Below are 72089 nucleotides of genomic sequence, written 5' to 3' on the forward strand. Positions count from 1 at the left end.
TGGAGCCGATTTTCAGGGGTTGGGCTAGGCCCCTTACTTCCAATGAAGGGACATCTTAATGTTTCAGCATATCAAGGCATTTTGGACAATGCTATGCTTCCAACTTTATGGGAACAGTTTTGTGAAAGGCCCTTTTCTATTCCAGCATGACTGTGCCCCATTGCACAAAGCAAGGTCCATAAAGACACACTTCAATGTGTTTGGTGTGTAAAAAAAATTGACTGGCCCGCACAGAGCCCTGACCTCAACTCCATTGAACACCTTTGGGATGGACTGGAACAGAGATTGTGAGCATTAGGAGGTGGTAATCCTTTCACTTTTTCACTGTCCAAATAGACACTTATCAGTATTTGGACATCTGTATCTCTGCACTAATACATCTAAAATATCTACTTCAATACTTTGTGTATATATATATATATAAAAGCACAAAAACTATGGTCTTTCCCTTTCTTTAAGTGTTACGCTACACATAATGTTTGTCCTTAAAAAAAAAATCAGTTCTTTACAGATTTTTAAGCCGACACTATAATGGGACAGTTGTCAAAGTGAAGATAATCCAGAGGTCCAGAGTGTTTCAAAGAACATTCTAAGCAAATTCCATCAATATAATTATTAACTAGAGTACATAATATTTCAATGTATATCTCTCCTCCACAATCAATGGCTTAATAGAAGCAAATTAAAATGTTTTTATGGGGCTAATAGAAGTAGGACTATTTTCTTTGCAATCTGGAGGTGATTACATTTTTTATTTGTGCTATTCAGTATTTGGTTTAGAACGTGACATATAAGCAATATGATGACTCTTACTCCTATAATTGAATACCAGGAAATAACCAGTCACAGATTATTAACTCACACTCCTTTCTATAGATTTAGCACATTATTTATCACTTTAGATGGACAGACAATTATATAATTGGTAGGGGTTTAATAGGGGACGTTTCTGTAAATAATTTATGGCTCAGTGATTTCTGTTGAGTTCTAAGGTGATTGCTCATGTCAAATAGAATAGAAACACATTAATCAAACCCCTATTGCTTTACATTGTATTACTAACTGTGTATGCATGTTAAGTGTGATGTAAACCATAAATAAAAAAAAAGTCATGTTAAATCTCTATGTGGGTTTTTGGTGGCAAGATCATATACCTAACCTGGGATCTTGGATTCTCAGCCATCTGGGGTGTCATGCAAGGGTTTTGCAAGTTTATAATTTTGTAAAATGCTTTAAACTCAACTGCCAGTTTTAAGATTTTTACACAATCTGTTAAAGGAACACTATAGTCACCAGAACAACTACAGCTTATTGTATTTGTTCTGGTGAGTATAATCATCCTTATCAGGCTTATTGCAGTAAACACTGTCTTTCCAGAGAAAATGCAGTGTCTACATTATAGCCTTTGTATACCTCCACTGGCCACTCCTCAGATGGCTACTAATGGTGCTTCTTGGGGCAGTTCTGCACACTGTACAGCACTGCCATTCAGTGTCTCCACCCTCTGCATGCAGACACTAAACTTTCATCATAGAGATACATTGATTTAATGCATCCCAATGATGAGATGCTGATTGGCCAGGGCTGTGTTTGACTTGTGCTGGCTCTGCCCTCGATCTGCCTCTTTGCAGTTTCAGCCAATCCTATTGGAAAGCATTGTTATTGACTCAGATAATCACGTCTGATTATGTCAGCCAAGCAGGCAGACGGGGCAGAGCCAGCTGCAGCAGACTGGAGTAAAGGTAAGATATTACTATATTTAAGGAGGGCAAGGGGGGCCAGAGGGGATAGATGGAGTTTTTAACACCATAGGATCAGGAATACATGTTTGTATTTCTGACCCTATAGTGATCCTTTATGTAACTAAAATGTATCTATAGGTTAGTTTTTTTCATTATTATTTTTATTTAATTAATGATTAAAAAAAAAAAAGACATCTCATTTGCGTTTTATTCCTGAAGTCCTGGCACAGCCAGCACATGACATTCAAATTAATATTCCTCCAAAGCACTGTATGTGTCTGCATACCCATGAATACAGGAGTATTCTGGAGGCCCAAGACCATATTCACTTGCAATTCTCTGTATGTCATTGTCCAAGCCTGCATGTGCTCTTGCTCAAATCACAGACTCAGTTTCTTTACTGATTAGAATGAGCTCTAACCAGAACTAAAAATATGAAGATTAGTATTTAATCAGCATTCCTTTTATTATGATTAGAAACACATCTGTAAAGATAATTCTGTCTAATTCTGTATAAAGTAATTGTGAAATCTAGTTTAAAGTTACCCTCCAGGCCCTTAATGCACTTAAATGTTATGTGTGAAGAGTGTGTCAATAGAAATTGACACCTTTATAAATTAACCTGGTTAAACCTCTTGGCTATCAGACAACAGGTCCTGTTACTTCCTGGTTTGGTTAGCTCAGTTGAGCTAAACTCAAGAGGCAGCAATTGCTCAGAGCACCTGCCATGCAAAGACTTCTCACTGAGCTGCAATGGGAAGTCTGTCGGGGCTAGAAGGGAAGGGTTTGCAAAGGCTTCAGACAATAGATCTGTTGCTTTTGCAAGCTGTTTTTAAATATACACCTTTTGAAAAATGCATAATTAATTGCACACGTTTTTCATACAGGGCATATCTACTAAAGAGTGATATATATTAAGGGGACATGTAGTTGTTCTGGTGAGTATAATCATTCCCTGCAGGCATTTTTGTGCAAACACTGCCTTTTCAGAGAAAATTCAGTATTTACATTAAAGCCTAGGGACACCTCCAGTGGCCACTCCTCAGATGGCTGCTAGAGGTGCTTCCTGGGGCAGTGCTGCACAGTGTGCAGCACAGAACTTCAGTGTCTCCACGCATTGCATGGAGACACTGAACTTTCCTCATAGAGATGCATTGATTCAATGCATCTCTATAAGGAGGTGAAACACAGATCTATTTCTGACTATTCCATTACTATAGGGTCATATCTTCGCCCTGGTAGAACAGTAGACCAGAGAAGGAAATAATTCCACAAATTTCACAGTGTATTTACATCTGTATGAGTCCAACATAAAGTAAGGATCTTTAAGCAAACCTGATACCAATGATAATGTTGCATTTTCTGTCAGCACTCAAGATCAAGTTAAAATCTTTATTTTATGCTTATAAAGACTGTGTTGGGATTTCACTGAAATTCTAACCAGTAAAAAGAAATCAGAAGACAAAGGAGGGACTACTTTGGCTTATGTATTTTTCCTGCGCTAGACCAAAAAGCAGAGCTACCACTGTAAGGCTTTGTCAAGCCCTCAGCCATCACTAGTGATGACTAAGGGGAGCAAGGCTTTGCCTGTGGAGGCTCCTGCAGTCTTGCAAGTTCCTCCATAGACATCAGTGCTGTACTCTCATGCATGAAGCTCCATAATGCAATGGTTTAAAATGGCATTGGCCACAAAGGACAGGTTCGGGAAAGTAAAACCTACCTTTTTCTGCAACCCCAGGCCAGTACACTGCAATGGGAGCCATCTCCATAGACCATATGCAAAGATCTCAGAAGGTGACAGAGCTGCTTTAAGTCTCTGGGGGGAAGGTTGAAGAAAAAAAAGTTAGTTGTAACTGAGTTGTAGATGGTTTTAGCACTATAACAAGTTTCCAGCAGAGTATGTTTTGCAGACTGAGGTGAATACAGGACACCTGAGGGATTCAAATAAAACAGTGTTTAGGAGGGGATGCACATATATATGTATTTCTACCATGCTTAAAGGTCATCTAATCTTGTTACTGTTTATCCCTGACCCAAAACTTGATAGGTAAACATGTTACTGCCCATTTATTGTGGACTTATTTTGGACTACAGATAGATCCATTTTGTTTAGAACTAACAATGGAATTCTCTGCCTGAAGAGGTGATTTTATCAGACTCTGCCCAGATGTCTAAACAGTGACTCGAAGAATTCCTGCAAAAGCATAATATTCGGGGCTTTCGTTTTGAATATGTGGGGTTGTGGTGGAATCTCGGTAAAAATAAATTTAGTAGGCCGAGATTACCACGTGGCATGTGTACGTGCATATGCTGACGTATCGGTCGGTTGGTTGCACGTGGCAAAGATACGATCAGTAGTGTACGGAGCAAGAATACAGGATGTAGTATTCCCCTCCTCCATTGTGCTGGACAAGCCATGCGGTCAAGCAGGAAGTTAATTCTTATTTGTTTTGATTGGTTAAGAGAATGTGCGGGTGGAGCTTAATATGGGAGGAGTTATGTGCCTATATAAGGAGCCTGCACTATTGTCCGGGGCTCAGAACTTGTTGTATTTTGGTGACATTAGTCCCTCTGAGTCCCGATCGGTGAACCGAATAAAGAATCTCTTCCTTCCTGAAGAAACCTGTGTCCATCTCTCTGTGCTTGGCTTCCGTCAGTTACTCCGGTATCAGGGTAACAGTTTCTTGATCCACGGAAAGATCTAACTACCATTTTGGGGTCAAGAAGGAATATTTTCCTAGTTGGTTGCAAAATTGAAAGCGCTTTAAACTGGATGTTTCGACTTCTTTTGGATCAACAGCAAAAACAAATGTGAGAATGGCTGAACTTGATGGACACAAGTCTCTTTTCAGCCTACATAACTATGTAACAGGAAAAAAATTCCTTCTCAAAGATGAATGGAAAGTGTAAGATTTCCTACAAGAGATAATATGCAGACAGTGGCATAGCTGGGGGGGGAGGGGGAGCGATCTGCCCGGGTGACACTTCCTTGGGGGGCACTACAGTCAGAGTCTCTAGAGTCGGTGGGCCGGACCTGTGTCTCACGAGGCCGGCGCTCCTCATCATCATCAGTGGAGGAACTGGTAGGGAATCACCAAGTTCCCAGGCAGTAACTTTGCTTACCCTGCTGCTGCAGGCTGTTAAGGAAATTGGGGCCTTGTGGGAGAGCAGTCATAGACTAGTGTCACATGAGTTGCCCCTGCAAATGCAGAATGACTACCTCTTCCATTTGGGCTTCAGGGACCGGTGCAGTGTGCAAGAGAAGGGCATGGATCCTGAACTAGGCTGTTTCATCAGCTTCTATGCAGGTAATAGGCACATGGACGCCATACTGAACAGGAGCTGGTCAGGCTGTTGGTTGGGGACTTTTCTTGCAATGTTTTCTTGCCAAATATTACTGCAGATGCAACTATTATCAGTCGCTGTTAGAGGCCACCATTGTAAGTCGCCTGTAAGCAGCACATGGATATATATGGACACCTACTGGGGCAAGGGTTAATGTGTTTTTACAGGAGTAAGTAAACTTGATATCCCAAATATTCCAGGAGTACTATTACAATAGCAGCAGCATTTTATATATTGACAATATAGTTCAATACAGGTTTTGTGCATTATGTAAACTGATGTAAGTTAGGGCAGTTGTTAGAAGTAATAGGTATTTGGTACCCCATATGTGGCAGGGCGTCATTGTAAATGTTAACCAAGCAGAACATGCAGTGCCAGAGGTTAGCCATCAGTAGCTTCTGGAAATAGGTCATACCTCAGTGTGACGAGGATTGTGTTTGTTCCAGCTCGGTAGAATTACAGGTTGCTGATATGACAAGTTCATTACAAATGCAATATAAATATCCTAATCTAAACTGTAGCTCTTTGGTGTAATGTGACAAATAGGAGTTTACCGCCCAGTAGCTTCAACAGCTGACAATCATATTTACTTTTAATTTTCACTGGTACTTGCCTATATTTGTTAAAATGGGGCTTATGTTAAAACTGACTGTCAAGCAGCTGTTTGTGTTTTGCACACTCTTTAGTTGAAGCATCACGTACTCTGTCCTTAGAACCACATTCTACAAAAATTATTTATAGAGGCAAATACTCGAGAAAGTACAAGCTAGGGATTTTAATATAAAGCAGACGAATTGAGGAGCGCACCTTTGTACTTGGAAATGGGAAATAGGTTTTAAGCCATCTGGCCCAACATAATCTGTATAAACTGCAGTAGACCTAGCATACAAATGATTTTGCATCCCTCACGAGACACAAAGGCCTGCACTACCATAAGACAGCACAGGCGGCCGCCTTAGGGTGTACCGGCCCTAGGGACACAATATCCAAGTCCATCAGGATGGAAGCGCCCAGCCTTCTCTCCTGCCGGTCAATAAATGAAGTGAGTCTGTGTGGATGGGATGAGGATATAAATCACGTCATATGCCTGCTCCCTGTATTCCTCACAGAGCGGTTGGCACGGCGGCGACTTAGTGATGGGGCTGGCTGCAGGATTATTTTTGAGAGGGGCGGCAAACTCAGGGATCTCCCCAGGCAGCAAAATCTCTCTCTACGCCACTGTAGGTAGCAAAAAAGAGACCAAGAAAAAAGGGGAATTGCGTCACACCCAGAACTTGCTTTTCTTAACCATGGTGCCACCGTAAACACCAAAATGAATACAATTACAAAAAACAGATCAAGGAACAGTGCGCACTAAAATACTAATTTTACAAGGCTACTTAAAAGAAAGAGACCAAGGCTTTCCAATGCACAGAATAGTTGTGATAGCCTCAGCTAAATGTGAAGTGCTATATATAATCATGGTAATTGAAAAGTTTTAGATGTTATTTGTAACACTTTGTGTAATATTTATTTTTCTTTCTAAAATAATGTTTACCATCACATGGTCCTTTCTCTCCCCTTTACACATTCTCTTTGGATGAATTCAAATGATCAAAAATTTCAAATACATATATTGTGAAGTATGTTTTTCTGTGTCAACATAAACATTCATGAATAATGCTTGACTAAAAAACATTAGGAGCATAACGTAAAAGAACACTGCACAGCTTTTAGCAGTTAGCATATATAGTCTTACAATATATATATATATATATATATATATATATATAAAATTATATATTTAAGTTCTAACTGTAGTTGCCATGGCAATGGACAGAAACACATTGTCAAAGCAGCATGTATCGAAACCCCACGCTAAGCATCATTAAACATAGCTCAGAAATCAAAGTACCTTAATCTGTTCAGCTTGGAGGAGAGAAGGTGGGAGGTGGGAATGTGTGTAGAGGAGAATAACATTTAAAATATGTTGAGGGATACATTATAATCTAAGGGGCTGCCTATTTGAGAGAAAAGAGGAACAAGAAGCTATATAAAGGTTGAACTAAACATGAAAGGTCGTAGAACAGACACAGGGGAGGAAAGTCTATAAAATGTTTCTTTATCTAAATGGTAATGGATAGATTTGCTTCTGAGTGGTTATACCAGAGGTAGGCAACCTTCGACACTCCAGATGTTGTGGACTACATCTCGTCTAATGCTTTGCCAGCATTATGGCTCTAAGAGCATTATGGGAAATGTAGTCCACAACATCTGGAGTGCTGAATACCTCCTCTTGCTTTATAGCGTACCATGGACATTCCAAAATGGAAGATAGAGATTGCCATAGATATTGTGTAAGGTCATGGGATAAAGAGAGGTAGACATTTATTATGTATAATTCTAGGGCAGGAATCTCTAACTCCGACCCTCCAGATATTGATGACTTACAGCTCCCAGAATTCTTTGAAAACAATAGAGGGCCAGAGAATCATGGGATTCATAGTTCAGAAATCTGGGGTTGGCGGAGTTTGAGACTTCATGAATCTGTTTGGATACATCTAGGACAGTACCAAAGAAGCACGTAACATGGAGGGATATTAACCATAGCTGACCAAGAAGGGGATATATCTGTGACTTGATACATCTGTTATAAGTGATTCCTGGCAGAAGTATTATATGTAATTGTGCTGAAGATTTGTCATGGGCCCTTTCTATTTTCTCTTTATACTGCCTCTCTTGGAAAACTTATTACCTCATTTGGATTCCACTACCTGCACGCTGATGGCACCCAGATATATCTCTCCTCCTCGGACTTCTCCCCTGCCATCCTGCAACGTGTCATTGCTTGCCTTTCTTACATCTCTGACTGGATGTCCTCCCGCTTTCTGAAACTAAATCTCTCTAAAACTGAGCTCCTTGTCTTTCCTCCTCCTAATACTAATCCTCCTCCCTTCAAGTTAGTGGTATCCACATCAGTCCATTCTTGCAAGCACGCTGTCTTGGTGTCATACTTGATTTTGGCCTCACATTTGAGCCTCAAGTCCAGTCTGTTACCAAGTCCTATAGATGCCATCTAAAAAAAACATAGCCCACATCCGCCCCTTTCTTACACAAGATGCTGCTAAGGAGCTTTTCCATGCTCTAGTAATTTCCTGTATGGATTATTGTAACCCTCTCCTAATTGGTCTTCCCAAAAATCGTATTGTCCCGCTACAGTCTGTAATAAATGCTGCCACCAGACTGATTTTCCTCTCTATTCGTTCCTCTCACACCTCACCCCTCTGCCAGTCCTTACATTGGCTTCCTGTATCCTATAGGAGTCATACCTATAAAGCATTGACCAATTCTAGCCCCTCTTATATCTCTTCACAGATCCATAGGTATGCCCCTTCTCGGTCTCTCTGCTCGGTCCGTAAACTTCTCCTGTCCGCTACTCGCACACGTACAGGCAACTCACGCTTGCAGGACTTCTGGTGGGCGGCTTCCTTCCTATGGAATAGCCTGCCTACCACCATCAGACTCTCCCCTAGCCTTCAATCGTTTAAGAAGTGCCTTAAAACCCATCTCTTTAGGAAAGCTTATGGCCTCCCAGAGTAACCTCTCCCTTACATACCTGTCTCTTGCTCTCTCCTAAAGTACAGCACTCTACTCTCTCCTCCAACTTTGCATCACTCCCACCTTGTTTGATTGCTATTTCCTGTCCTACTGTGTTTTACACCCCACCTCCTATAGACTGTAAGCTCGTTTTCAACCTCTTCAACCTATCATTCCTGTAAGTTTTCTTGTAATTGTCCTATTTATATTTAAATCCCCCCCCCCCCCTTATAATATTGTAAAGCGCTACGGAATCTTTTGCGCTATATAAATGCCAATAATAATAATAATAGTAATATTGCTGAAAAGATCAAACTTAATCTTGTTTGCCTGTTAATGTGGAGACATAAGGCTGTGATTGGGGTACTTTCAATATACAAGCCACGGCAGAATGCTGCGGAAAAGTATGTGCAGTTCATTCCTCTTTCAGGATTAATGGGCTTAGATACCGATTGTAGGTACAAGATAGATGGGTTGGCAACATGAGCAGCAGTGGGTATGACTTTTGGTTATGCAATGGACCTGTTTTGAAAATCAGTCTGTGGTTCCTATTTTGGTATGTCAATATTCTGGGGGGAGGTCACTATGAAACCATCATCACATCTGTCAGCAATGAACTACCCACATCTGGTTCCTGAACTACTATCGAAGGGGAATAATCCTCACTCTGGACAAATAGTAATATGCATATCATTATTCATTTTATAACAGCTTAGCACAGTGTCTGATGCTGGTTGTCAGGTGCTTGATACTGATGGTTCAATGCCTATTATCTTTATTTTCATAAACTGCTTCTCTCTGCCATATGCAAGAATAAATGCAAGGCATTAAAATGTACTGTTAAAACAGGCTTTAAATCAATGCAGAACAAAATACAACATAGTCAGTATCAGGACCAAGAATAAGTAAAATTATATATTACTCTTTGACTTCTATAACAATTCCACCTACTGTCCAGTCTTCCAAACACATTCATAATATGTGATGAATGATTTTGTTATTCCAACACTAAGAGGGTAAAAGTCCTGTTATGCAATCTGGATTATAGTGTAATTGGACAAACAACAAGTTGCAGAACTATCATGGTCGCAGCTGCGACCGGGCCTGTCTCTCCAGGGGGCCTTGCCGCCCTGTCCCCTCCTGTGACTGTGGGCCACCCAAAGGTGGAGGGCCCCAAGAGGAAAGTAACCTCGCCACTTGTTTTTGGAGGGGTTTGTTTGCCAGCCTCCTACTGTGACTAAGGTCCCTGTATTAAACCCTGGTTGAAAACACTATTTGTGCCTATTGTGACTTATAACAGGAACAATTCAAACTTTTGAAGTGGCACTGCGAACTCCTGAAGCAATTTGAAGCGGCATTTCAAATTACCGAACAACCGCATGAACCAGAGACCACCCTGGAGCTTGTTAACACCTATTAACAACTTGGAACGTTTCTCACCGCAGTGTTCTAATTGTTCGTCTGGGTGGCTGCAATTCCTATAGACAACCACGAGGTGGCGGCCATCTTGTTCGCATGAACGCAGGCACGCAGGTGTTTGGGCATGAATATCCTGGACTAAAATCAGATACAGAAACTCCCAAACACTGATGTCCCTTGGTGCTGGGTCGCGGCTTATCCTCTTCTGACAGGAGGAAGCACATGCGCGGCAAATGTTGACCTCCCCAAAGAAAAGCTTTGAATCAATGCTTTCCTATGGGGAAACCTGATGCTGGACACCCTAATGCAGAGCATGAGGACGCCCAGTGTCAATTACCGGACCGTTTGGATCCAGGAAGCATCACCAGTGGCTGTCTGGGAGACAGTCACTGGAGGCAGACTTAGTACTGCAATGTAAAGTAATTCTCTGAAAAGGCCAGCAGGGACATACTACACTCACCAGAACAACTGCATTAAGCTGTAGTTGTTCTGGTGATTATAGTGTCCCCTGAACATTTTGCCAACAAATCAAATCCTCCAGGCTTATCTAGTCTGTCTATTTCACCCACCACAAGGTAGGTTGTCTCTGACTCTTCCCCTCTGTTAGTTTCTACCACCTGTAACAAAAGTTTGTTCATGCATTTACAACTCATGCTTTGCCATGATTTGCAACAATTGCTTTGTTACATTGTTTTACTTACATTGACATCTGTAGAATAGAACCCAAAATGTACTTTGCATCATTAAATTTGTATTCAATGTAAATTTGCTCTGTTATTTTGAACCCTAAATGCATAGAAATACATTTCTTGATATTAACATTTACATATGGCAAGCTCAACTACTTCTCAAGTTTCCATAAATCATTATTCATTCATTTATCTCCCTTTGGTACATCTACACTGCATTAAATCTTCATAGAATCTGAAAAAAAAAATACTTTGAAAGAGCAATGGCACTAATGAATATACTAAAATGGCTGGTTCGGGGCCAATTCCTGCAGATTACGAACATCAGCAGTAAAAAATCTGTAGTCTGAAAGTCTCTCTCTGAAAACATCTTTAGATTCTCTAAATGGTGTGGGAGGAAAAGACATGTACGGAAAGTGGGGAAATTAATACGTACACGTGCACATATCTCCTACAAAATACATGTGCACACTTAACATGCTTCCTATAAGACACATTAGAAAAATCTTATACAGCCAAGTTGAGGAAAAATGCAAGGTTATCAGAATCTTCTTCTAAAAAATACTTTAGGGGAAATATATATGTGATTCATTGCCATTAACGTCATATAATATTTAAAGCATAACAGCTCTTTCTTCAAGATGCATTGATGATCAATCACTGTCTTTAAAGCAGTTTGTCATTTAAGAAAGGATTGTGGAAATGTTTTAGTACTTTATAAGCAAATAGCAATGGCGGTGGTCTTAGAACATAGATTTTTTTAGCTGCTGCTCAGCTCAATGGTTTTGAATGATCAACAGTAAGCGGTGGTTTACTGATAATATTACAAGATGTTGCAGACTTTTTACGAGACACTGATGGACTAAATTGGTTAGTATCATACCATGTTAATATATGGAAAGGTACAAATCCATTTCTTCACTATCACCGCAGGATAGGGATTTAAGGGCTAGATCCTTAATTGGGGAAGTAAATGGAACACATGTTTGCAGAATCTTAACATCTACAAATCATGATAGTCCATGGGATGAGCAGAAGGTTTGTGCAGGACAGAAGAACCAAGCAATAGAATGTTTCGTAAGCATTGATTTTGACAGTACAGGATACCAAGACAAAGAGCATGTGATAAGGTGAAAGTCATGGATCAAGGCACAGGTGATCAGGATATAACCAATCAATTGGAGGCCCTAAATTATCATTGCACTTGGACAAGGCACCCAGAGACCCTAAATAACTTGTCGCACTTCAGCAAGGTGACTGTTAAGATAATGTATTTGTAGAGTTCTTGTTTTGTTGTGCTCATGGTTCAGAACAAAGATAGCTTTCTTATAAAGATAGCGTGTACATTTTGCAATTTCCATCAATTAGAAACTTTCACTGTATTTTCACCAGTTGTTAAGGTGGGCCTTAAGTTTGGCTTTTTTTTTCCATAAGACAAAGCAACCCTGTTTAACAGGGTTGTAGATACAGGTCACAGTTCTGAAAATAGAAAATAGACAGTTGCCAGTAGAGAAGACCCAAGAGGTATAGTACTAGCTTTTGAAGCAGAGCTGCAAAGTACAAAGATGCAGACTGCATAGAAAGCCAGTGATTTTCTTTAAGGCTAGCATGACATACACATACTTTCATTAATACCAATATGGAACTATTTGTTCATAAATTTCCAATGAGTAAGGAGCTGTGAAACATCTATGAAACATTTAAATTAGTAGTTGATCTGTCTATTTTATCTATTCCTGAAAAGCACAGACTAAAGTTGTGATTCACTATATATGATAAAGTGAAATGCGTAGGGTGCCTGGAGTCCCCCTGTTTTGAGCGACTTCACAGAGAATGGAGGTCACTGGTCTCCAATGGCTCTACCCCTCACTGGAGATTATAGTGAATGTAGAAGTTGAATTTTGATTAAACATACCAACTCATACCAGAGATGGGTTGCAATGATAAACTGAGAGCACTCAGCTGATACTCTCAACTTATCACTACAGACATCGCTAGTGCGACTAATGCCAAAGCATTAGCCTCATCAGCAGAGAGGACCAGGCTGTAGGCAGCCAGGCACCCTCATTCAGTATAGTGTCAGGAATATATGTTTAGCTCCCCAGCCTCCCTCTCTGTGGAGTTGAAAGGTTTTTACACTTACCTTTTCTTCCAGTCTCGTCGCAACTGGCCCCGCCTCCATGACTGAGGTCATAAATCTTGTTGATCCCAGCCAATCTAATGCTTTCCCATAGAAAAGCATTGGGAGGCTACTGTGCATGCGCTGTGCCAGTCAGCATATTTTAATAGAGATGCCGAGCGTGGAAATGCTGAGCGTAAGTGCTGCACACTGAGCAGCACTGACTCAGGAAGCACCTCTAATGGCCATCTGAGCCACTAGAGGTGTTACTAGGCAGCAATGTAAACACTAAAGGCAATGTTTACAGTGCTCAGAGTGCAGGGACATGCTGGAGACACCAGGGGTGCTGGTAACTAAAGTGTTCCTTTAACTTTGAAGCAACTCTAGGCACCATTACTACTTCAAAGAGATGAAGTAATTATTGGTCTAGAGTGTACCTCTAAAAAATAAAAAATAATAAAAAAGATGTAACATTATTAGCTGCATTGTTATTTATTTTCGACACTTACCGTACTTAGAGGAAATCACATTAGTCAGTTACTTTTTACTCACTTTGTTTGGACCTTGCCCCTCTACTTGTAATGATTAATGGGGCATATAACTATTGACCTTACCTTCTAAATGTCCATTCTCACATGAAGTTCAGTTTAATCGTTAATAAAGATTTTGGTTAGGAATTGATCGAACTCGCCAATGTTACCTCATTAGCACAGGACAAATATAATTTCATCTTGATAATACTATCTTGTGTCTAGTGATGGTGATAACAGGCATCCATTAAGGGCAGTGCATTTGTTTTTCCCTAAATTGCTAAAGTCATGTTCTGACAATTTGGCTTGACAATCTATTGAGGGGGAGCGTCACAATCGATACAGCAGGATGCCCTGTGTGGTAATTAGGACGTAAATAATTACTGCTAATACATATTTCTTTGCTACTTGACATCTCCTCTGGAGTCAGACTATCCCAATATTGGTGGTAATTATGACTATTGACCTTACTCTTAGTATCCGGCACTCCCAGCAAATATTATCAAACCAGGATTCTTTCAACATCAAGTGTTACATCTAGTCCATACAGCTTCCTATCTAGGGCAACTGCATGCATGCTTTAATAAGGAATTATTTTTTTTTAAAAATGCATATTTTGCTCATATGCTTTCATCTTATGGATTACATGTTCTTATTTCCTTAATGAAAATCCCTGGCTAAAATCCATAATCCCTTCCTCCCTGAGCACACCATTACAGAAATTTAAAGGGTTATTCTATAAAGTGAGAATTCCAAGTGAACTCAAAGTCAATTTCAAATTTAAGGTCAGAGTAGCTGAACTGAAAGCATAGCTAAGTTAGAGAATTTCTCCAGTTTGACTACTTAGATTTGAAATTCATTTTGCATTCTCGCTTTATTGAATAACCCTGACAGATACAGGTCTACATGTATGATTTGGAGAATATCATCATGGCTTTACAGTGGAATCAATGCACTCCCAATATAAAGTACACAGTTCCTAGTAAAGTTGAGACAGGATACAGACTTACCTCCTAGCATTGCACAAGTGATGTCCCACATGGCGTCACATCAGGTTAGTGACACGATACAAAACCTTGCAGACATCAAGCAAAACAAGCTGCCCTAGTCCTGGAAGGAAACAGGCAAAGTAGGATTAACCATAAGGCAACCCCAGGCAACCGCCTAGGGCTCATAGTTTAGACATGGGCCCCGGGAACCACAATCCCATCAAATATTTCCATGTGAAGAATCAAGTGGTGGTGGGGGGCAAACTGGTAACCTGCCTAAGATCTTTATCCTTCTCTGGAAGCAGGTCTTCAGTCCCTTTACCATTGCTTCTGTGGACTTTTAAACCATAGTAACACAATAAGTGATAAATGCGCTTTAAAAAACAAAATAGCAGTAACCTTATAAGTGTCAAGACTCTAAAAAACTCTCACAATACAAAACTACATGCATATGGTGTGTTGTGCTTAAAAAATACCCACTCCCGGGGGCGGGGCCTGAGCTTCATGGCGGCTGGATGTGCCTCGTGTGAGCTCCGTGCTCAATACACTTACCGAGCCAGCAAAACGTGTCCCAGCCAGCCGAAAAACCTACACAAACACCGGAACTTTAAGCGGACAAACCCCAGAAGCCAGCTGAAGAGCCCCGAGCTTGCAGCCCGTGGATACACGAAGTGACCATCGGGAGTGAGGCCTAGCAGTATCGCCGGACGGGTGAGACGGCCGATCCCCCGATCCGTGCGACCTAGTGCCCTCCCAATGAGCTACACAGCCCTGTTCCCCCCTCTCTGGACCGGTGGGGGAGATCCCGGTCCACCCCAGCTTGTATCTAGCATCAAGAGAAGGGCATCTCGCAGCCTTAACTAATCGAGACACTGCCCTAGCAGCCACACGCAAGATGGCGGCCCGACTTACCCTGCAAGACAACCATTCCCAGCATCCTGAGCCTGAACCACTGAGCCCAGCACAGATCACTCACAGGAGGCTGGAGGAAATTTTTAGCCGCTTCTGGGCCAAGCTGGAGGCACGCCAATCAGCGGCTGAGAGCATCATGAGAGCACAACGCCCCAGACTCACCCCGCAGAAGCGGTGGAGCGTGCCTGACACGAACAGACCGACCGCCAAGAGCCTCTTGGACTCTCCGGAGGCCGCAACCAATGGCCGTCCCATACGCCTTCCTGGGCCGAAGACCACCCGGAGCAAAGCTCCGAGACACCGACCACACCGCTGAAGGCTTGGCCGCTGCAGGCGGCGGCAGAACACCCAAGCTCCTTTCGGCGCCCGAAGAAGGGAAGACCCGGCCTCATTGAGACACCGAGTCAGTGGAACGCAGGTGCAGGCCTTCACAACGACCTGGGGCTGGCTGATGGCCATCAAACACAGGCACCCCGCTGCCACCCTCTGGACTCACCTGGATGAGGGAGTCACCTTACCTAGCAAGGGCATCGGCTGATTGTGGACTCTCGGCCCTAAGGGCACTATACGGTTAGACCAGCAGAGATCAAACCGTCCACCCGAGCATGTCACCTACTGTATGGACTTAACTGTTCTAGCATAGCTAAATTAGCCTCACTGAGCCTTACCCGTTTATGTTAACCTGAATCATATCAAGCGTGTTAAAGTATTGCATATGGATAAGTTTAAACATGTTACTTTAAGCGACCTACAGAACTACTCTCCTAAAACCATGTTTTGTTTGTTTTTTAACCTCATATGTCCAGGCTGCTTTAACGTTTCTTATAGCCACCCATGATATAGTCCGAGCCTCACGTAACTGCTCCTTATCTAACAGGCTTTTTCAGCGATAGTACCTGACATATTGAGTTGGCATGATATGTTCTTTTTGCGGGCAGTGTCCCGGCCTCCTAGATTATCATATATGCCAACTCTATACTTTATTTCTATGACCAACTTAGAAGTCAGCCTGTGTAGCGTGGTCTTGCACTCTCCAGTGTCTCTATCAACCGACTACTCAGTATAGGCATAAGCATTATCACACTTTAGACCATTTTGTTATATATTGTTTAGCCATGAACACCAGACCTGTCTATGAAGCCTATCTTTATTACTTTTGTTTCTCAACCAAGCTTGTATCACTCTGTTTACATGACTGTTTCACACAAAAAAAAACCCCATGGCAATCTTTCTTTGAGGTGCATTGCACACCATCCTGATATTATCAACTCCTGTTATCCCACAATGCCTCCTCTTTCTCTTTTGTACCCCATAACGCATATGCCATAATAAAAGAAAGATTTACAAAAAAAAATAAAAAAATACCCACTCTCAGAAGTGTTAATATATACATATTATGTGAAAGTGTATGTGCACAAAACAATGGAGATTGCACTTACAATGACTTGGAATAAAACCCACAACAGCATATATAAAGAAAAGGAGAAAAAAACGTACTATAAAACATTTAGCAATAAACAAATACAAAAGAGAAAAAATGGTCACCCGCAAACATAGAGCAGATAAAGCACTGCTCAAAAAAATCAAGCTCAACTGAGAAGCACTCATTCTAAAATGCAGTGATAAGGAACAAGTAAGAAATTCACTGGAACTTTGTGCAGTTAAGTAAAAAATATATAAATACAAATATAAACCCTGGACAGGTGGCAAGTGTATAAACATGTACGGAAAGCTCTAAGCTGAGGCCTCCACTATCATACACTAGCGATGCCACTTCTGGGGAGGAAGGGTTACAATGGTGAAATGCGTCATTACATTAGGATGTTGTAACCCCACTACCGTGCTCGATATATGGTGAACAGTGTATGGAGGCCTCAACTTGGAGTTTACCTTACATTTTGTATGCACTTGCTGTCTCATCTGGGTTTATATTTGTTGGGCAGTCCGCGAGTATGTATTTTTAAAGGCACAGCACACCTCATGCATGAAGCCTTTAACCAGGGTTCTCCAAACTGTGGCCCTCCAGATGTCACTGAACTACAACTCCCATGATTCTCAGGCTATCTATTTCATTCAAAGAATCATGGGAGTTGTAGTTCAGCAACATCTAGAGGGCCAGAGTTTGGAAAACACTGCATTAAACCATAAGTGATTTTGACTTTCTACAGCTGAGGGCCAGCATTCGTTTAGTAGCTGTTCAATAGGATGTGTTCAATGAATTTGGTTCCTGTGTAATAGGTTGGCCACGGTAGTTTCTAACGAGTTACAGTAAGGTGTTATTTACAAAAAATCTTACTCCAGACTTGATATGACAGCCCAGCCTAATGCTCTTTATAACTAGACAATTCGTCTTGATTACATTGATTACTTTCGGATAAGTGATGGTTCCTCCTTAATATTTGAACTTTTTTAAATTGCTTTCAGTCTGTACAAAACACATTTGTGTATAAATAAGGTGAATCAGTATAGTAATATCCACAAGGTATTAGACATCTACGTGTAACGGACCGTTTCAGCATGAAAGGGGAAAAATCCGTTTAGGCGATAATCCCCTTTTCTGGATACAGGCACAGCTACTGCAGAACATCACACTCCCGATCTGGATACGAAATAATACTCCGAACTGGAACAGCTGAACAAGAAAAGCATACAATCGGCTTACACTCTTGGCAGTCAGCTTACAATCCAATCCCCCCCAAGAACGAGACGACACTTCATTTTGAGGGTTAAGCAGGAACAACACTGATTTATTCACACACAGGCTTATATGAGATTCTCCCATGCAAGGGAGGGGTTTACAGTACACCAATCCAGTTTAAGGTACAACCCACACATCTCCTCCCTCCAACATATCTGTTAATACAATTAACAGGGACATATTTTTACCCAAGTTTTGGATGTACCCTAAATACTTGGGGTACATCCACAAATCCAATATCTCCAGATAGCCCTAGTCTGGAGGGACAACATATGTTAAAATCAGCCCATTCGGATAAACGGTTCGGGAGTTATGGGACTTTAAAGTATTGACCGACCGCATGGGTAAAGTATCCGAAATCAGTTCCATGCATTTTGGCCCTGCGGTCGGTCACAAACAAGTGAATGAAACAGACGAATTGCCTGTGTTATAGAGCCTGGAGAGGGTTTGAATGAATTCCCTTGTTTGTGGGGTTCTTTCTACCGAACGGGGGGTCATTCGGTAGTTTCCATACGAATTTCTGGAAGTATGGAGGTCTCAGCGGTGTTTGCCTAGTCAAGTGTCCGATTTCAGTTCCAGACACTCGACGGCAAAACACCGCTGTTCGGTAGTTAAAGATGGCCGCCGCCACGTGTTGGTTTCCTGAATGGCGGCCACCCAGAGGACAAAGACCACACTGCACTGATTGCCAATTACCTGTTTGCAACATTGTTGCAAACGGTAATTGGAGGCACACTTAGTCCTGGGTGGTCTGGTTGTTCGGTAGTTTCCTCAATACAAGGAATGGAGGGATTCTACCGAACAATCAGATGAAGGCTGCATATATATATAACCCAGGTTAACTGCATACATAAATACATATACAATATACAGGCAGTACAATAGGATAGGCTTCACAGTCTTAAAGGGACAGTAGTCCCAAAATGTCCATTGCTGATTTTAAAGGGCCAGTAGCAGCAATATAAATTAGTACATGCCCAAATATAGTCTTTAGAGTGCAATATGTCCAGGGGCCATAGTCAGCGGGCAGGAGGCTAGCAGCCAGGCTTCTCCAGCCCACAGTGGCGAAGTTGGTTTCGCCACACTACGTTTTTTTATTACTCAAATTGATATAAAGTGCTGGCTCTGATGGAAACAATGTTAAACACCTTTAATGTAGCAGCACTGTGCATGTAGAATCTTGATAGGTGGACGCATTCCGCAGTCTGACTATTTGTATGAGGCTGTAGATTGAGCCTAGGTATTTGCATCACTTTGTATTTGATATCCTTGTGCATAATGTATACACTGTCATTTATCTTAAGGGTAAAAACAAGCACATTAGTGATTTATAGAAACCTGCTCCAACAAGATCAGTCCAATTTATACATATCTGGAAATATGTTTCAAATAATTCTAAAATGATAGTTCTGAAAAAATAGTATGGGAACAGAATTTGTCACCGTTTACTGGTACATTTTGTTACAAAATGTGAGAGACACTGGAAATGTGTGAAATGCTTTTGGTTCTATGTGTAGCAGCAAATCATTGATACCATTGTAGATATTTGTAAACTAGACTAGATAAACTACTCAGTGCTGGCTGAAATTGATAAGAAATATAGATCCCAAAGCGGGTATGCTAGTCTGTATTTATATATGTCCACTGGTATGTGTTTGTGGATCACAGTTATTGCCTGAACTTCAAATTGTAGCAAAATGTGTGCACCTGTATGCTAGTGTTTGTCTATGAATGTGGCATAGTGTGTGTAAATGTGTGTATGATATAGTGTGCACCTGTATGCTAACGTGTGTCTATGAATGTGTCATAGTTTGTGTAAATGTGTGTATTATAGTGTGCACCTGTATGCTACTATGTCTATGATTATGTGTGAATGGCTAATTCTGTATGTGTAAGGGTGGTATGTTGATAAAAAGATATTTTAAGTGGCTTTTTGTGGCTAATGTGCAGATAACCATGTGTTTACATGGACAAGGAGGGGAAAAGGGGTCCGACTGTTACATTTGTATTGATTAAATGCATTGGAGTTATTTTTTTACATTTAACTAAATATATATTTTATCTGCCCTAAGCATTACCCCTTAATATGACCCAGACAATAGAAAACAATGAATGTCATACCAAAATATTTGCTTTCAGTTAATTATATCTAAAATAACAAGATCTTATGATTCTCTAATGAATTGTCTATGTCATTTCATATCTAAGATGTGTTTCTTCAGCTTAAATTCCAGAGTTTAAACGTCAACATGAACTTTTTTAATCATTACCCAACAATATCCATTCATTCTTAGGTCATAATATGTTTATTGTCTCCCCTGCTAACATTAATCAAGAATGGAATCCAATAACAGGAAGGGGTCATGAAGTATTTGTGTAGATTTTGCAACAATGTATTTTCCTTACAAAACCCTCATGTTCTCTGCATTGTGGTCACACGACTAAACCGTAACATATATATTGCTGGCATATGTGTAGTAGGAAACATTTTGTTCGTAAATATCTACTAATTCTAATGATTATTATAACTTGCTAGCACAGAATGCATTGCATTATTACTGATTCCATAAGAGAACATATCTCCACTTATATGTTTACCGCTGATAAACTGCCACCAGACAGAATAGTAGGTGCGGTGAACGAGGCACTGTCTAGAACAGGGGTAGGCAACCTACGGCACTAGTGCCATGCACGGCACTCGAGGTGTCTTTCCACGGCACTCAAGGCTGCTAGAGCCAAACAGGCTCTGGCCTATCAGGAGTCTCAGTGAAACTTCAGATATCTGCTAATACGAAGAGGTAGCGAAGGACAATACTCAATTTATGCATTGCAGAACGTATGGGAAGTGATCTCAGATCATTTCCTCCAAGCACTTGTGCATGGGAATCCACACTGTAGTAGAGGAGCCTGCAGCTGCTGTTGCAACTCCTGTCCTTGACCTGTACCTGGCCAGCCTGGTCCCTACTGGAACCCAGGGAAGCCACCCACACTGCTAGATATACACAGACCTGCAGAGTTAGCCTGCCCTCATACAAATAATACGAACAGCCCACACACAAACATACACACAATCCCCACAAACGCAACGCCACTAACAATCCACATACATGCACACAATCCCACATGCAGCCTCTCACATGCAATACCCCAAACAGCCCCCACACATACACACACACACAACCAAACACACAATGTGACATATCTATCCACACACAATTCCACGAGCAGCCCTCATACACCGCCCACATTCATATGTATCATACACAATACCATAAACTACTAATGAACATATACAATATAATAGCCAGTGGCGTACTAAGAGGGGGCGGTCCGCCCCGGGTGCCACTGGGTGGGGGGTGCATGACCCTGGTGTGGGGGCTGTGTGAGCAGTGGCCGCACAGTGCCCCATTGTAGTTAGGGTGCCGGGCGTCCAGAACAGCTCACACACGCAAGGAGCAGCTGCACTGGCCGCACAGAAGGAAAGTGGGGGCGGGGCTAAGCAGAATCGTGGGCGGAATCAAATTGGCAGCGGGGCGGGGCTTAATAGACCCTTACCCGCTGCTGTTACTGCTGCACATGGAGGTGCAGCAAGAAGGAATCCCTGCTTCTCCACCTAACAGGTTTCAGGAGAACTCCAGTGAATCCACTCCTCCTCAAGCTCCTGTCTGTAAGTAATAGTGTGTGTGTGACTGTGTCTTTAAAACTGTCTTCCTGTAACTGTGTGTGTGTGTGTGTGTGTCTGCATGCCTGTAACTGTGTTTGTGTGTGCGTGTCTGCATGCCTGTAACTGTGTTTGTGTGTGCGTGTCTGCATGCCTTTAACTGTGTTTGTGTGTGTTTGTCTGCCTGTAACTGTGTGTGTCAGTGTGTGTGTCTACATGCCTGTAACTGTGTATGTGTGTGTCTGTCTGCATGCCTGTAACTGTGTGTGTGTCTGCATGCCTGTAACTGTGTGTTTGTGTGTGTGTGTGTGTGTGTGTGTGTCTGCATGCCTGTAACTGTGTGTTTGTGTGTGTGTGTGTGTGTGTGTGTCTGCATGCCTGTAACTGTGTTTGTGTGTGTGTGTGTCTGCATGCCTGTAACTGTGTTTGTGTGTGTGTGTGTGTGTGTGTGTCTGCATGCCTGTAACTGTGTATGTGTGTGTGTGTGTGTGTGTGCGTGCATGCCTGTAACTGTATGTGTGTGTGTATTTGCATGCCTGTAACTGTGTATGTGTGTATGTGACTGCATGCCTGTAACTGTGTGTGTGTGTGTCTGCATGCCTGTAACTGTGTTTGTGTGTGTGTCTGCATGCCTGTAACTGTGTTTGTGTGTATGTGTCTGCATGCCTGTAACTGTGTTTGTGTGTGTGTCTGCATGCCTGTAACTGTGTTTGTGTGTATGTGTCTGCATGCCTGTAACTGTGTTTGTGTGTGACTGCATGCCTGTAACTGTGTTTGTGTGTGACTGCATGCCTGTAACTGTGTGTGTCTGTCTGCCTGTAACTGTGTATGTGTGTGTGTGACTGCATGCATGTAAATGTGTATGTATGTGTGTGTGTGTGTGTGTGTGTGACTGCATGCCTGTAACTGTGTGTGTGTGTGTGTGTGTGTGTGTGACTGCATGCCTGTAACTGTGTGTGTGTGTGTGTGTCTGTCTGTAACTGTGTCTGTGTGTGTGTGACTGCATGCATGTAACTGTGTATGTGTGTGTGTGTGTGTGTGTGTGACTGCATGCCTGTAACTGTGTGTGTGTGTGTGTGTCTGCCTGGAACTGTGTCTGTGTGTGTGTGACTGCATGCCTGTAACTGTGTGTGTGTGTGTGTGTGTGTGTGTGACTGCATGCCTATAACTGTATGTGTGTGTGTGTGTGTGTCTGCCTGTGACTGTGTGATGTTGCCTGTGACTGTGTGTGTTACTGTAACTGTGTATGTGTGTGTGACTCTCTGCCTGTGACTGTGTGTGTGTGCCAAGCCCAGAATCTGCCCCGGGTGCCAAATACTCTAGGTACACCCCTGATAATAGCTCATATACGCACAAATTCAACGATTCAAAGCAATTACAGTATAAATAACACAAGCAGAATACGGCAGCATACACACCTCAATAAAAAAAAAATATCACAATCCTATATCGGCACAGTACTACTAAAAGGTTGCCTACCCCTGGTCTATAATCTCAACCAACACCATCACAGAGATCGAAAAGCTCATCTATGCCACAACATTAGTGGTCCTCCATTAGAAGCAGGGATCTACCACACTAGACATAATCCAAGGTGCAGACTGTGCAAAGGAGCCTCCAAGACAATCCGATCCAGCACATAGTAGCAAGGTGCAAGATGTTAGCAGGGGCAACATACATTGAAAGGCACAACCAAATTGCTGGAATTGTGTAGCGAAATATCTGCACAGAATATGGGCTGAACCTGTCCATATGGGAGATAACACAAAGGGTAGTCCTGTGGGAATTTCAAATCCAGATAGACAAGCACATAGTGGCCAACCAATCTAACAATGTGGTGGCAGACAAGGAATGAAATACTGCAGTGGTGTGGAGGTGGCAATATCCAGTGACTATAACATCAGGAATAAGGAACATGAGAAGGTGGACAAATACCAAGAAGTAAAAAAGGAGCTAGAAAGAATGTAGAAAGTGACGGCACATCTGCAGTAGTAGTCTCAGTTGTCATAGGAGCACTCTGGGCTGTGACCCCCGGGTTGAAGGAGTGGCTTGGGCATATTCCAGGTGGGGCCATCTGAGGTCTCTATCAAGAAGCTATCTGGAATACTGTGCAGAACCCTCCGACTCCCAGGCTTCTGGTAGAGGACCCGAGACTGAGGAATACACAAAAAATATATACCACCCAGGTATATCTATAGTCCAGTCAACACAATCTATCAATCTAATACATAATGACAATCTAGTTGATTAAAGGGTCATTGTAAGTATCATGGTCACTTCATCTAACTGACATTGTTATAGTGTGCAAAGAAAAAGTCCCTGCCTCCTTTCTTTCAAAAAATACTTTATTCTGGAGATAAAAAGTATTTTTTTCCATGTGTGTAGGCTGTCAATCAGCCAGACGGATAGTCACTTCCTGGATGGCAATATCAGTTCTGCTAACTTTGTAAGCTAGGCCCAGACACACTGGACAGCTGGCCTATGGCTGGATGAGTTACAAACACAGTTTCAGAGCTTATGCTTGCAGACTGTGAGACAATTAAAACATTTTAAATCAGATGATGGAATACACATGTTTCTTATAAGATGGCAGTGAGGAATTTTGAGCATACTACCAGAAGCTGGACAAAATATCCAAACTAAATATTGTAAATGTGTTAGTAACAGTCAAAAGTTTTTGTCTAGTTAACTCTCATTCATGATTGTATAATGAATTGCAATATGATTTTTTATTTAAATTTCAATCCAGTTAATTGTCATCAATATTATTATTATTATTATAATATAAAAAGTATCTACATACACGTAATTAGAGAATATGTGTAATTAAAACAGGTTTAACATATATACAAAGATGTTTATGCTCATTGCTCACCCAAGCATCCAATCTAAATAAATAATTACACTAAAGATAAAGGTAAAAGGAATGATTGATTACTACTACTCTACAGTCTATAAACATTATATGACAAACAGTTTGCAGATGAGAATGGGGGTTAGTGAAGAGAGCTGGAATGTGAAGCAGATATGGAGGGAAGTTAACTAGTTAGATATTATGATTCCAAACAGTAGATCTTTAGGGATTTCCTAAGGTACTTGAGGATATCATATGGTACAAGAAAGGGCATTCTAAGAATGGGGCCAAGCAGGAGACGTATTGTAGGCGAGAGTTGGTAATAAGGGGGTGAATATAAGATAAAATACTGTTTGCAAAGCAGAGGGGATGGATTGTGATGGGGTCTACTATGTAATTAGTGTGTGGCACCGTTTTGGATCCAAGGTTGGACATGTGGCAAAACATACCGCTAATTTTGTGTGTTTTATATCAGTTTGGGAGTTATGGTATCCGAACACTCTGCATTCAACTCCCGAATGAGGATCACCCTATTAAAACGTTCTCACCCTTGTAACTTGAGTGCGAAACTGCAAGGAAAGTAATTAATGAATGCTTCACCTGGGTGGCCGCCATTTCGTGTAACCGAATACACGGATCAGTTTTCGCACCGATCCCGTGTACGCCACTGCCTCAGTGGCAATTTAATTCTGCCGAACGGTTCTGAGTGACACTTGGCCAAGTTGTACACTCAAATCAGAGCTATCCGGGGATGTAACCTTTGTGGGGTTCCTAGATATGATGGGGGTACTTTTGGGGTACTGTATATTTTGTGTAGGTTTTTCTGTACCTGAGAGATAATTGAATTAAAGCTTTCTCACGCAATTATCTCTCAGGCACAAAGGACCCTGGGAAGGAAAACCCTGTAATGTTGTGTTGGTGACCCCATGTTAGTGGTCTGTGCATAAAAGCTGTGTGTGGCCTGAATAAAATCGGTTGACTCGCAGAACTATGTTTCGTCTATTTACTGGGGGAATTAATGTTGGAGGGTTTAATGGTTCCAGTCTGGCTGAGAGAAGGAATTAGCAGAGGAAACCAGTCGGGTTACCCGGGGTCCGCTACAGGACATGGACAGATTTACACTTTATGAAATATAATTTCACCAGTATTAGGATGTAATGCAATGGAATCTTGGGAGAGACTTTTTATTTTTTCGTCATTCAAATAAAGAGTAACAGAAAAATGTTGCATGGTGCACATATAATCAAAGCACCACGACTACTACAATTCATCAAGGAAGTATATGTTATAAAAACAGCATATAAGCAGATTATAGTAACAGTCAGCATCAATATAACCCATGTACAGATAACAGAGCAAAAAGGGTTAAACATCCCAAAGTTAGAATCAGATACAAGGATCCAGGCGGCTACTAAGGCGAGAATCCATTACTGAACCTCTGTGCTCTAAGAACAGTATGAAGCATTAGTGTGTATTTTTATATCCAGCTGATAAGGAGGTAGGATCCAGGTGAGATCAAATAATTGGATCCTTCCAGATGAAATGCTTGGACCATGATGCAATGCAAAGAAAAACACAAATGTAATGAGCCAATGGATGGGTTAACCGTCGATAACATGTGCTGGAATACTGAGCAAGGCAGGTACAAATCCATATGGAATGTGACAACCAGTTGCCAATTTAGTCAAATTTAATGTGTGCAAAAGCTCTGTGAATATAGCTAGGATAAAATGATTGCTAATGGCGTTATTTGGCTTATACGTTGTTTAGGAAAGAGGGTAATATTTCCCGTGACAAATCTCCACTTAGTTTCGCATATGTTACCATATTTTAAGGGAGCAAGTTGGTTTCTTAGTATTCCGTGGCATATGTTCTCCTCTCGTCTAGAAAGACAGATCTATGTCACAGCTCTAATGGTCATAATTATACCTTTACTAAAAGTCTCATGGCAAATAAGAGCAAGCAATTAAAGGCCTTTCTGAACAGTTCCAGTGATTGATTTTCCTAACACGCTTGTCCACGGCTCCTTCTGGTATCAATGTTCCTAGTCAGAAAGCATATCTTGACAGACAGATATATAAGCGTATATATAAATACATTGAAGATGAACCCCCCAATTTATATCTTAATTTTTATTTAGAATTATTTTTGGAGAAATGTTTTGTATTGTTTACTGTATTTGTATTGTTTATCCGCAGAAGCCATACATAACAAAATAGCTTTTTTTTCTTCTATTAATGTAATTTTTAGTTAGATTTGTTTATACTTGTACTTATACTTTACATTTATACAAACAGCTTTGTTTTCCTAGTACTTTATACTTGTGTCTAGTTATACAGTTTTTGTAAAATATGCCGGTATGCTTCAACTGATTTTTTAAAATTTGATATAGTAGCTTAAGATTTTACTACGGAGCTATAATAACAATTGTGTTTTTTATGACAGCGTTGATTACATAAACAGGAAAAAACAGTATGATCAACGATGTTTAGCTGGTACAAGAGTACACAGACAATATATAACTAAAACTACCTTTTGCATAAAATGTGCCAAGTGCCCCTATTTAGGAGGTGTCTTTCTTTTATATCCTAATGTCTCTCTTGTCCATCAGCTTTATATTATTGGTGTGTCTGAGTGTGTTGCGACGGTTGTGTCTGAGTGCGTGGTGACGGCGCTGTCCACTACTTTGTCTTAGTATTTTTCCTACACCTGACTTTTCTAAACACTGCCGTCTAGAAGTGTCAATCCCCCAACCATCACCAGTGACCCATGCAGGTAATTTGCTTTATCTATGGAGGATCTTGCGGTCTCACGGGATCCTCCATAAACCTCAATGCTGTACTCTCCCTGCATTAGATTACAGCAGTGACGTTGGCGCTTGCCGCTGAAAAACTAGGAGCTGAAGAGGACCAGCCAGAAAAAGATGGCAGCACCCGTAAATTTTTAACTCTAAATTTACAATTACATTGCAAATTCTGCAAATTTGACTTAAAATGAATGTGAATGTGGGTTAGATTTAAGGGGAACGCTAAGCACCCTAACCACTGCAGTTCTTTAAGATTCCCCTCCCATTTAAAAGGAATATTACCTTGTCTTAAAGGGACACTATTTATTGCATTTGTTCTGATGAGTAGAATCATTCCCTTCATGCTTTTTGCTGTAAACATTTCAGCCTAGTGATAACTCCACTGGCCACTCCTGAGATGACTGCTAGAGGTGCTTCCTAGGGCAGTGCTGCACAGTGAGCAGCACTGCCATTCAGTGTCTCTAGCCTCTGCCTGCAGACACTGAATGTTCCTCATACAGATGCATTGATTCAATTCATCTCTATGAGGAGATGCTGATTGGCCAGGGCTGTGTTTGGCTGATCTGCCTCCTTGACAGTCTCATCCAATCCAATGGGAAAGCATTGTGATTGGCTCAGTCCATCACTTCTGATGATGTCAGCACACAGCAGGCAGTTCAGAGGCAGTAGCTGCAGACATGAATACAAGTAAGATTTTACTATAATTAGAGAGACCAGGGGGGGCTAGGTGGTGGTTTTAACACTCTAGGGTCAGGAATACATGTTTGTATTTCTGTGTTTCTTTAAATGTTATCAGCCAGTGATTATTGTAACAGGTAGTGTGGGACTGGACAGTGCACAGTCTGTCCATCAATGTATCACTTTTCTAGAAAAGTGCAATATTTCTTACAAAGATAGTTTTATTTCCTGCCAAGCTGCAGTATTGTGCTTTTCATCCTTTATCCTTCTGTGCAGAAAGAGTGTCACCTTATACATTCCAAAACAGAAGCTCCCTAAAGATCCCTAGATCCAGTTAACCTAAACAGTGACAATAAAATGTCCTCTTTTTCAATACTGCCTTGTGCCTGGTTCTGTCTCTATACTATTTAGAGGAAATTGACAGCTCCGGAGTGAAATGGAACACCATTAGAGAAAGTACTGGTTTAATTTGGACATGCACTTTCTCTTTTTGTTTGTATCTGATTGGACACCGATTCAGCATCAGTGTCATGCCTAAATATATCTTCCCTGTATCTCTTGTTCACTGGACTTGAATGTGATTTAATAAATTGGTTTCCTGACTCACCACTCAATTGTGTTAAAAGTTGGAAGAGTCTTATCACACGAGCACTCCTAATGATTTCATCGTTTGATCTGAGATCCATCAGTGGCCGAGCTCTCTTAAGTATGATAGAGTAAGAATTGAGGGTTCAATTTGTGGATGCTTATATTTGACTATATGGAGTGTTTTTACTTGGGCATAATGGTTTTCTTTATCTTTTTCTGCCTGCACTAATCTCCTCTTCATTTGAGGTCAGCGTCACTAAGTGACCCAATGAAATCATTAATATACCAATTAGTCAATGGCCTGCCTGGGTTCCTTTACATTTTTAAAGCCATTATAAATCATGACTTGAGTGGCAGCCAATCCAAGTGCTTCATTTTCTTCTCTGGAGGTTTTTTTTTTCTTTCAATATTTACATAGCTTATCAGTAAAAGAGTAAACCCTTGGAATCTCCAAATCAATCAGCTGTAAGGGCCCTTACTCTAAAATGTCAAGCAAGACTTTCCGACCTGATTAATTCATTTATATCCTAGAAACTAAGGAATTTCTGTGAATGGTTACAAATTTTTGAAGTTGAATGAATATTGTTTGCTTTTTTTTTGCCTTACGTAGGTGTCAAAGAATAAATGGAGTTTGAAAAAAAGATGAGAAATATTGTGTTTTACTCCCCACCTCCTATAGACTGTAAGCTCTTTTGAGCAGGGTCCTCTTCAACCTATCGTTCCTGTAAGTTGTCTTGTAATTGTCCTATTTATAGTTAAATCCCCCCTCTCATCATATTGTAAAGCGCTACTGAATCTGTTGGCGCTATATAAATGGCAATAATAATAATAATAATAATAATAATAATAATATAAAAGGGTAGCATTATGGGAAAAGGTCTAAAAGTAGAGCAATTGACATGGAAACCAATGAGATTGTCTGGATAATTCCACTGGTTTCTATGGTGATAGCTCCAGTTTTAAAACGTTACATTAATTTTCGGTTATCAACACTTTATAATCCCCACCCTTTGTCTGGGATGCTAACTTTGTTTGAAAGGTTCATTCTGCACAAGTTAGTGTTTCATGCACTGAACCAGAGAGTTGTACTTTGAGCGCACATTTATTCCAGTGTTCACTAACCTGAGCATGTGATTTAGCAGAGTTGGCAATAACTTTGGGATGGGATTGGTACACAGTCCATACATTGCAGGCCTCATTGAGAAAAAGCAGTCCAGATTGTAGCATCGGCATTGGAATGGTACCAGAATATTTTGCTATGTATAAGATGTTAACAGTGGCTTTGTCAGGGCTCCGCGGGCAGCGGTGAGGGGAGGCTGCAATCCTCTCGCAGCACTCACCCTCGGTCCGTCGCCGCCCGCGGTCCCCTCTCCCCTTACCGTTAAGCGAGCGGCGTCCTCTCCTCCTGACACGCCGCTCGCGTCCTCCTCTCCTCCTCCCAGCGGCAGCATGTCTAACGCTGCACGCTGGGAGCCGGCACTATTATCTAAGCGCCGGGGTCACTCACGTGACCCGGCGTTAAAGCTACAGTGCAACAAACACAGTGGGGGGTATAGATATCCCCCACGTGTGTTTGTTAATACTGATTGGTGGTTAGCCAATCAGGATTCAGGCTAGGATTTAAATACTTACCTTTCCTGTCTATCTGTGCCCTGTTGTGGTCTTTGCTTTATAGTATCGATTGTGAACGTGTGCTTTCTGGTTACGTACCCTCTGGCTTGTTATACTGACTTTGTGACTTTCTCCTACCCTTTGACCTCGGCTTGTTTCTCGTTATTCTGTTTTCTGGTTCCCCTTACTCGGCTTGTCTCCTGACTATTCTTTGTGTGCTTAGCCCGGCCACTCTAAGGACCGGTACAGCACACTTTCTGTGTGTGTGTCTGTGTGTGTGTTAGCGTGTTGGGTTCCCCGGGATCGTGACATTACAACAGGGCCATAATGGAACCTGCTGACATACCACAGCTCCTAGTTAATCAGGAGGCTAGAATGGATGGCTTGGACCACCGTATGGATCAGTTTGCTCCAGCTTTGCAGACCATACTGGCTCGTACTGCACACCTGCAGCCTGCCGTCCAGGAGGCGGTTGCTGCTGTGTCCGAACCCATTGCCACTCCAGTACCCGTTCCTGCCCATGTAGTCCATATGACACCGCCACAGCGCTATAGTGGTGACCCAGCATTGTGTCGTGGTTTCCTCAATCAAATTGACATCCATCTGGTGATGAATCCACGTTCCTATCCCACCGACAGATCCAAAATTGCCTTTTTGATAAACCACCTGTCTGGGAGAGCTTTAGCATGGGCAAACCCCATGTGGGAAAATATGTCTCCTATGTCCTTTGCGGATTTTTTGTCCGCATTCAAACGCACGTTTGATCAACCCGGTAGGGTTGCCTCTGCTGGCAAAGCTCTGCTTAGGGTTCGACAGGGTAACAGATCTGTAGCGGATTATACTATCGAATTCCGCACTCTAGCAGCTGAAGTGGTTTGGAATAACGACGCCCTCGTAACAGCCTTTCAGGAGGGTTTGGCCGCTTACATACTGGATGAAATAGCATCCAGGGAACTGCCTGTCCTTCTAGATGATATTATAGACTATGTAATCCTTATTGATAACCGCATTAGAGAGAGACGTAGTCAAAGACGGCTGGATACACGGGTGTTACCTGCTCTACCCAGTACTGCATTACTAGCGTTACCCGCTCCTAGGCAACCATCCCCCGAACCCATGCAATTGGGTGCTACGGGGTTAACTGAGGCTGAAAGAACGTATCGTAGAAGGGAGGGGTTATGTCTCTATTGTGGAAAGAGGGGTCACCACTGTAATACATGCCCTAAATTACAGGGAAACTCCAGCACCTAAGGCCTAGAGAGGGGTCGGCCTCGGGTGTTATGACTTTGTCCCCTCATGTGTCCATCTCCAGACCATTTATTACGGTCTCTCTTTTGGTCAATAAAACCACCATAACAACTAAAGCCTTGATCGATTCAGGTGCGGCTGACAACCTTATGGATGAGACCTTTGCCAGAACCGCAGCCTTGACTTTGATCCAAAAGGCCACACCCTTGGCCGTTGAGGCCATAGATGGTAGACCCCTTGAGAGACCTCTGGTGACCCATGAGACCCAAGATATAGAGATGTGTGTGGGTGCTTTACACAAGGAAAGGTTAACCTTCCAAATAATTGACTCCCCTACTGCTTCCATAGTTCTGGGTTTTCCCTGGTTAGTGAAACACAACCCAGTACTTGATTGGGGTTGTTTAGACATACTCTCCTGGGGGGAATCTTGTCAACGAGACTGTATGGCCCAAGTACGTCCCATTTGTTTACTTAACGTGCCCACGGCTAAACCGCTTTCTGTTTCTGTCCCTTCTGTGTATGCAGACCTTGCTTTGGTTTTCGAAAAAAGGGAGGCAGATAAGCTACCCCCACACCGTGAGTATGACTGTGCCATAAACCTATTACCGGGTACTATGCCTCCTAGGGGTAAGGTCTACCCTCTTTCTGAGAAAGAAAACCAGGTCATGGAGGAGTACATACGAGAGGCCTTAAGTAAAGGTTTTATTAGAAGGTCCTCCTCTCCTGCTGGTGCTGGTTTCTTTTTTGTGGCAAAAAAGGAGGGCGATTTGAGACCGTGTATAGACTACAGAGCCCTAAACAATATAACGATTAAAAATGCCTATCCGATTCCCCTCATTACCGAATTGTTTGATCGTGTCAAAGGTTCTAGATATTTTACTAAACTAGACCTCAGGGGGGCTTATAACCTTGTTCGTATTAAGGAGAATGATGAATGGAAAACGGCGTTCAATACGCGTAGTGGGCATTACGAGTATCTGGTCATGCCTTTTGGATTGTGTAATGCTCCTGCCGTTTTTCAGGACCTCATAAACGATGTCCTTAGAGATCTACTGCATGTCTGTGCTGTAGTCTACCTAGATGACATACTTGTATATTCTCCAGATTTGAAGACACATCATACTCATGTTAGGATGGTGCTTAAAAGGTTGTTGCAGAATGGTCTTTATTGTAAATTAGAGAAATGCTTATTCGACCAAACCTCTGTACAATTCCTGGGTTATGTTATTTCTGAACAAGGATTCAGCATGGATCCTTCAAAATTGGAAGCTATACTGTCCTGGCCCCTTCCCCAAGGACTTAAGGCAATACAGCGATTTATAGGGTTTGCCAATTATTATAGAAAGTTTGTTAAAAACTTCTCATCCATTATTTCCCCTATCACTAAACTGACAAAAAAGGGTTTACACCCCAGGGTTTGGAATCCTAATGCTATTGTGGCCTTCGAGACTCTAAAAAAGGCATTTGCCACTGCCCCTGTGTTACACCATCCTGATCCTTCCCTTCCCTTTGTACTGGAAGTAGACGCCTCTGAATCAGGTATAGGAGCAGTGTTGTCACAAAGACAATCGTATGACGAACCCCTCCTTCCCTGTGGTTACTTTTCAAAACGCTTGTCAGAGTCTGAAAAGAATTACGACGTTGGGAACAGGGAATTATTAGCTATAGTGATGGCATTTAAAGAATGGAGGTACTTGTTAGAGGGAGCTAGACACAAGATTTTGGTTATAACCGATCATAAAAATCTATCCTATATCGCAGATGCTAAGAGGTTATCCTCTCGTCAGGCTAGATGGTCTTTATTTCTCTCACGTTTTCAGTACATAATCACATACAGGCCTGGTTATCGAAATGTCAAGGCTGATGCCATCTCCCGCCAGTACGAACCTGTAGATTCTATTACCTCCACTCCTGAGCCCATTGTACCCACAACTAATATAATAGTGTAACGGATCGCCTGGCACCCTGACTGAGTACCTCCGTTAATGGATGCTCCTAGTGCTTCCTGAGGACTCCAAGCACTCTGACAGACACCACAATCACCGAACCGATGCAGCATATGAACCTTCTCAAGCATAGGAATGCTGTAGACCATTGAATAGGAACCATACGAATAGGCTTGTACTCCTAGCAGTCAACTGGAACAGCATGCCATAAATCCTTCCCCCCAATAATGAGACGACACATCACTTTGAGGGTAAAACAGGAACTCTGGACTGGCTCATCCAGCCTGGCTTTTATTTCCAACTCACACATACAGGCCACACCCAGGGGGAGGCATAAAAGAACCAATGACATAGATGTTACCTCCCACACATCCCCTCCCCTTAGTGTGACACATAATCCCATTATGCATACAGTGTAAAATATACTTTTACACAACTTTCATAACTTTAAAACCATACATCACATTCACATAAAAATACATATCCACAATCAATCCATTCAGGGGAACAACATATTAAAAAATGGCATGAATCCGACCAGGGGTTCAAAAGTTACTAAAAGTATCTTTTGTTCCTTTCTGGCTGGCAGAAAAACATCCCCACAATGCACCCTGGTTTCCTCCCTTCTGCCCTGGAGTTAATTGGAGAAGTAATCCAATTACCCAGGATTAAAGGCAGACTCCATTAACCACATGGTTGCAAAACAACATAAAACACTTTAAAATACATAAAGTCACATTTACACATAACACACAGACATTTCACCTATCCCCAGATAGCTGGGATCTGCACGCACAAAACTACCGAATAGCGCGCAGATCCTACTCACACAGTACAATTGCCATGGAGCTAAAGTCTTTCCCATAGTCTTTCATTATATGAATAGGCTCCATGGTATGGCTATCTGGGGTATCACATTCCCATAAAGTCTGGTCCATAGTCCAAAGGCAAGAGGCGGGCAATCAGCCCCCTCCAAGGACACGTGGCGAGGTCGGTTTCGCCACACTTCTCCCCTTTACCCCCCAGACTAACAGGGTACTTGACCTCCTGCCGGTCAGTGCCCTTGTTAGTCCAGCAGCCCACCCACAAGACAGAAACAGCAGAGCATCCCACCCACAATAAACAGTTACTACACCTGGGTGAGGGAGAATCTTGTCCAGGTTCAGGTGCCTCACCACGGCTGTGTGGGGGACTGGTAGGCTGCCTTGGTAGGTTGCTGAGGGGGCAGAGACCAGCGGTACTCTGTCCTGTTGCCAGCACTACCACGGGAGTAGTCTGGTTGGAGCCTGGTTGCTGGAGACCGACTGTCTCCCCTTGAGTTACACCGCTCTGCTGCTGGAGACCGACTGTCTCCCCTTGAGTTACACCGCTCTGCTGCTGGAGACCGACTGTCTCCCCTTGAGTTACACAGCTCTGCTGCTGGAGACCGACTGTCTCCCCTTTAGTTACACAGCTCTGCTGCTGGAGACAGACTGTCTCCCCTTTAAATACACCGCTCTGCTGCTGGAGACCGACTGTCTCCCCTTGAGTTACACCGCTCTGCTGCTGGAGACCGACTGTCTCCCCTTGAGTTACACAACTCTGCTGCTGGAGACCGACTGTCTCCCCTTTAGTTACACAGCGCTGCTGCTGGAGACAGACTGTCTCCCCTTTGGCTAAACAGCCCTGTTGTGGGGGGGCAGGACCGACCGTCCCTACCCCCTGTGCTGGAAGTGCAGAGACCACGGTCCCATCTGCACAGGTGTGGGGCTTACAGTCTCCCCCTGGTACATTAAGCTGCCGCTGGGGAGAGGTGGTAACCAGCTCCTCTCCCATTAGAACACTCTGCCGCTGGGGAATGGAGACTGGGCTCTCTATTCCCTGTACATTAATGATCCGCCGCTGGGGAGAGGTGGTAACAATCTCCTCTCCCATGCATACTTCCCGTCTCTGCGGAGGGAGACCGACTGTCTCTCCTCCCAGCACAGAGTCCTGCTGTGGGGGAAAGGGGGATGGGCTCTCTATTCCCTGCTGGATACTCTGCCGCTGGGGAATGGAGACCGGGCTCCCAATTCCCAACAAATCACACTGCCGCTGGGGAGGGAGGACGGCTCCTTCAGCTCCCTGTAACTTGGGCGCAGAGACCACGGTCCCATCTGCGCTGGTGTGGGGCTTACGGTCTCCCCTTGGTGGGTTAGGCTGCCGCTGGAGAGAGGGTGTAACAAGCTCCTCTCTCTGAACTGTAACCTGCCGCTGGGGATCTGGGCCGACTGCCCAGCATCCCTGTAGGGCCAGTAGAGAGACCTCAATCCCATCTCCACCTGCCATCTGTGGGTCTCTCCAGGACCAGTCTATGAGGTCTGGTTCTGCTTGTCGGGTAGGTTGGAGCTGCACGAAGCTGAGCAGGTGTTGGTAGTCCTGCTCCAGCTCCCACTCCCTTGTTACCAGGTGGGTCATGTCTTTGCTCACCTCGCATTCGTCAGCCCAGACATACATGCCCATCCGGTAGTCGTAGATGTCCCAAAACCTAGACCCCTCCGTGCTGCCAAGATCAATGTCGTCCTCCAAGGCATCCCATAATAAACCCGGGCCATCATAATCATCCCCCTCCGGTAAGTCGTGCTCGGCCGTCCAGGGGGTAAGTCGAATGGTATGCCACCAGAGGGCCTGGTATGCGTTGTCTAGCCAGATCTCTCGCCATACCAGGGTCTCTAGTCTTGTCACCCACTCATCCAGGGGCTGCTCTCCCAATAGATACATGCGCATCGCCACACGCTTCTGTAGCCGCTGCTCATCACTGGGGAGACTCTCACCTCGCCGCCACTGGGCGTCTTCCAGGGCATCATACCAGACTTCCTTTCTGTCTGCATCCCTGTAGTCCGCGGCCGCCTCCTCCTCCTCATCATGGAACGCTGTCCAAAAACTAGCTGATTCCATCCTGCTGTAGCCAGGGGCGCTGTACGGATACTAGCGTTGCCCTCAATTTGTAATTCCAAACGTTACCAGTGTCTCTGAGCTGCTTCTCCTCGCACTAGGACGCCATCCCACCGCTTGCCACCAATGTAACGGATCGCCTGGCACCCTGACTGAGTACCTCCGTTAATGGATGCTCCTAGTGCTTCCTGAGGACTCCAAGCACTCTGACAGACACCACAATCACCGAACCGATGCAGCATATGAACCTTCTCAAGCATAGGAATGCTGTAGACCATTGAATAGGAACCATACGAATAGGCTTGTACTCCTAGCAGTCAACTGGAACAGCATGCCATAAATCCTTCCCCCCAATAATGAGACGACACATCACTTTGAGGGTAAAACAGGAACTCTGGACTGGCTCATCCAGCCTGGCTTTTATTTCCAACTCACACATACAGGCCACACCCAGGGGGAGGCATAAAAGAACCAATGACATAGATGTTACCTCCCACACATCCCCTCCCCTTAGTGTGACACATAATCCCATTATGCATACAGTGTAAAATATACTTTTACACAACTTTCATAACTTTAAAACCATACATCACATTCACATAAAAATACATATCCACAATCAATCCATTCAGGGGAACAACATATTAAAAAATGGCATGAATCCGACCAGGGGTTCAAAAGTTACTAAAAGTATCTTTTGTTCCTTTCTGGCTGGCAGAAAAACATCCCCACAATGCACCCTGGTTTCCTCCCTTCTGCCCTGGAGTTAATTGGAGAAGTAATCCAATTACCCAGGATTAAAGGCAGACTCCATTAACCACATGGTTGCAAAACAACATAAAACACTTTAAAATACATAAAGTCACATTTACACATAACACACAGACATTTCACCTATCCCCAGATAGCTGGGATCTGCACGCACAAAACTACCGAATAGCGCGCAGATCCTACTCACACAGTACAATTGCCATGGAGCTAAAGTCTTTCCCATAGTCTTTCATTATATGAATAGGCTCCATGGTATGGCTATCTGGGGTATCACATTCCCATAAAGTCTGGTCCATAGTCCAAAGGCAAGAGGCGGGCAATCAGCCCCCTCCAAGGACACGTGGCGAGGTCGGTTTCGCCACAAATAGCTACTACCCGTTTGGTTATCTCGTCTCTTTTTCTTGATGGTATCAAGTCATACCAACCCCAAGCACCCTCTGAGACCCCTACTGGTAAGCTGTACGTGAAAGTAAAAGACAGAAAGAAGTTGTTGACTTTATTTCACACAGCCAAAACGGCTGGTCATCCAGGGGTTACCAAGACTTACAAGGGTCTTCTCCAACAGTTTTGGTGGCCCTCACTCAAAAAAGACGTGGTAGATTACGTGCAGGCTTGCCGTGTCTGTACACAGTGTAAGTCCCCTAATGTTAAACCCCTGGGACTCCTTATGCCCCTATCTGTACCCAAGAAACCGTGGACACACTTATCCATGGACTTTATTGTGGATCTTCCTTCATCTGATGGGCAGACAGTAATTTTGACTGTAACGGATAGGTTCTCCAAAATGGCGCACTTCATTCCGCTTAAGAAGCTACCTTCTGCGGTTCAGTTGGCTCAGGTGTTTGCCAAAGAAGTGTTCCGCTTGCATGGTATACCACAAGATATCGTATCTGACAGGGGCCCTCAGTTTGTCTCTCGGTTTTGGAGAGGCTTTTGTGCTGAGATGGGGGTCTCCTTATCGTTTACTTCCTCCTATCATCCGCAATCTAATGGAGCTGCCGAACGAGCAAATCAGTCTGTGGAGTTGTATTTACGCTGTTTCACGAATGCACACCAGGACAACTGGTCCCGTCTCCTTCCCTGGGCTGAGTTTGCCAGGAACACTGTGTCTCATTCTTCTACTGGCGCAAGTCCTTTTATGGTGGCTTATGGGTTCCAACCCGCTGTCCTTCCCGGTGTATTCTCCGACAAGGGAATGCCCGCTTTGGACGAGCACCTCGCCTCCTTACGGAAGATGTGGGATCAGGTCCATGCTGCTCTTTGTCGTGCTGCTGCTACTCAAAAGAGGTTTGCTGATCGCCGTAGGTGTGCGGCTCCTTCTTATGCTCCGGGTGATAGGGTTTGGTTGTCCTCTAGGAATCTCCGCCTTAGGGTTCCCTCGATGAAGTTCGCGCCCAAGTTCCTTGGTCCCTATAAGGTGTTGCGTAGGGTGAATCCTGTATCCTACTCCCTGGCCTTGCCCCCTTCCATGCGCATACCTAACACCTTTCACACCTCCCTTTTGAAGCCCTTGCTCTGTAATCGGTTCTCTGGCTCTCTCAGGCGTTCCGATGCCCTCCGCGCGGTCTCTAGTGACGTATATGAGGTGGCTGCTCTCCTTGATTCTCGTTTCTCTCGAGGTCGGTTGCAGTATCTGGTTGATTGGAAGGGTTATGGCCCGGAGGAGCGGTCGTGGGTTTCTGTCTCTGACTTGGACGCCCCCTCCTTGATCCGCTCCTTTCATGCGCGGTTTCCTTTGAAGCCTTCGGCTTCCCGCCCCCTGGGCGGTCTTCGAGGGGGGGTTATGTCAGGGCTCCGCGGGCAGCGGTGAGGGGAGGCTGCAATCCTCTCGCAGCACTCACCCTCGGTCCGTCGCCGCCCGCGGTCCCCTCTCCCCTTACCGTTAAGCGAGCGGCGTCCTCTCCTCCTGACACGCCGCTCGCGTCCTCCTCTCCTCCTCCCAGCGGCAGCATGTCTAACGCTGCACGCTGGGAGCCGGCACTATTATCTAAGCGCCGGGGTCACTCACGTGACCCGGCGTTAAAGCTACAGTGCAACAAACACAGTGGGGGGTATAGATATCCCCCACGTGTGTTTGTTAATACTGATTGGTGGTTAGCCAATCAGGATTCAGGCTAGGATTTAAATACTTACCTTTCCTGTCTATCTGTGCCCTGTTGTGGTCTTTGCTTTATAGTATCGATTGTGAACGTGTGCTTTCTGGTTACGTACCCTCTGGCTTGTTATACTGACTTTGTGACTTTCTCCTACCCTTTGACCTCGGCTTGTTTCTCGTTATTCTGTTTTCTGGTTCCCCTTACTCGGCTTGTCTCCTGACTATTCTTTGTGTGCTTAGCCCGGCCACTCTAAGGACCGGTACAGCACACTTTCTGTGTGTGTGTCTGTGTGTGTGTTAGCGTGTTGGGTTCCCCGGGATCGTGACAGGCTTTAAATTGCAAAAAAAAATCACTTGTGCTGATATGAAATCAAATATGAAGCAACTTTAATCAGAGGAGCTAATGGTAGCCACGTCAATTCCACTCAAGAAACTTAAAACTGCTCTGTGATTATTGAAAGGCAAGCAACTGGCCCAACTGGTAACCAGGGTTCTAGAACTCAGTATCTTGGAAGTAAGTACACCTTGATGCCTTTACATTTTGTTTAATGGAGAGTTATAAGGAGTAAGCTTATTGCAGTATCACTCCTTTAGATATAATTTGAGCCCTGGATATATCTCTGTTTTAGATTTAAGTAACTAATTTAAAATTTAAATCAAGAAATCCGAGAAACACCATAAAGACAAATTCCAGGGATTTTTGTAAGTTCTATTTTCACATTTCGCATTGCATTAGATTATATCAAAGGTAGCACAGAACAGCTACTTTAAAAACAGAATGCTGTAGATTATAATATATACTTGATGCAGAACAGGCGTGCTTCTTACACTATCCTGGGCGAGCTGGCTGAAGCAACTGCATGTGTATGTAAGAATGTGATTCATTACTGCTTGCTGAATGAAACTATAAATCTTTCATGTTAAAATTGTGTGTGTATATATATATATATATATATATATATATATTTTATATAAAAAAAAATGTACAAAAAAAAAATCATTAAAATTATTTTATTTTTACCGAGGTATATTCTTTATTATTTTTATTTTTATTTTCAGTTCGCTGCACAACAATTACTTGGTAATATTTAGTATTAAGAGTCATATCTTGATTTTCTACTAATATAAATATTATCTTATTTCATTGAATAACATATTTGTGGCCCTTGGCAGTAAACAGACTTGATATATTGCTGTTAGAAGGAATACAGCTGTTCTAGAACATTAATTCTGCACTGTTGATGCCACTATTAAACTCTCCAAACACCACAGTGTTCTTCTTTGTCTTCTGTGAAACTGGCACAGATCAAATAAGTGACTGTGACAATAATTTCCTTATTGGTAACGATTGGTGGGTGTGGATCAATTGTTAAAAAGAAAATACATTTTCCCTTTTCCTTTTGTTTGGATGTAAACATTAGGGGTTAGAGCTAAAATATATCCTAGTAGGCCTCCATTAATGTGGAATTGATACCTGCAGCATAATATGTTCCGTCATACAAGAAAGACGCCAGATGCCTCCGTGAAATGGTGTAAATTGTCTGGATTGCAGCACTGCTCCCATGGAAGGGACTGTCTACTTTACAGGTCACCCGCAGCAATGACAGCTGTCAAGGATTGCTGGTATGCAATGCTGTTACGCAACCCAAAACCACAGATTTGAAGGCTGTGAGGATTGGACTTGATGCTTCTGAAGCCACAGGCAAAGCCAGAGGTGTGAAGTCATTAAAATATCATTGTCCCTTGTAACATTGAAACATTACCATCAACATGAAATAATTTAATAAAATCCGCATGAGAAAGCAATCTGTGTAGAGGAAGGTGGGTAACAAATTTGTCTTTGAAATGATTGGGAAAAAATACGACAATTTTCCTTTGTAATGTTTATAGGAGAGTAGAATATTAAATTAATAAAATATAGGATTTTTCTCCAGTAGAATAAAACGACAAACTGAAAAAAAACCAGAATTGACAGTAGATTAGATGACAACTTCGTCCTGTCCAAATTAAAAACAAACAAAACAAAGCTTTCTTTAATAACTTGCCACCATGTATCTGCATCACACTATGTATAGGAATGAGTAACAAGCTAAAGAAACACCTATCTGAAATGAAATATTGATTACTTTGTCGTATTATTTGGCCATATCATGTTTAGTCTGCCACAGTTAATCATTAAATTCAAAATATCAGGTCAGTGTTTTATTGGAAAAAGTATTGCCAGGCACTCATGAAAAATTGTTTTAGGAACTTTTCCTTGAAAAAACTAATAATTTATTTTTAAGCAATTTAGTATATACATAAAAACAAACACAATCTTAGAATTTAAACATTTCTTAAATCAGTGGCGGATAAAGGAGGCCTCCCAGTGATCACTTCCTGTCAGACCAGGTAGAGGAAACAGAAGATGCTCCACCACAGTCTGCGTCTCAGCCATTATACAAATAGGTCAACAGGTACAGATGGGGAGAGTGGAGACACATAAAGGGGCTCGGTGGAACGGGGAATGACACATTATTATTATTATTATTAAGATATTTATATAGCGCCATCAAATTCTGCAGCGCTTTACAATGGGTGGACGAACAGACATGTAGTTGTAACCAGACAAGTTGGACTCACAGGAACAGAGGGGTTGGGGGCCCTGCTCAATGAGCTTACATGATAGAGGGAGTGGGGTAAAATTACACTAAAAGGTAAGGAAAGTATTAGACTAGTGACAGTTGCAGAAGAGGAATCAGTCAGGAGCTATTAACAGTTTAATTGATACGCTTTTATGAAGAAGTGGGTTTTTAATGATTTTTTGAAGGAGTGGAGACTGGGTGAGCATCTAACGGAGGAGGGAAGTGAGTTCCACAGGAACGGTGCAGCCCTCGAGAAATCTTGAAGGTGAGCATCAGAGGTGGGAGTACGGACAGAAGATAGATGTAAGTCTTCAGCAGATCGTAAGGGCCTAGACGGGACATACTTGTGTACAAGGGAGGATAGATAGGTGGGAGCAGCATTATGTAGAGATTTTAAAGCAAGAACCAGAATTTTAAATTGAGCTCTATATTTTATAGGAAGCCAATGTAGGGACTGACAGAAGGGTGAGGCATGGGAGGTGCGGGCGGTCATGAGCCTCGCTGCCGCATTCATTATGGACTGTAACGGCGCAAGTTGGAAGCACGTAAGACCACTGAGAAGTGGATTACAGTAGTCAAGGCGAGAAAGGACAGTGGAATGGACCAACACCTTCGTCGCATCTGGGTTTAAGTAGGGGCGGATGCGCGCAATGTTTTTGAGGTGGAAATGACAGGATTTGGCAATAGATTGAACATGAGGCTTGAAGGAGAGGTCGGAGTCAAAGAGAACACCTAGGCAGCGAGCCTGCGTGGTGGAGCTGATGGTAGCACTGTTGACTTGGAGGGAGATAGACACAGGAGTAACAACACTTGAGGGAGGAAAGGCCAGAATTTTAGTTTTGGTCAAGTTTAGTTTAAGGAAGTGGGCAGCCATCCAGTTAGAAATAGCAGAGAGGCAGTCAGAGACACTAGTCAAGAGGGACACATGAAGAGGAATGAGACACATGGAGGAACTGGGGGGAAATGAAACACATTGAGGGACTGGGGGGATGAGACACATGGAGGGGCTGAGGGGGGAGACACATGGAGGTGCTGAAAGGGGATACACATGAAGGGGCTGTATGGGAGGGGGAATGAGACACGTGAGGGGAATGAGAGACATGCAGGGGCTTGGGGGGAATGAAACTCATTGAGGGTCTGGGGTGGAATGAGGCACATGGAGAGGCTGGTGGGGAATAAGACACAGCTGAATTTCACACTGACCTGTACGTTCAGATGCAGAGATTTAATATGGTCACACTTTTGCAGACAAAGTAAAATAATTCATCAAAATTCCAAGTCAGTTCTGGTGATTGATGTCTTTAAATGGTCCATCCTTTGGGCAAACTCTACTAAAGGAATAGGAGTATACTCTGAGAGGCAAATGCAAACGATTAATAATTGAAATATTCCACAATTTAAAATAAGGCTTTCTTAAAGGAAGCTATCAGTTCTCAGGTTTTGTAATATTATATTACGTTTACTTGTACCAACATTAAAAATATATGTATTTGTAAAATGCCCAAAGTAAGATTTAATGCAGAAATCCATATCTATGTTTCCTACAACTTTGTGCCACAATCTTGTCTCCCTGTCAATCATTGTTATAGACTCTGTTCTATTTCTACTCCTCGTTTGCAATGTTTGCCCCGCCGTTGCCTTCTCTGAATTGGATTATGATGTAACTTGCTAAATCTTGAACGGACATTAAAAAGAGAAAAACAGAAAATCGCATGATAGAAGGTTAATGCAAGTTTTGGGTAATTTTTAATGTTTTATTCAATTGGGTAAATTCCCGAGAGGTGACAATTCCTCTTTAAAGGAAACTTTGGAAACTTTGTGTTTACATACTGGCAGAAGAAATGCACGTTCAACGCACTGAAAGTTGGACTATGTTCACCACACCGAAAATATGATGTATGCTAGGTATTAACCAATTTACTTATTAAAACAAGCAGTTAAGAGACATTTAGCACAATACTGATAATAAAATACAGATAATTAAAAGCAGCTTGCTTCCAAATTTGTATTCTCTGTTAACTATTTAATCTCTCTACTTATTGTTCTTTTGCAATCTGAGCTCACTATCCATGCAGTTCTATCTCTATTAACCCAACTTCATTCTAGATTGTAAGCTCACAAGAACAGATTGGAAAACAATTCGGCCCAGACATTTTTCAATCACAGCGGCCCCCTGAGAAGGGGGTAGGACCAAAGAGAGGGTGTGTTTTGTCATCACTAATAACAAGCACGCCCCCTCTCAAAGTGAGTACGTTGGTTCAATGCGCAGAGCCCCGCTGACAGCTCTAGCATGGGAAAAAGGCTCTGTATTTGTGCTGGGCAGCGCAAGCAAATTTAATAACATGCTTGAGCTGTGTTTGCTTTTAACTTGTCTCTGGTGTCTCCATAAGTGGGATACAAGAGGACATATGGGCCAGGAAAGCTTATTGTGCATGTGTTTGGCGCCTGCTTGTGGGATTGTGTGCATTTAGAGTGAGCTGATTGTGGTGTGGTATTGTGTAAATAGTTCAATTTCAGTCATGTTTGTGGTGTAATCAGTGGTGTATCCTGGTTTTGTGCTGCCCTAGGCATGACAAAACTCAGGCCACCCCCCGCCCCCACCCCACCTTCTAAATACACACACACACTCACTGAAAGACACATATACACTCAGTGTCAGACACACACATTCACTGACAGACACACATACACTTGCTAACAGACATACACACTCACTAACAGACAACATACACACTCACTAACAGATACACACACACTCACTAACAGACACATACAGTCACTAACAGACACACACTGACACTAACAGACACACACTCCCTAACAGACACGCATACACTCTTACTAACAGACACGCATACACACTCACTAACAGACATGAACAGTGGTGTTTTTAGGATTTGTGCTGTCCTAGGCACTGGCCCCACCCCCTTAATTTAAATTTTCGCCACCCCTTCCAGTCAAGGCCGCACTTTGACTGACAGTCGCACACACTCACTCATAGACACACACTCTTATATACACTGACAAATAATGGCAAACACACACACACTCACTGATTTGACACACTGATAGACAGACACACACTATTACTCGGACACACACTGAGAGACGCACACTCTCACTGACAGACGCATGCACTGACAGACGCACAAACTCACTGACCGACATATACACATTCACTGACCGACACACACACACATTCATTCACAGACACACACACACACACATTCACTTAGACACACACACACACACACATTTACTCACAGACACACACACAGACATTTCTCCCAACACTTACAAATAATTTTTTTTTTTTAATCCACCCAGCCTCCCTGGGAGAGCTGTAGTGGATTATTTACCTGTCCAGTAGGGTTGCTGGGTGGGCAGGCAGAGTAGGCGGCGAGGGAGCTCTGATTTTTCTGCTCAGCTCCCTCGTGCGCCGCTTAGTAATGCCGGGAGCCGGTCTGACGTCATATTTCGGCTCCCGGTGAGTATGCTCCCTCGCTGCCAGCCTCCCACCTTGAGGGGGGGGCTCAAAAGTGGCCAGCTGGCCAGCTCTTGAGCCCCCCAGGACACGAGGCAAGCAAGGGATCTGCCTGGGAGTTTGGGGGTGGCTTTGTTTGTCGCCCCCTGCAAAGTGCCGCCCAAGGCAGAAGCCTTGTTTGTCTCATGTAAGATACGTCCCTGGACATGAATACACACCAGCAGACACACACACTAGCACACTCTCTAACAGACACACACACATAGTAACACACACACTCACTAACAGACACACACACATAGTAACACACACACTCACTAACAGACACACACACACACTAACAGACACACACATAGTAACACACTCCCTAACAGACACACACACAAACACTCAAATTTTTTTTTTAATTCAACCCTACCTTTGGGAGTGCTGGGGTGTATTCTCGCTTTCCCTGGGGTACAGTGTGGCTGGGCAGCCGGACGGTCACTGCAGTCAGCGAGGGAGAACTGAGGGAGAACTGATCCCTCACATAGTGATGCCGGGGCCGGAGTGACGGCATATTCCGGCACAGGCATCACTGCGGTGCACACGAGGGAGCTGAACAGGAGGATCAGTTCTCCCTTGCCCCCCGCCCGGAAAGTGCCACCGCTGCCGGCCAGCTCCTGGGCCCCCCAGGACAAGAAGCTGTCAAGGCATTTGCCAGGGCGATTGGAGGGCGGCTTTTTTTGCCGCCCCCAAGAAAGTGCCGCCCAAGGCAAATGCCTTGTCAGCCTCACTGCAAATACACCCCTGGGTGTAATATGTGTGGCAAGGGGCTGTAGAAAGTGTGTGTATACATAGTGTGCATAGGGGATGTAGTGAGTGTGTGCATACGGGCTGTAATGTGTGTGTGTATATAGGTGACGTAGTGTATGTAGGAGTTGTAGAGAGTGTGTGTTTAGAGAATGTAGTATGTGTTTGCATACAAAGAATGTAGTGTGTGCATAGGGGATCCAGAGTTTGTTTGTCAGGAATGTAGTGTGTGTAGGTGGTGCAGTGTCTGTGTAGTGTGTAAAGGACCCAGAGTGTGTATAGGAGATTGTGTGTATGTAGAGGATTCTTAGTGTATATAGGGATTTAGTGTGTGTGTGTGTGTGTTTGTGTGTGTAAATTAGATGATCCAGAGTTGGGTAAGGGATCTAGCGTGTATCTGGAGAGTAATGTGTGTAGTGGTGCAGTGTGAGGGGTGCTGTAGTATATATACATATATGTTTGGATGTATTGTATGTGTGAGGGGTGCAGTGTGTTGGGTGTGTTGTGTGTATGTGTGAAGGGTGCAGTGTGTGTGTAAGAGGGTTGTATTTATCTGATGTCACATTCTATGTTTCTAATTTTCTTTGTCTGTTAACTCACTGAGGGTTATTTTATATATTATATATATGTGAGTGTGTGTGTGTGTGTGTGTGAGGGTGAGGTGTGTGTAATGGTGCTGTGTGTATGCTGTGTGTGTCTGAGGCTGCTGTGTGTGTGTGAGGGTGCTGTGTGTGTGAGGGTGCTGTGTGTGTGTGTGTCTGAGGGTGCTGTGTGTGAGGGTGCTGTGTGTGTGTGAGGGTGCTGTGTGTGTGTGAGGGTGCTGTGTGTTTGAGGGTGCTGTTAGTGTGAGTGTGATGTGTGTGTGAGGGCGAAGTGTGTGTTTGAGGGTGCTGTGTGTGTAATGGTGCTGTGTGTGCTGTGTGTGAGGGTGCTGTGTGTGTGTGAGGGTGCTGTGCGTGTGAGGATGCTGTGTGAGGAATGGTGCTGTGTGTGTCTGAGGGTGCTGTGTGTGTGCTGTGTGAGTGTGCTTTGTGTGTGAGGGTGCTGTATGTGTGAGGGTGCTGTGTGTGCTGGGCCAGTGAAGGGTTTCTGCCGGCCTAGGCAAACATCCATTTTGCCACCCCCTCATGCCACTCAGTCACTGACAGACACACACTGGCAGACACACACACTTACTGACAGACACACAGTTACTGACAGACAGACACTCACTCACTGACACACACACACAGGCAGACACACACACACACACACACTGGCAGACACACACACTCACTGACAGACACACACACTCACTGACAGACACACACTGACAGACATACACTCGCTCACTGACAGACACACATTCACTCACTGACAGACACACACACACACACACATATACTCACTCACTGACAGACACATGCACACACACAGAAACTCACTGACAGACATACACTGGCTCACTGACAGACACACACACACACACACACACACACTCACTGACAGATATACACTCACTCACTGACAGACAGACAGACACACACACACACACACAGACACTCAATGACAGGCATACACTGGCTCACAGACAGACAGACACACACTCACTGACAGATATACACTCACTCACTGACAGACACACACACACAGACACTCACTGACAGACATACAGTCACTCACTGACAGACACACACACACTCACTGACAGACATACACTTACTCACTGACAGACACACACACACACACACACAATGACAGTCAAACACTCACAGTCACTGACACACACACACACACACAGGCAGACACTCACTGACAGACAGACAGACACACACACACAGGCAGACACTCACTGACAGACACACACACACACTCACTCACTGACAGTCAAGTACTCAAACACTCTCCTCCCTGAGGTCCAGTGTGAGGCAGCTCCTCACTCCTCCCACCCGCTGTTTAGTATGCCTGCGGGCTAGAGTTCACCCTTTGTGAGAGCTGAGCATTGCCGTGGTAACTGCGGCAATGCTCCGGAGAGGAAACCCTGCGGAGCTGCAGGTAAGAGCTCCCCCGGGTCATCCTCTCACTCCCTCACCAGCTGGCAGATGCATGTCTGTGCCTGTGGGCCAATGAGGGAGATCTTTGATCACCCCACTGGCTAATGAAGGCACATAGCAGGGCCAGGGCTCGGATAGTGCCGGCTCTGCATGGGCTGACATGGGAGATCCTGTGATCTTCCCTGCCGGCCTCGGACCATGGCCATCGCGGCCCACCGGCATTTGCCCGGTATGCTCGATGGCCAGTCCGGGCCTGCCTCAGTCTATCTGTGTTCACATGTATCCATGTATTATGTAATATTTCACATCTGTCAACATGTTAGTGTTGTTTAACCCCTTATGGACTGGACTTTTTTTGCGATGTTGTACATTTGCGACCAGGCATCTTTTTGACACTTTTGTGGTGTTTGTGTTTAGCTGTAATTTTCCGCTCTCTCATTTACTGTTCCCATACAAATTATATATTGTTTTTTTCAGGACAAAAGGGGCTTTCTTTACATACCATTATTTATATAATCTCATCTAATTTAATTTAAAAAAAATGAAAAAATATGATGAAAAATTGAAAAAAATACACGTTTTTTGAATTTTATGTGAAAAATCTTTTACTCATCTACAAAAGCGAATGAAAAAAACTGCTAAATAGATTCAAAATGTTGTCCTGAGTTTAAAAATACCCAGTGTTTACATGCTTTTTGCTTTTTTTTTGCATGTTATAGGGCTATAAGTACAAGTAGGATATTGCGGTTTCAAAACATACATTTTTAAAATGTATCAATAGTGACATTGTAACACTGTTATCTGTCATAAATTGCTAAATAACACCCCACATGTACATATTTTTTAAAAAGTAGACAACCCAGGGTATTCAATATGGGGTATGTCCAGACTTTTTTAGTAGCCACTTAGTCGCAAACACTGGCCAAAGTTAGCGTTCATATTTGTTTGTGTGTGAAAAAAGTAAAAAACTAAATTGAACGCTAATTTTGGCCAGTGTTTGTGACTAAGTGGTTACTAAAAACGACTGGACTTACCCCATTTGCAATACCTTGGGTTGTCTTCTTTTGCAAATGGTATGCCATCATGGGGGTAATTCTCATTCCTGGGCTACCATACGCTCTCAAAGGCAACGTAACCAACCTGGCCATTTTCAATGTAAAAATATTTGACCTATATATTTGACCCTGTAACTTTCAAAAACGCTATAAAACCTGTACATGGGGGGTCCTGTTCTACTCAGGAGACTTTGCTGAACACAAATATTAGTGTTTCAAAACTGGAAAATGTATCACAACAATTATATCATCAGTAAAAGTGCTGTTTGTGTGTGAAAAATGCAAAAAAAGTCACTTTCACTGACAATATCATCGCTGTGATATGTTTTACTGTTTTGAATCACTAATATTTGTGTTCAGCGAAGTCTCCCGAGTAAAACAGTACCCCCCATGTACATGTTTTAGGGTGTCGTAGAACGTTACAGGGTAAAATACAGTGATAGCAAATTAAATTCTCTGGTCTTTCGGCCTGGGTTGGCAGGCAGGTCCCTTAAATTGCAATCAATAAAATAACTTAATTATGTAAAAATATTACCTAAATACGCACGTAGAATTTAAATATATATGCATATTTATATATTTGAAGTCTACGTGTATATTTATATAATTATTTATGTAATTTTGTATATGGACATATGAATAGTTCGCATTCTTTTTATTTATTTAAATATACATAGATATATATACAATTTCATTCTAAGTGTATTTTGATATAAATATATATATATTAATATCAAAATACAGTTAGAATAAAATTTCGTATAGATATATAATTTTTTTCAATTTTTTATTATTATTTTTAATTTTTTTAATTTAATTTAAATTATTTATTATTCGTATTTTATAATAATATATATATACAATATATATAGTTATTATATATATTATATATATACGTGTGCAAATTAATTATAAGTGTATTTTTATATTAATATATGTACATATTAATATAAAAATACACTTAGCATGACATTATATATATGATATATAGACATATATTATATAGGTATAATATATGTCTATATATCATATATATACACATATATAATAATATATTTTTTTTTTATTAACTATAACTTTAAATTTTTTTATGATTTTACACTGGCAGGGAGACTGCCTGTCAGCACAGACAGTCCCCCTGCAGGCAGAGACTAGGACACCTATTGTGACCATGTGGTCGCCCTGTTGGGCGATCACATGGCCCCAGGGGTCCTAAACCGCCATGGGGAGACTGTCTGGGCTGCAGGCAGTCTCCCCACACCGGGAGCACCGCCGATCGCCGCCGGGGGAACGACGGCGATCGGGTAAGTACATTTTAAATTTAGGACGGTTCAGGACCGTCGTCGGTCGGCAACGCAAAAATGCCGATGACGGTCCTGAACCGTCCTGCGTCCTCAAGGGGTTAACATGTATCCATGTATTATGTATCTGTGTTCATATGTATCCGTGTATTATGTAATATTTCACATCTGTCAACTTGTTAGTGTTGTTTAACAAATCTGTGGAACGTGTTAAACATTATATAATAAATACATATTTACACACATGCATAATTAAATAAAAGAATGGTTTGTGTGACTCTCTTAGCGATTTATCATTTTGTGCTGCTCAAGATGCTCAGAAATGCAGGCTCAGTGTGCGCAATGTACAAAATCCCTAGATAACAATTACCGGTAACAGTGTTATACACTCACTTTCCTAGTTTTAATTTGTAAATTGTAAATATTACAAATATTTTTTTACAGACCGGAATCTGTTACTGTACGGGGAAAAAAAAATCTCATAACTGCATTCGTAGAAATATAAACCTTTCCAGCAGATTAAAGCCAACTATTTAATCTACATAAACAAAAACTGTATTGTGGTATCCTGAAAATTATTAAAATTATCAAGACTACATCAACACACACAGAAAATATCACCCTTCAAGGCTACGTAAAACACTTTACTCAATGGAGCTTTGGTGGCGATACTTGGCTTCATAATGGTGATACAGAAGTCAGCTTAAAATTATAAAAAATACTCAAAACCACAAACAGCATTCTGGGCCTTAACTATTGAAGCCACTGGTGTTAACTTGTATCACTTGTTTAGTGCTTCAACGTTGTTCACTTTAAAGTGATTATGCGTTTTTTTCCAGTCCTTCCTGCCTAATCCGTATTTTTCACTTTGAAACTTTAATAATAAAATTCCACATTTTTTTACTTCCAAATCTTCTTTACACACAGATCAGTGCTGCAGCCCATTCCTTCTGCTTTATTTATACACTTAATACATGTTTCTTAGTAATTACACTGATTTAGCCATTGTGGCAGCTTTGTCCATTTGATAGAAGCTTTGATTATTGAAGCACATTCTTGTTGCCTCTGTAGCACTACATACAATACATGTGCTGGCAGTGGGATGGTGGTGGGTGGACTCAACTGACCAATGATGCTTCTGTGCTTCAATATCTTCTGTTGGGCCATTGTATCAGTAGTCCCCAAGGCAATGAGGCATCACTGAAAGTGGGAGAGAGCTTTTTGCACAGATGTCTTTGTGTGCAGAGTAGTACGCTTGAGGTAGAGTGACATGCGTGGGTTGAGGGGCAAAATGTCACAGAACCTGGTAATAGAGAGGAAACACTTCTAATTTGGGCTCGTCCTTCAATATAAAAGCAATGCATCTCATGCCAGCCCTGGGAAATAGCTAAAATTCCCAACAAGAAATAAAGAAGAATAAATTGGTTTGAGTGCGGGGAGGGGAGACATGTAAGCAGTCTGCTGACTTGACTCCGTGGTCTAGCGACATGTGATATAGCGATGCTAATGACTTTAAAATGTAATGTTTTTTTGTTTTGTTTTTAATACTGTAATGTAAAAGAAGCTGTAAACAACAAACTCTGCCCTACAGCTATGCTATTTCCTAAAAAGCAAAAATGTCCTGCCATAGGATAAAACTACTGCAAAATGGAAAAACATACACAAAAAACACAATATGTTACAGTAAAAAAATGTGTCTTTTTCTAGGGTTTTATGCACATAGAGCTGAGATTCTTCACTCTTTCCTCATAGGGATTCAAAATTCAAACACGCCAATAACTAGATGACCCATTCTTCAATAATAAAATGACCTCAGTGACCCATCCTTAAAGTGGAATATAAGATACAACAAAATGAATTCTGCAAAATACTTTCATTTGAAATCAAAAAGGTCTCTCCTGCACTTAGGAAGACAGTGCGACTAGATCAGTTGCCTGGATGGGATAAATTCAATGTTTCTGTTCCTGCCATAAAGGACCAACTGATATATCATTGGATCCTAATTTTGGGTCCCGACCCAGGAGTTAATAACGAGTTATAGGATGTAGAACATAATTATTCTGTGTGTTTTGTCTCCATTTTCTTTGCAACACAAGTTAAGTGTACTTTTTATATAAAACCACAGAAATACGAGCATATCTTCGAGGAATCATCTTTGCTAGGAGGTTTGAAAATGTGGGTTGTAGATATGAGCACAATTTGAATTTGTTAATATGCAGACAATCATATAAATAAAACATTTGCTTATTTTGTTTCATTTGGAGTGATTTACTTTAGGGATTTCATAAACACTCATAAAATCACCTAGAAATAATCATTAACAAAAAGGGCATTCTTAAATAAAATATGTACGTCTTTGCCCAGTGAATTGATAGAAGTTATGCATCACTGATAAATACAGTGCATGTATGGTATAGAGCATAATAAGATGTTTTGATGGTTTTAGTGCATCCCCCTTCTAGTTATTAAATGTGGGATTAAAGGTCATTGAAGCACCCATTTATAAACAAGCAGAATGATTTGGCCTCAGAATGAACTTGAAAAAACATTTAGAATATTATATTTTTTATTTTTTTACTAAATGTAACGTTCTTTATTTTATAATGTATAAGGTATATTTTTTATTGCTTAATGTGCCTGAAATCCTGTAGGGGAAAGTAATTCTGTTTTATAAGTGTATTTTTTGAGGTTACAAAACCTAATTGAAACCGTTATTCTGATGGTCATTACTGGTATTTTAAAAAGGTTGTTAAAATGTAGGGTTTGTTCACCAAACAGTAATTCGTGGTGAATTAAAATAACGGGCTGCTAGAAAAATCAAGCCGTGATTACACCAGAATTGGATATTTTTTTTTACAAATCAGCTATTTTGTCTTAAATTTTGCTATTTGATCTTCAATACACTGCAATTTACTGTTTAGTGGTTGAACCCCTAGAGTGCTTACAATTTGACATATATAACTCTAATAAAATGCTATAGTGACTTTTCCCAGAAGGTATTTTGTGCAATAAAACAGCAATTAACTTAATTAGAGGTAGAGAATAAAGAACACGAGATTTAGACAATGCGATTAACCTGTACTTTGTGCTTCCCATGGGGTACATCTAATGGGGCAAGTTCTTGTTTAATTTCCAAAGTTAATTGTATTTTTACTTCCACTTACTATTAGCTGTGCTGTTAAAGCAAATGCTTATATTAGATGTAAAATCCGTTACCAGAGGTTCAAAGTTAAATAAAAGAGTATGAAATTCCCGATTCCATGAAATGCGTAAAGAAGGCATTGTATTTCCAATATATATGCTTATTATGTAAAAATCATGTATTTCTTGAGAGAAACAAATGTTCTTCTCACTGAAGAATATATATCCATTCCTACAATTAAATATTTTAATACTTGTTGGTTTATCTATGTAACATCAATTCTTGTTAATATTTTTAGGTACAATATAAAAAGCTGAACGTTTTTAAGGTGCCCTAAAATGCTCAGATATCATGCCCCCATAATTCTGACACAACTTAATGTACTTGCTGTTAATGTACAAAATGTTTCTTGCTGTTAATGTACAAAATGGCCGCCTGTGTAAGCATGGCATCAGCATACTGCGCAAACTTCATCATAATGTAATGCTCATGTACACAATGCAGACATTTTAAACATAAGACACAGCAAACTCTGGGAAATTTCTGGTGTCTAAAATAATCTGTAAACACATTTAAATGTCCAACCTCAGACACAAAAATGTTGGGGTCCCTCTACGCCAAACAGCCATTTACTATGAAAAAAGATTGTGTGAGCATATATTTTTATTTTTATTTTTTTTGTGTGCCTGTACTAAAGATGCAGTTGGATATTTTATATCTGCACTGATGATTCTAGTTAATAAATAGTTTGTACAGTCAATTGACTGCATTCACATATTAAACTCATCAAATGCCCTTGAGAAATAATAAGAAATGTGTACATATATGTCTACAATACACTATTTGTAGTTTTATTTTTTGCAGAACACATATTCACTTTGCATAATACTATTTTTGAGAGACATTTTATTTCCAAACACAAAGGTAACTGGAAAGCTTTAATTTGATTTAAAAAAATGTTTACTTTTTTAAAATTTGTAAAATGTTTATTTCTATAACAAGGTTACACTTATACAATTTTTTTTTATCTTAAACTATATAGTATGGCGTTTTCTATCAGACAAATTGAATGAACTTAAAGAACGTTGTCCTTTGTTAACCTATTAAAAAATGTTGAATCCTCTGGAGTATCAATACATTAATCGAGAAAGTTAAAAGCTACTATATGTATTGAAAATGAGCATCAATGTAATGAAGACTTTACCAAAGTGCTCCATAAAATGGGGCCTCTCTCTTTAGACATTCGAGCACAATAGGGATGTGTGGGTAGATACCATCTGTAGTTGGAGGTGATGTAGTAGAGTAAGAGGGGAAAAAAAACCACAAGACATCTGCAAAGTTCAGAAGAAAAAAGGTTCTCAGATATACTGAATAATAGGAATTATCTGAAAGTCATTTATCACCAACATGACACTAATGACAGGAACAACAAGCGTGAGGCCATCAGCCTCAACACCGCCCGCACACTGTCAATCCAGTTGGCATTGGCGCTTTGTGCCTTCTGGCACAACTGTTCTGCTGCTTATTACCTCCTTGGGCTAGTGCGTTTTAACAATGGTGGCCTACCTCTTTAGTCTGCGGATTGCTAGAGTCTTTGTTATTGCGCAGCCATACGTATATTCTAAATACATTCAGGGTTCCAAAGACTCGGACAATAACTCAATAATGTGCCTTTTCCAGCAAATACACCAGATCAGCCATATGCCATATGATATCATCGGGTCAATCGTGTGAACTCGCTAAGGGAAAAGAAGCGTATTTGGGCACCCGGCACTGTCTAATTCAATCCTCTGGTTTGGTTCTCACGATTTTGGCTTGAATTACTAAATAGGAGGAAACATTGTGCTATTTTAATAGTTATGTTTCAAAGCAAGTTATTCAGGCATTTCCTGAAGAAGCAACATTACTAAAATAAAAATACTTTTTTTTATTAAGCCCTCTGTGTACAATGAATCATGTGCCATCGTGCTGCTTTGAAACACAGTCTGCTGGGTGCCAAGAATCTGTGTTGTTTACATATATCAGATGGTATACGAGTTTTAAGCAGATATATACTTTCTTCATGAAATTAAAGCAGATTGGAGAGTTTAGTTGCTTTCAAATTGCTTTATAACTTTTTTTTTTTCAATATTGTGGCAGGACAACATGGCAAGCATGACTCCTGGATTGTGGGAGAGTTGATAAACACCTACATGTGTGTCATATAAATAAAATAATGCAATGTAAACATACGTCTGCTGTGGCATGTGTTCACATTTTTCAAGCTTTCATCATTAATGTTGGATGTTTTGATATGTTTTATTTGTGATCAACATAACAGTAATAAATAAAGTTTTGCTGTCAAGGACACAGTCCATATCCTGTTTGCCTATTATTAAAGAATGATGCACCTACCTGATTGAGGTTTTATTTACTAGTCCCATTTGTTTGGGTGTAAAATCTTGAATAGTTCATTTAATGATTCTAACTTCACCAAAATCCCAACAATTCTTTCATATTGAAAAGAAATTCAACACATTTAATCCTTTGCACAGTCCAAAAATGTTGTAGGAAACAGATCTGCAATGTGGCAGCTAGGGATGTGCATGGGCAAAACATTTGGTTTGGTTCGGAATTTCAGGTAAGTAAAAACATTAGTCTGCTTTGGAAATTCGGAACAATAGAACTTCTGCACTTCAGACATTCATAAGTATCCGAATGTTCGAATGGCATGAAATTCGTACGAATGTACATTCGGAACAAAACAAATTGCACATGTCTATTTCTCATTTCATTGGACAGGGAATAGTGAAACCAGATTGGACAACAAGCATTACATTGCACAAAAGGAACTAGCTTATTGGTCAAGATTCCTGTCATCATTCACATAATTTTCACAAGCTCTCTCTTGTTTTGACACTTTTCAGAAATCTGAATCACTTCGGCACTTCGGAAATTAGGAGCTTCAGCGTTTCGGAGCTTTAGCACTTCTGAACTACCGAACTTCATCACTTCGGGACTTCAGCACTTCGGACATTAGTAAGCATCCAAATGGCATGAAATACGTACGAATGTACAGTCAGAATGAAAATAATTGCACATGTCTAGAGGCAGGAAACAAAATGTTTTCACCACAAAGAAATAGCACAAAATTAATATTTCAGATTTCTCAAGGAACAGGTACATAGAGTACATTTTTTGTGTTTTCGCAGAAGAGGAGAAGCAGTTGGCACAGCAAGAACAATTCAGTTATAAAAAAAATGGCAATTTTATTCTGTTTTTCCTGGGAAGGTGCTCTTTCAGAGCCTTAAACTGAACAATCTGTGTGGAGAAAATTGTATCTGGACTGAAGGTTATATATTATTCTATTTGTTCCATATGTTACTGTCATGTCTTAACTGCCGGCATTACCGTTACCTTGACTCTTCCGGGTAGACGGAGCTTGGCCACACCCCCTTCTCTGACGCGGTCTCCCCACACTACATAATGAGACCGCGCCAGATTCAAAACGCTGGATTATTGAAAAGTGTTACCGCGAACTCAAACCGGCTAGCAAGATTCCTCTAAACCCCTTTTGTGCATCGAACCTGGACTGGAAACTGTTGACCCACTTTCTCCTCACCTCGACCGCGGATTGTAAAAGGACCTTCTCTTCCTGCTTAACCTCTTCCCTCCCCGGAGGAGAACTTAGTAAAACCTGGACTTCCATCATTGAAAAGCTAAGTTATCATTGTAACCGTAATAGGATACTGCCTGCTTGCAAGTCTGCTTACCTCTAACTCCAAACTAATTCATACCTGCTGCAACTTTCATTTCTTATTGCTTTGTTTCCATGGACTGGCAAACTCCTTTCTGCTATACTGCATGCATACCAGAAGCTGCTTACTCCGTTTAACAAACATCCACTAATTAAAGCTACAGTACCTGTGTTATTCTATAATATCCTAGTCATTAATCTAAATCCTAAGAATTCTGCAGTTGTGTTCCATTTAAATTCATGTAAGCATTACAGTTCCTTGGATGCTGGACATAATTAAATAAAGTATTCCAATATCTATATAAGAGGTGAAACAAATTCACATTGTTTTGGAATATTTAAAATGTAGTAAGGAATATCAGTGATCTCTGCACCCTGTCTTTGTTTTGTTACACTGTTTGGGAAAATACAGTAAATTGGCTGCATCTATATTGGTCTATATCGGCTTTTAAATAGTTGATTACTTAGTTAATAAATGTGTGCATTTATATTCTTCTGTTTTCTATTTCTTGTATTGTATTATTAGCATTATTATTATTATAAAAAGTAAAAGGTGTTTATAAAAACATAGGGATGTGGCATCTACAGCCTAGTGTGTAACTTAAAGGGACACTATAGTCACCAGAACAACTACAGATTATTGTATTTGTTCTGGTGAATATAACGATTCCTTGCAGGCATTTTCATGTAAAACTGCCTTTTCATAGACATGGCAGTGTTTACATTGCCCCCCCTAGGGACACCTCCACTGGCCACTCCTCAGATCTGGAGGAGTGGCCAGTGGAGGTACTAGAGGTGCTTCCTGGGGCAGTTCAGCATGGAGACGCTGAACTTTTCTTATAGAAATGCATTGATTCAATGTATCTCTATAAGGAGGTGCTGATTGGCCAAGCCAGCATTTAGCCCCACCCCTGCCCCACCTCCTTGCCAATTTCCCTATTGGAAAGTATTAGATTGGCTGAAATCATAATTTCTGATGACGTCAGAGAATGTGGGGTGGAGCGGGGCCAGTGCCGGCAGACCTGTGTGGTGCTGGAAATTAGGTACGTTTTATAAGGTTGGGCAAGCCACCTAAATGGTGGTTTTAACACTATAAGGCCAGGAATAAATGTTTTATTTTAACGTCAGCATCTCCAAACCCTCCCTCCCCCCCCCCCCCCCCCCTTGGTTACCCTCCTTTTGTTCTGAAATATGCTTAATGTTAAAGTTATATATATAAGGAAAAACATTGACTATATGTATAACTTGTTTTAGTCAAGTTCCACTAATTTTGTCAGCTTTGTCAATGACCCTGGATCTGTTTACTTACCTCCATATAGCACTGCGCCATGTCCTGTAGCTGCACGTCACTGCTCCTCTCAGTTACTGCTCCTCTCAGATCATGCATGCCCAGCTATGGGCAGAGTATTCTGTGTCCAGTTGCCGTCATCTTAGATACACGAGGATGGCAGCACCTAGATAGAAGACTCGGAGGGACTTGCTGGTCCAAGAGTCCGAGAATGGTTGGGGAAGACTCTGGGTGCACAGATGCATGGGTCCCTCAGCTTTCAGTCGAGGGATTTCTATGGTGACAGATCCAAAATAAACTACATATGAGAAGAACACACTCGCCATCATAACAACTTCATTTAAATTAAGCTGTTGTGGTGCCCGGAGATTCCTGGTACTTTCTTAATTTTAGAGGTAAAACCACTCCAAAGTCTGCTTTGTAGCACCAATTCTCTCTGTCGTCGTTTACATCCACTTTCAGAAAAGTCTCGGACTGCCGCCTGGCAGGGGCTCCACTGATTTGCATAGAGTGTGCAGTTGATGCTCTAAGGCAATCAGTAGCTCTTCAATCATACAAAATGGCTTAAGAAAGGTACGTACCTTTTTCAAGATGTTTTTATGAATTGGGAGATATTGATTGTCAGCTGACTGCTCTTAGCCCCTGCTCTTAAAAGAATTAATGAAACTGATGTGGACGGCAACCATGAGAAATAGCTCTGCAGAGCAGACTTTGGGGTTAACCCCTTCAGGATGGAGTCAATAGTGCACGTTCTGATCAAAATAAAACGTAAACAAAAACTAGAATTTGTGCTATATGTCTGTTCACCCGTAGTTCCCCTCTTTCAAATTATACGCACCCACACTTATTATATATCATTTTGTTCAAGAGAAACAGGGCTTTAATTTATCATTAACTATTCATATATGGAACATAATTTATTATGAATACAATTTAAAAAAAATGTGAGAAAATAAGATTTTTTTTTAAATTTGCATTTCCGTCTGACATTTTAACTGTGAATGTCATAATACTGATAAGGTTTTACTGCAAGAAAAGCACATATTTGTAATCAGCGATGTGTCACAAGTACAATAGTACCGCCCATTAACAGGTTTTATGTTGTTTTGGAAAGTTACAGGGTCAAATATAGAACATTCCATTTTCAAATTGAAATTTTCCAAATTAGTAATGTTACCTTTGAGACGGTGTGGTAGCCAGGAATGAGAATTGAGAATGAGAATTACCCCCATAATGGCATAGCATTTGAAAAAGTATACAAGCCAAGGTATTGAAAGTGGGGTATGTTTAGTCTTTTTTAGTAGCCACTTAGTCACAAACACTGGCCAAAGTTAGCGTTCATATTTGTTTTTGTGTAAAAAAAGCAAAAAACAAATATTTGGCCAGTGTTTGTGACTAAGTGGCTACTAAGAAAGACTGGACATACCCCACTTGCAATACCTCGGGTTGTCTACTTTTGAAAATGGTATGCCATCATGGGGGTAATTCTCATTCCTGGGCTACCATACGCTCTCAAAGGCAACATAACCAATCTGGCAAATTTCAGTGTCAAAAAAATGAAATGCAAGCCTTATATGTGACTCTCTAACTTTCCAAAACACCATAAAACCTGTACATGGGGGGTAGTGTTATTCTCGGAAGACTTCAGTAAACACAAATATTAGCAGAGACTGGGCCCCTTAAAACAGCATTAACACCCAGCACTCCCAAGCAACCAAGTCCTGCAAAATATTCTGAGCAGAGGTATCATCTCTGGAAGATCTACTCAAGAATACCTGTATTCCTGTTTCCTTTAAACTCTTATTTTAAAATTTGTGTTCTATTCCATCTCCCTCCCTATACTATCACTACTTAATTGATAACTATATCTCCCATCCTGATCTTCTGTTTTTGTTTTTCTTAAAGCTGGTATGATCATGTCATTTTATGTTCATTCCCTAAGACTCGTTGTTAATTGTTTGTTTAGCTAGTGTTACTACTCTCACTGATAATCTAGTAAATTTATGTTCATGGTTTATGACTTTCACCTATCTGATCCTTCCTATCTTTTTATCCCAAATGTTCTCTCCTTTTAGTTTTTCATCTCTAATTAATTACCTCAATAGCCCCATGTCTCCCCACCCATAATAGTGTGTTTTGTTTCTTTTTTCTAACCTCAGACCTTATATTTCAGACTGGGCCCCTTAAAACAGCATTAACACCCAGCACTCCCAAGCAACCAAGTCCTGCAAAATCTTCTGAGCAGAGGTATCATCTCTGGAAGATTGCCCACCCTACCCTCCCCACACCATCCCACCCCATGGTCAACAACTTACTTATAGATAGTGCACATCAGCTGGTTTCCTTAACACACCAATCAAGTTACCAAACCTCTCCTCACCTGAATTCATTTAACACACTGCATACTTACACTGGTTTAAACACGCATTGATATTTGTGTGTGTTTGTATATATGATCTACATATCTATATAATACACATTTTCTCTAATGTTCTCCCTTCTATTTTTCACTTTAACACTAACGTCTCTGATCACTAAAATATCCCTATCCTTTCACTCACCTGTCCCTGGCAACACAATTCTCATTACTTCCACCTTACTCCCCTCCCCTCTCTATTCATCCCATGCACTCTACACATACCTTTCCAGCCTATCTCCACCAACTCCTCCCAAATCCTCTACATACATACCCTCCTACAAAACGTTCAAATCCTACTCCCACCTTCACTTCCTTTCTATCCTTCTGCTCCTAGCAGCTGGTGATGTATCTCCAAACCCCGGTCCCCTCTCAACAAACACAGCACATACTAACCCAAGGACCCACACTAATCTCATACCCATCTCATGTTACTCTAGATCCTCCTTCAATACTGCCCTCTGGAACGCACGCTCTGTTTGCAATATAACTAAATCCACTGCTGTCCATGACTTCTTCTCTCGTTCAATAGATTTACTAGCCTTAACAGAAACCTGGCTCTCCCCCTCTGACACTGCCACCCCTGCATCTTTGTCATTCGGTGGTCTCCAACTTACCCACAACCCAAGAAACTCTGAATGTAAAGGTGGTGGTGTTGGGTTTCTCCTCTCCCCTCACTGCTCTTTTAAACCTCTTCCCAACCCCCCTTCCCTCTCTTTCCTGTCATTTGAAATACACTCAATTCGCCTTTTCAAACCCTTCTCCGCTAACATTGCTGTTATTTACCGTCCCCCTGGTTCCCCTCTTCTCTTCCTTGACCACTTTGCTGCCTGGCTACCCTATTTCCTCTCTTCTAACATTCCATCCCTAATTCTCGGGGACTTCAATATTCCTATAAACCCACCTTTGACCTCTGCAGCCACTAAACTACTTTCAATGACTTCCTCCCTCGGGCTATCACAGTGGGCAAATTCTCCCACCCATGTAGCTGGCATACCCTTGACCTAATCTTCACTTATGCATGTACAGTAACTAATATCTGCAACACTCCATATCCACTCTCTGATCACCACCTCTTATCATTTGCTCTTGCATACCCCCTCATCCAACAACCTCAGCCTAACCCCCCTCAACCCAGGAGGGACCTTAATTCTCTGGATCTCCAACAGTTGTCAGCTGACATTGATTCACAACTGCTGTCCATCCCTTCCCTCTCCTGTCCTTCACTGGCCATCTCCATATATAACTCTACTCTTACATCTGCCTTGAACACTGCAGCGCCACTCCAAACAAGCACCTCAAGGAGGACCCGCCCCCAACCATGGCATACTAAATCAACGCGCTACCTGCAAAGATGCTCCCGTTGTGCTGAACGCTCCTGGAGGAAGTCTCGTACCCAATCAGACTTTCTCCATTATAGATTCATATTGTGTTCATACAGTGCAGCCCTTGCCCTTGCCAAACAGTCCTATTTTCCCTCTCTCATTAGTTCATGTTCCCGCAACCCCAGGCGTCTCTTTGACACCTTTAATTCTCTTCTTCGCCCTGCTGTGGCCACCCCCAAAACTAACCTTACTTCTGATAACTTTGCATGTTACTTCAAGATTGAACAGCTAAGGAAAGAATTCTCCCCTCCTTGCCTTTCTGTTTCTCAATCACACATAGATCATGCCTTTCCTACCCTTCAGACATTCTCCCCAGCTACTGACCAAGAGGTGGCTGCTCTTCTTTGCTCCTCTCGCCCCACCACTTGCCCGCTCGATCCTGTCCCATCTCACCTTATCAGATCTCTCTCCACTTGTCTCGTGCCTTCTCTAACACACATCTTCAACTGCTCGCTCTCTTCTGGCATCGTCCCTGCTGACCTTAAACATGCCACTGTAGTACCTATACTAAAAAAACCATCCCTCAACTCATCCACCCTCTCTAACTACCATCCCATATCCCTGCTCCCTTTTTCCTCAAAGCTTCTGGAAAGGCTTGTCTTTACCCGTGTGTCTCATTTCCTCAATTCCAACTCTTTCCTTGACCCCCTTCAATCTGGCTTCCGCCCTCTCCACTCTACAGAGACTGCCCTTATCAAAGTCACTAACGACCTAATCGCAGCTAAATCCAAAGGCCACTACTCCATACTAATTCTTCTTGACCTCTCAGCGGCCTTTGACACCGTTGATCATGCTCTCCTTCTTCAAACTCTTCAATCGCTTGGTCTCTGTGACTCTGTCCTCTCGTGGTTTTCCTCTTATCTCTCCCAACGCTCATTCAGTGTCTCCTTTTCTAATGATACCTCCTCCCCTCGCCCTGTCTCGGTTGGAGTCCCCCAAGGCTCCGTCCTTGGTCCCCTTCTATTTTCTCTTTATACTGCCTCTCTTGGCAAACTTATTACCTCTTTTGGATTCCACTACCACCTGTACGCTGATGACACCCAGCTATATCTCTCCTCCCCGGACCTCTCCCCTGCCATCCTGCAACGTGTCACTGCTTGCCTTTCTTCCATCTCTGACTGGATGTCCTCCCGCTTTCTGAAACTCAATCTCTCAAAAACTGAGCTCCTTGTCTTTCCTCCTCCTAATACTGATCCTCCTCTTTCACTCTCCCTTCAAGTCTGTGGTACCAACATCAGTCCATCTTTGCAAGCACGCTGTCTTGGCGTCATACTTGACTCTGGTCTCACCTTTGAGCCTCACATCCAGCATGTTGCCAAATCCTGTAGATTCCATCTTAAAAACATAGCCCGCATCACCCCTTTCTTGCACCAGATACTACCAAGGAGCTTGTCCATGCTCTGGTAATTTCCCGCATGGATTACTGTAACCCTATCCTGATTGGTCTTCCCAAAAGCCGTACTGCACCCCTACAGTCCGTAATGAACGCTGCTGCTAGACTGATTTTCCTCTCTAGTCGTTTCTCTCACACCTCACCCCTCTGCCAGTCCTTACATTGGCTTCCTGTATGCTATAGGAGTCAATTCAAGGTACTAACTCACACCTATAAAGCACTGAACAACTCTAGCCCCTCTTATATCTCCTCACAGATCCATAGGTACGTCCCTTCTCGGTCTCTCCGCTCTGCCCATGACCACCTCCTGTCCGTCGTCCGCACTCGTACGGCCAACTCGCGCTTGCAGGACTTCTCGCGGGCGGCTCCCTTCCTATGGAATAGCCTGCCTACCGCCATCAGACTCTCCCCTAGTCTTGCATCTTTTAAGAAGTGCCTTAAAACCCATCTCTTTAGGAAAGCATATGGCCTCCAAGACTAACCCTTACCTCACATACCTGTCTCTTGCCCTCTCCTAAAGGGCAGTCCACCTTATTTGATTGCAAATTCCTGTCCTAATGTGTTTTACACCCACCTCCTATAGAATGTAAGCTCGATCGAGCAGGGTCCTCTTCAACCTATTGTTCCTGTAAGTTTATTTGTAATTGTCCTATTTATAGTTAAATCCCTTCTCATAATATTGTAAAGCGCTACGGAATCTGTTGGCGCTATATAAATTGCAATAATAAATAAATAAATAAATAACCAATCTGGCAAATTTCAATGTGAAAAAAAATGAATTGCAAGCCTTATATGTGACTCTCTAACTTTCCAAAACACCATTAAACCTGTACATGAGGGGTACTGGTATTCTCGGGAGACTTCACTAAACACAAATATTACTGTTTTAAAACAGTAAAACATATTACAACAATAATATAGACCATAAAAGTGCCGTTCGCTTGTAAAAAATGCGAAAAACGTCACTTTTACTTAAAATATCATCGTTGTAATACAATTTACCAGTTTGAAACACTAATATTTGAGTTCAGCGAAGTCTCCCGAGTAAAACAGTACCCCCTATGTACAGGTTTTATGGTGTCTTGGAGAGTTACAGGGTCAAATATAGTGCTTGCGAATTAAATTCTCTGCACTTTCTCCCTGTGTTGTCCGGCATGTCAATCAAATTTTAATTAATCAAATTACATAATTACGTTAAAAGATTATTTAAATATACACGTAGAATTTTAATATATATGCATTTATAGGTATTTAAATTCTACGTGTATACTAATGTAATCTGTTATGTAATTATATGTATTTATCTATATATATATATTTGCGGTTATTTGTATTTTATATATAGATAGATATATATAGAATGTCATTCTAAGTGTATTTTGTTACCGATATATATATATTAATAACAAAATACAGTTAGAATGAAATTACATATGCATATATAATTTATATTACATTTTGTTTCAATATTTTATTTATTTATTTTATTATTTTATTTATTTATTATTTTAATTATACGTATTTATATATAATATATATATGTACATCTATTATATATATAATATATATACATATTATATATATGTAACGTCAAGTGTATTTTAATATTAATATATATACTTATATTAATATTAAAATACACTTTGTATGACGTTACATATATATAATATGTATATATATTATATATATAATAAATATACATATTAAATATATATATATATATATATATATATAAATATATTTAATTTAATTTTACACATGTTTAATTTTTTTTTTTTTTTACTTTCCCACCAGCAGGGGGACTGTCTGATATTTCAAACAGTGCCCCTGCTTGCAGATCCATAGCCAGCTATAGGGGGCCATGTGATCGCTCTTTGAGAGCCTCATTTGCCGGAGGGGGGCTGCCTGGGCTCTCAGAGGACCATGCCGCCGCAACGGCTTTAAAGCCCTTTTAATGCGGGACGGCATGGTATGTCGTAACGGCGTTAAGGGGTTAAACCATTCATCAACGATTGCACCAGGTACCTCCTGGCACCATAATACCTTCATTTCAAGTCAGTTGTTATGGCGCCCCTAGTGCTCTTTCAATACCACAGCTAGAACATTCCTATACCCTATACTTACATTTGTTTAGTTATAAACATAAAATTGTCTGTTTAGAGCATAGAGCAGGGAGATTCAAATATCCTCAGGAATTTCGCTAAACAGCTGAGTTGCAAAATGAAGGCCAAAACAATAAAGTTGAAAAAAAAAAAAAAATCATTGAACAAGTGTTTTGCAGCTTGGCTGCTGGGTCCCATTTTACATGTTGGTTATTAACTGACCGCATCTTATGGTTTAATAAATAGACCCCAAATCTTCCATTGTGTTGTATGCATCAGTATTCACTGCATAGCTAATCTCCTGATTCTCAGTGATGGGTACCTTGCCCAGCCATCTCACTGAACAGTGTCATTATCACCTCCTTCCTCTGACAGGCTGCTGTCAAACAATGCTTTTGTTAACTTGCCTGGATCTGTCGGTAAAACGCAAAACCTTCTTTTTCTTTCTAACATCCTACTGTTCCACCATCCATCACATTTTACTTTGCAAATTAGACCCTATTGTGCTGTAAAACAATAGCTGAGACGAAGAACTGAAATGCCCTTTAAAACTCAACAGAAAACTGCAGTAAATAACGCTCTGAGTTTAGTTAATGAGTTTCTACAATGTATTCAGTTATGAATATTGCTGTGAGATTCCTTACTGCAATCAGATTTCTATAATTATTAGATTATTAGTACTGTGCTTTTATTTTGTGACTTAAGGTTTAAGTGACACTGTCTGCAGCAACGGTGTACCTAAGTTATGGCAGGCACTTAAAGTGGGCGCCACATCAGAACAAGGGGCGACACATCAGAACTCACCTCGGTACAGACCTCTCTCAAGCTGGCATGGAGATCAAAGGCCCTGCAAGGCCCTTTAATATGGACTCCTTTGTGTTCTGTGGTTCCTCACTATTCAGGCGCTATTTGAGGTAGTCAGAACGCAGGTTCCTGGGATTCCCAGCCTTTGGCTGCATGAGAGCCAACTGGACCATCAGGGGATCCACGGACCACAAGGGAATCAATCTGTTGTACCCCAGTCATGGCCAGGAGGAATGCAGGAGGGGGGCAAACGTTATATTAAAAAAAATCAGTGTGTGGTGACTGTATTTGAACACAGCCTCCCTACAAATTGTCACTCTTCCCACAAACACACTTAGCCACAAAACACACTTGTCGCACCAACAGTCATCCTGCCACAGTCACTGACACCCCCAAACCTCATCACACTCACTCCCCAACCTTGTCACACTCACCATCCATCTCACCCTGCCACACAAACCCTGTAACACCCACCCCTCATCATCTAAACTCACACCCTTTCAACCTGCCGCACACCCTGTCACACTCACTCCCTCACCATGTATCACCTACCACATAAACCCTGTCACATTCATCCCCCTAACACTGTCACTTTATCCTACTCTAAAAAACACAGCCTGGCCATAAACCCAACCCAGGATGTACTTGGAACCCAGGAAATACTTGGAAACCACAGTAATCTGAATGTACCTTTCCTGCTTAAATACTTTGTTCTTATTATTCTAAAAACTGCAAGCAGCTGCCCTTACAAATAACACAGTGCAAACAACTAACCCAAACACATACGCTACCAGACACAGACATACACATGCACACCAAACAGAGACACACACCACATCACATACAGCCAGCACACCATACACACAAATTACATGCAGCTTGAATTTTTTGCTGATTTTATGATAAACCATATGGTCACCCAAAAACCCTATCATAAAGCTAGATAGAGACTGATGTACAGCACACACCATGGTGACTAGAAGGACTCCAGTAACCTCTTTCTTTTTGCCTTCTATTCTTTCATTCATCTGTTTCTTTATCCTGTTCGTTTTGTACAACTGGGCATGTTATTCGAATACCAGTAGATTAATGACACGTCTAAATGCACAAAAACAGGGATGTTTTGCTGCTGAGTTACATATCTCATTAATTAGGATAAATATATGTAAAGATACTCCAGAAATGTGAGGGGATCGAGCACCCTACATAAAAGAAAGATGCTAAGTGGGAAGTCTGGAAAATATCTACCCACATAACGTATTTGCAGGAAACACATTTTGTTATGGACAAAGTGGAGACCTGTAAAGTCTAGACTACGCAAGCATACAGTAATATATGTACATATTGTTAAAGGTACGCTTCAAGCACCAACACTACTATGTAGTGAAAATAATGCCAAGCTTGCCCTTGCGCCCCCACCTCCCTTGTGCTATATCAAACCCTTTTAGAAAAGTTTGACTTCTGCGGTCCACCAGGAGCTGCTCCCTGTCTTCTTTTCAGCTCGGTGAGAGCTGGAAGCTCCTTTATCAGGAGCTTCTGTTAGCTCTCCTGAGTTAAGTCCTGTTGAGCCTGCTGAGCAGGGCTAAGGCATTGGTTGGGAGTGTCAGCTGACTGTTCTCCATCAATGAGAAAAGCTGTACACTGCCAGTCTTAGCTCAGTGAAGAGAGCTTCTGAATTTCTCTTGGCAGTGGAGGAGCCTGACAACAGCACCCAACGGGTAAGAAGTCAAATTGTTCTAAAAGATTTGACTCCTTACAATAGTGGGGTGGCAGAGCACTCTTGGCACTATAACCACTACAGCATTGTGTACTGATTTATGGTCCTTAGAATGTTCTTTTAAATAAAAAAGTAAAGAAATATCCAATAGTTCAATGTAATTTTGCTCAAAAAGGCTAATATAAACCATTGTATAATTTATTAATCTATTTAAAACTCTCTGGATAAATGTGCTATAAAAGAATTCTTAAATTAAAAAAAATCCAGGATTCATTTTTATTTTTCTTTAGTAATAAACTATCATTTTTCGGGAGCCTATGACTAAGGGCATTGCATCCCAAACGCCATGTTTATTGTAGTTTTTTTTTTTTAACTTGGAAATCTGTTCAATCCCCTCTGTGGAACCCTGTCTAACCATAAACTGTGATCGTCCCAAGTGCTATACTATTAATCAGATCTCATGACCATACCATACTTACCATCTTTTAACTTTGATAGAAGGCTTTTCAGCCAATGGTGAAAAATTCTGGAGAATAAATGCCTATATCCTTTCTCAGATGTCCAGTCAATATGTTTTGCCTACAAATATCTCTTTTCTGAGGTTTCGCCAACCACCCTGTGTTCCGTGTACGATTAATAAAATATTTTGCATTCCTCAAGAAGCTTAAAAATTCCCAGAATAGTCTTTAGCTAGAATTAGTTATACTGGAGAAACAGAATACCATCAACACAACATACCAACTGAGATTGCAAATGTAAGAGGTTTGAGACAAGCTATAAATTTACAAGGAAAATTGTTTACTCTTCCGTGCAACGGGAGAATATATTTATCGGCATGTGATATATTGAGGTTGATGTTTTCTTAGTAGCCACATAAAAACAGAATTGTGAATTGCCTAAATGAGTGGGTCCCGGGGACTGGGTTGGGAGACACTGTTGTATAGATGCAAATGTTGTTGTAGATTGAATCCATATTGCCATTCAACAGATTTATCAAGAGACATATTTTAATAGGACAACTCTATACTGTATAAATGTATAACTAAAATTCCAGATATAAAATGTAATCTGCCATAAACTAGAATACTGAATAAATGCATAAAAATGAGATACTTAGTAAAATTGACGTCATTTTTTTTTGTAAAATTAACTGCTTCCATTACAAAATAAAAAGTCATGTAAGCAGTAATGTTACATATGTCGACTCTCTAAATTATTTCTGAATTATGCCCCATCAGCTGAGCAGCAAGAATCGTTTCTGGGTAATTGATGTTTAGATCCAGATTCTTGTGTGACTCTCCCGTTAATTATGAGATATATCTATTAACTTATTATCATTTTAAGGAAATGCTTTGAGAAAATAATTGCTGTTTTTATTGCCTTTTACCTTTAAACATGTGCAAATAGATTTCTACTTTTAAACATAGCAAATGTAAATTTGTTTTAAACTTTTAATGATCTGAAATTTTTAACTCCTTCACTGTAGAGGGGTTGCTTTTTGCATACAAGAGGTTAACCAAAAATAAGCTGTATATTTTGATTAGAAAGGTCTACAGAAAAAAACAATATGATTTGTTCTGAAGAAAAAGCAAAGGTAATTGTGTTTTCCAGAAGATGCCCAAGAAGGGATACATCGCCTGTCTGGTTTGAATACATTGCCTGTCAGTTTGAAGCACTCTGAGAATGGGAGTAATGTTTGCATAGAGTAAGCACATCTTTTGATGCAACCGCACATGTAGATTGGGGATTGAAGTAATAAGATGATACAGAGTTCAACATACATACTTCTGTGTGCCTCCATGTGTGTGTGTTTGCAAGTACGTAAGTTAATACTGAGAATATACTGTCCATGTACAAAACAACAAGAGAGCTCTGTCAAATGTGAGTGAGTTCTCTACAGTAATTCGCACAAACATCCCGACATTGTTAGACTGTACCGCACTAATATGTACTCTATTTTGGTTCTTTTTGAGGTAACCTTAGTTAGAATATCCCAGTACTGTACTGAGTGCACTTTAAGGTTTTGGCACGGTGTAACCCTGTCTTTTCTAGATCTCCGATAATGCTCTAATAGCAATAATCCTGGCAAAGTATCAGGGAAGATGTAGTCCACAACACCCCAAGTGCCAACGGTTGTCTACCCCTGGCCTAAAACAAAAGCTATTCACTAAGCAGCTAAATGTGCTGGCTCTAGAACCAATATGTCAAGAATTAAAAAAATAAATACCGTATTTATCGGCGTATAACACGCACTTTTTCTCCCTGAAAATAGGGGGAAAATGATGTGTGCGTGTTATACGCCGATTTACCATATTTACTTACCTGTCTTGAAGTGTGGGCCGGTGTTCAGCGCGCCCCGCGGTACTGGAACTTCAATTTCAGGTTCGGGTTTCCGGCGGGACAGAAAGGAAGTGTGCACACTTCCTTTCAGTCCCGCCGGAAACCGGAACCTGAAATTGAAGTTCCAGTACCGCGGTGCGCGCTGTGAAGCCAGCCCACGCTTCAAGACAGGTAAGTAATTATGGGACAAGGGGAGGGAAAGTGCACTATGGGACAAGGGGAGGGGGGGACACTATGGGAAGGGGGGGAGAATACCATGGGAGGGGAGGGGGGGGAGAATACTATGGAATGGGGGGGAAACACTATGGGATGAGGGGGGGAACATTATGGGAGGGGTGGAGAATACTATGGGAGGGGGGGAGAATACTATGGAAAGGGGAGGGGAACACTATGGGATGAGGTGGAGAATACTATGGGAGGGGGTGGAGAATACTATGGAAAGGGGGGGACACTATGGGATGAGGGGGGGGAATACTTGGGAGGGGGGGAAATTTCCTGGAATTTCCTTCTTAAAATGAGGTGCGTGTTATACGCCGGTGCATGTTATACGCCGATAAATACGGTAAATAAACCACTTTAGAATCTGATGATTCGTTCCAAAAACCTGTTTTTCCCTTGAATTGATTTAAATTGGATCTTGAGTTACCAAAACTTGCTGTTAGTGAACAGACTCCAGAATGTGACACATTACGTGGATGTGCAGTACAGTGTAGCTTTTGTGAAATATCATGCAACTCTGAGTGTGGGAAGATCACTTGGTATTCTCTCCAGGAGGGAGAAATTATATTAACCACATTACTTATTCTCATACTGTGTCCAATAATGTTTAACCATTTCCCATTTCAGTGCATCCACAGGAATTCTCTGGCACCCGATAGGTTTCTGTTTGATAATGGAGAAGTCTTCTAGTCTAATCCGGCTGGTATGATAGATGTCTGCGTGTTGTTTCTTCACTGCCTCATTGTCCTCGGTATTTGAGTTAACCTTGTGACATCAACGTCTTTTCAAAACACCTTGAGAGCTCTGAAACCAAGATAGCGGAACAAGGATGAGACAAGCTATTAACCTACTAACTCATTATAGCAATGATTAGTTCCCTGTGAAAATGCTGATGCTTTCACGGTGACTAATATTCTCAGCTATAATCATGAATATGCTGCATTTTCTTTTGCTGAAATATTAATTGACCAAAGGTGGAAACCCTAGACAACCTAAAAAACATTTTCTAATGTATGTGTTTATTTACTAAACCAGGAATTGAGTAGAAAAGAGAATTGTAAAAATGTA

This window comes from Pelobates fuscus, chromosome 2, assembly GCF_036172605.1.
Source record: "Pelobates fuscus isolate aPelFus1 chromosome 2, aPelFus1.pri, whole genome shotgun sequence".
NCBI lineage: Eukaryota > Metazoa > Chordata > Amphibia > Anura > Pelobatidae > Pelobates > Pelobates fuscus.